This window comes from Enhydra lutris, unplaced genomic scaffold (assembly GCF_002288905.1).
Source record: "Enhydra lutris kenyoni isolate GAN:26980312 unplaced genomic scaffold, ASM228890v2 scaffoldscaffold4, whole genome shotgun sequence".
NCBI lineage: Eukaryota > Metazoa > Chordata > Mammalia > Carnivora > Mustelidae > Enhydra > Enhydra lutris.
The window spans coordinates 34,920,439-34,992,527 of NW_019154088.1; the positions used below are offsets into that span (position 1 = coordinate 34,920,439).

The 72,089-nt window shown below is 43.0% G+C and overlaps 1 protein-coding gene across 1 annotated transcript; it reads right to left on the reverse strand.

Moving 5' to 3' along the window:
* Positions 1–29,229: 29,229 nt before the first annotated feature.
* LOC111157985 (NK2 homeobox 8) lies at positions 29,230–30,623 on the reverse strand. The gene is made up of 2 exons (XM_022519763.1): positions 30,467–30,623; positions 29,230–29,789 (listed from the first exon to the last, which is right to left on the reverse strand). Exons 1-2 carry the CDS (start codon positions 30,621–30,623, stop codon positions 29,230–29,232), a joined length of 717 nt encoding a protein of 238 aa, XP_022375471.1.
* Between the last annotated feature and the right edge of the window lie 41,466 nt (positions 30,624–72,089).

Here is a 72,089-nt window from a genome sequence, read left to right on the forward strand (position 1 = left end):
ACACCAGCACACGACGTTCTACCACACAGGGAGGTAATTTCATGACATCGTCCATGCCTAATACCCAGGTTCTGGATGTTGAAGTTCTTTCTGTCATAACACTGGCAAAAATCCCCCTATCAACACTCCATCAGGTCCTACCTCCATCAGGTCCATGGAGCAAGTCTGGCTCTGGGGTACTCCACTCTCCCTGTCCCACTTTTTCTGTTTCCCCCAACTGACAGAGAGCACCTTAAAGTGATCATAAATCAAGTCTTTTTCTGGACTCTCTGGGGATATCTGTACCTATATCAAAGTGCTTTTTAACCAAAACATATTCAGCAAGCATGTAGTTTTGTTGTTATACACACTTATTTTGATTCATCCCAGTTCTTGCTACTGATTTGAATAAAACTCTTCTTTGTACCTCAGTCCTTCTAGAAGGACTGGGAAAATCCTACTAGATTTTAATAAATATTATATGTACTTCTTAAAGAACCTTAAATCAACTAGATAACAAAGTGAAACTGGGCTATGAACATTACTCATTTTGAACTTAAAGTTTTGAATTTCTTGTACCGAAGGGTTTATTGCAATTGTTTCCTGTATAATCCCATCCAATGGCCCAGATTCTAATGACGTCATCACATCCCAGATTCAGCAGAATTAAGTGTTACTGAGTTTATTTTTGCAGCTACAAACCCTGCTAGTTTGAGTGAATGAGTCTTTCCTCAAATCATATCCCTAAGTTCAGAAGCTCATCTCATTCACTGATCTTTTTATTTTTTGTAACATTATTTAAATTTAACAAATTGCCGCATGTGATTTATTTTGAATCTAATTACAGAGCCAAAATGCCACATATAATTATGGATGTAAGTAGCACTCAATTCTTTACCCTGATGGCTTGAGAAAGGCGATAAAGTGTAGCATAGTCTTTCTACATAATCTCCTATGAGCCTCCTCTCCCTGCCATTGAATCAGTGCTGACAAAGTATCAGAATAGCAACTAATAAGAGGTCATGCTTTTGTGCGGAGCCGCAATCCCCCTCCCCACACTCCTCATTCATGTGGATGCTAATGGGATGCCATTTAACACGGCTCAGAAAAATTCATAATATCAGCCTGCTTGGGAAGAACCTTTGATCAAAGATAGACGAATCACAGCTCTCCAGGGGTTGCTTTAAAATAAGTAGTAATATGATATATTTTCCTTTGTTGAGTTAAAGTTCTAAAGTACATTTTTATTCTCTGGGGGAAGAGACTCAGCAATCGGACCCAAAACAGGCCAGTGTGAAGAAAACAACGACTTCATTGAGTGATAACTCTAGCTTTAATTCTATGCCCTACAACTAGTGGGTTCTCAAATGGAATTTTGGGTCCCCCCTATTTTCTGGGATTTAGGCTGTACGAGTAATTTTCTGGGGTTTTCACTGAATGAGAGGTCTGATTACATATACAGAGATTAGCTGACCAGCTGTGAGGTCTCAGGTAGGTTATTTAACTTCTCTGAGTCTCCATTTTTCTATATGTATTTTAGAGATAATAATAGCCCATAGGAGCGATTGTTGCGTGGAGTAACTGAATGTCTGTGAGGCATTCAGCACAGCGTCTGTGCGTGGCAATGGCCGTTGTTGGTAGCTGGCAGTTGTGGGTATGAACTTACATTTAGCTCTCCTCTACTGCTCTTTCCCACTTTAGGTCCTGCGACCACACAAATAATACCTAGTTAGGGGCTATTTAAGCAGCCAAAGTTTTGATATTGGCAGCAACTTTACCTCAGTGCTGAGAACTCTGGGGGATTCAGGAGCTGTCTTCTTCAAGCTACTCTAACAAACAGACCATAGACGGAGTGGCTTAAACGACAAACATTTCTCACCGTTCTGGAAGCTGCGGAATCCAAGATCAAGGTGCCCGCAGATCCGGTGCCTAGTGAGACCTGCTTCCTGGGTCACAGATGGCCATTTTCTCTGTGTATCCTAACATGTCAGAGAACAGAGAGAGAGAGAGGAAGCAAACTCTTTGGGGACTCTTCTTATAGGGGCACAAATCCCACTCATGGGAACTCCACCCTCACGACCTAATTACCTCTCAAAGCCCCCCTGCCCCGCCCCCTTCCCCACCAAATACCATCTTGTTACGGATTAGGCTTCAACATATAAATCTGGGGGGTCACAAGCACTCACTCCATGGAAGCAGCCCTATTTGGGGCCAACTCCCTTCTCCACCCCTGCCTGGATGTTTTTCATAAAATGAGCAAATGTTCATAAAAGCCTAAATAAACGTTTCACACATACAGGTATATTTAATATGTATTTAGGCAAATTTGCCAACTTTTGGAAACTAGGGAAGATATCATAAAACAAATCATAATTTTATACTTTTGTAATTGTCTATATTCAGATTTTTCATGTATTTAATACACTTTTAAAAAGAAAACTTTGGATGTTCTTGGTTCAAAAGTGACAGGATGAGTTTTAGAAGGCTATTCTTGAAGGAATAAAAAGAGAAAGTGACAAAAAGGAAAACAAAAGGAGAGGCGAAGAAGAGAAGGATCTGGGATTAGATGTTTATGTCCAACAGAAGCTCATATCCATTGATTTTATATTTTTATTTATTTATCTTTAAATATTTTATTTATTTATTTGAGAGAGAGACTGAGTGAGAGAAAAAGAGCATGAGGGCACCTCGGTGGCTCAGTCAGTTAAGCATCTGCCTTCGTCTCAGGTCATGATCCCAGAGTACTAGGCTCAAGCCCTGCATCAGACTCCCTGCTCAGTGGGGAATCTATTTCTCCCTCTCCCTCTGACCCCCACTCGTGCTTTCTCTCTCAATTGCTCTCTTTCTCTCTCAATTAAATAAATTAAATCTTAAAAAAAAGAGAGAGAGAGAGAGAGCTTGAGTTGGGGGAAGGGGCAGAGGTAAAGGGAGGAGCAGGTTCCCCGCTGATCAGGGAACCCCATGCAGGGCTCAATCCCAGGACCCAGGAATCATGTCCTGAGCCGAAGGCAGACACTTAACCCACTGAGACACCCAGGCACCTCCCATTGATTTTATTTTGTAAACACTTTATTGAGATATAATTTCTACACCATAAAAATTTCCATTGTGAATGCACAATTCAATGGTTTTAGTATATTTGCAGAGTTGTGTAGATATTAATTGATTTTCTTTTTCTTTTTTTATTTATTTTTACTTTTTTATTATTATTTTTTTTATTTTAAAGATTTTATTTATTTGACAGACAGAGATCACAAATAGGTAGAGAGGCAGGCAGAGAGAGAAGGAGGGGAAGCAGGATCCCTGCTGAGCAGAGAGCCCAATGTGGGGCTCAATCCCAGGACCCCAGGATCATGACCTGAGCTGAAGGCAGAGGCTTTAACCCACTGAGCCACCCAGGCGCCCTTTTTTAAAAAAATTTTTTTAAAGATTTTATTTATCTATTTGACAGAGAGAGACATAGTGAGAGAGGGAACACAAGCAGGCGGAGTGGGAGAGGGAAAAGCAGGCTTCCCCCTGAGCAGGGATCCTGATGTGAGGCTCGATCCCAGGACCCTGGGATCATGACCTGAGCAGAAGGCAGACAGACGCTTAACCAACTGAGCCACCCCAGGCGCCCCAGTATTAAAAATTCTTTAAGCTGATAATGATTCTCCACATTCGAAGCCTCCTCAAAGGTATGGCTCAATAGTTTCACCCTTTTTTCCCCCCTGTTACTGTTATGGTTTGTCTTAAGTTGTAAAAGAGAAGATATTCTGAAGGAGGATCAACTGTTCAGTTGCCCAGGACTATGGGTTCCCTGGCGTGCAAGACTTAGGGTACTAAAACCAGAGCAGGAGGAAAATTTAAAACAGTATGGGGCTACACAATGGAGTACTGGAATTTTTAAAATCTGGGTCTCTAATGTCATTTTTTGTCTCTAATTATTTATGTTATTTAGAATAAGGCAATTTAATGTTTCCTCTAAAAAGTGAGACTATTAGCGTCTATCTCACATCTCTTTTTAAAATTTGGGTATAGCCAACACACAATGTTACATTAGTTTCAGGTACTTCTATCTTTTTTAAAAAGATAAGATATAAGACATATCTTATATTTTTTAAGGGAAATAGAAATTTCAACTAAAAATCTTATACAAAGGATTTCCCTAGCTCTGACCTCTCTTAATTGATACACATTTTATAGTAAAAAGTGAAACACTGAAATTGGGTATCCCTAGTGATTTATTGAGAATTAATAAAAATAACCCTAGGCAGATTTTAAAAATTTTTTGTGGGGTACATGATGGAGATCTAATTGCATTTTCTTCTCTATGAGAGATGACTTTTGCTAGGACCATTTATTAAACTACTCTTTTCTTAGTGAATTGAAATGACCCATTTATCACATGAACTTGGATCTAAGGCTGAACTTTCTAAAGGGTTCAACTACCCTAATTATGTGTCATTATCATAGTTTTGATCACAGTAGCTTTATAGAAGGTTTTATACCCACTACACATTTTACTTTCTTCAAAAATCTTCCATTTTAATTACGATGCATTATTATTCCACATGTATATGTTTGTATGTATATATATATATACATATATGTGTGTGTGTGTGTGTGTGTGTGTGTGTGTGTATATTTTTTAGCTCTAAGAAAATCCTACTGTTATCTTCCCATCCAGGGCACTGTGCTTTTACATTTATTCCCATCTTGTTCATGTCCTTTAATACAATGTTACAATTTTTCTCTATACATTCCTTCTATGTTTTAACTCACTGTTCAGTTCACTGACTTTATCTGAATGTAACTCTCCTGGGGCATATGCTAAATCTGTGCTGTCTAATATAACGGCCACCAGCCAGCCACATGTGGCTATCTAAATTTAAATTAATTAAGATTAAATAAAATTTAAAATTCAGTTCCAGTTTTAGTTAATATTATGTTTTCTTTTTCTTTTCTTTTTTTTTTTAGATTTATTTATTTGACAGACAGAGAGAGAGAGAGAGAGCACAAGCAGGGGGGGAGCAGCAGGGAGAGGGAGAAATAGGCTCCCCAGTGAGTGGTGAGCCTGCTATGGGGCTTCATCCCAGGACCCTGAGATCATGACCTGAGCTGAAGGCAGAGACTTAACTGACTGAGCCACCCAGGTGCCCCTATTACTATGTTTTTTTTTTAAATGTATATCTAGCCACTTTCCCAATTTAATTATTCTTATTAATTCTTATTATTTATGATAGAATATCATTGACTTTCTAGGTATATTATCAAATTATCTGCAGGTATTTAAGAAGGGATTTGGACAACTTTGGGGGAGAACTGCTTATATAAGTTAGAAAACATCAAAAGCCATAAGTGATGGGCCTGGATACATAGGATTTTAAAATTTCTACATATTAATAGCAGCTGGCATACACTGAGCACTGTTTGTAAGAAGTTTACACGGAGATGGGGGGCCTGGTTGGCTTAGTCGATTAAGCGTCCAACTCTTGGTTTCCGCTCAGCTCATGATCTCAGGGTGGTGAGATCGAGCCCTACGTTGCTTTCTACACTCACCGAGGAGTACTGCTTGAAGTTCTTTGCCTCTCCTCTATCTCTGCCCCTCCCCCCACTCTCTCTCAAATATATAAATAAAATCTTTACAAGAAGCTTATACACAGAAAATGCTCAGAATATGCTAGCTAAAACTTGGTCCTATTACTTTTAACAACTATTAGGGTCAGCTAGCAGTCTTTGTCATAGGTACTTGGCAGTTTTTAGTTAAGAAAGCAGGAGTCTTAGGCTGGAAGCCAAGCAAAGATGGAATGTGAGAAGAGCTAACACCGGCCAGGGGAAGGAAATGGAGCCCTCCATCCCTTGAATGGTGAACATATAAAGACCATGGTTTGGGTGATTATGCATTTTGGTGGCTAAAGAGAAAAACAAACAGTATAGAAAGCAGTGGGATCAGAAATTAACCAAACAAACAAAAAAATAAAAAATAAAAATAAAAGAAATTAACCAAACGTATCAGCTAATTCCATTTTAAGGAGCACAGTTTAAGAGAGATAAAAGGCCAAAATCTCCCCTTGTTAACCTGATACAAAGACACCAGGTTACTTTAACTTTATTGGGCAACTATGCGTAGCTGTGTGTCAGTGAGGAGGTAGAAAGAACATTGTCATTTCTTTTCCAGTCAAGTGATCAAACAGCCATTATCTTGAATTTAGTGCAGACTTTGGCAAAGCTGTATCATCTCTTAATTGATATAATACAACTTGAGACTACCATCCATCCTGACGAATGCTTCTTGGCCTTCCTGGGGACCTAGGACATTCCGTTACTCATGACAGATACCCAAATGCAGTGTTTTAAACCAGTTTTCAGAAGGCACCTGGATGGCTCTGCTGGTTAAACATCTACCTTCGGCTCAGGTCATGATCCCAGGGTCCTGGAATCGAGTTCCACATCAGGCTTCCTGGTCAGTAAGGAGTCTGCTTCTCCCTCTCCCTCTGCCCCTCCCCCTGCTCGTTCTCTCGCTCTCTCTCTCTCTCTCAAAAATTAATAAAAATAAAATCTTAAAAAAAAAAACAACCAAAAACAGTTTCCACTATCTGCCAAGTGTCCTGCTAAAGCTAGTAACAGGTACTCGATATAAGTACTTGAAAATCAACCTGTTTAATAATTGGCCTCTGAATTCCTCATTATTCCATCCTGTAATGCCTAGAGGATTTGGTACCTAGAATCAAAATATGTGAACAATCCCGAAATATCTGCATCTTAGGCAAAAATAAATAAATAAATTAATTAATTAATTAAAAAAATCTATAAAATCAACCACCTTCCTAGTAAGTTGTGTTGATGTCCTGCAGATAACAGTCCCCTCCACCAGGGGTCTCTAGCTCCCTGACATTATGTGAATTCAACTCTCCCAGGATAGACTAAATCAGTGCTAACACAATACAAAAGCCACCAACCACATGTGGCTACTTAATTTTAAATTAGTTCAGATTATATAAAATTTAAAATTCACTTCTTCAGTTGCACCAACCGAATTTTAAGTGCTCAATAGCCACGTGTGGCTAATGGTTCTCACAGCGGACAGTTCAAGTATCTAACATAGCAGAAAATTCTAGTGGACAGTGCTTGACTAAATCCTGTAAGTTTCAATCATCAAGGTAGAAATACTAGCTCAGATCACACTGTTAAAGGGCAAAGAGGCAGCACTTCTCTTGCTGGTCCCACCCAGGTCTTGAGTAGTGTGTTTGAGTCCTTTCTTTTGTCTAGGTGGTGTCCCTGATGGGTGATGAAAACATTCTTTGTGATCATATTCAATCAACTGTCCCCTCAAAGACAGCATGTTATATCATTTTAATAATTCATAGCTGTCATTTCACCTTTTCTATTATTGAGAAAATCAGGGCCAGAAAATTTTAAGAAAGAGATGTGGCTTAAAAAAAAAAATCAAAAGAGCTTAAATTTATCCCCAATTCTGCCCCTAACAAGTTGAGAGACCTAGACAGAATGGATGAACTTCTCTGGGCCTGCACTTGCTCCCAGATAAAATGAATGAGGCGACCAGATGGATGTTGCATAAGGCCCAAGTGCAACCGGCCTATAATGTGTACTCCTGATAGGTAAAATGAATCTCTGACCCAGACAAGAGATTCCATTATGCCTAGAATGTGTTCATTCTGCCTCATGTCACAGGTAAGCTCTCAAGTTGCAGAAGGGTGTGATTTCTGAACAGTTTTGGTAAATAGGACTAATAATCATTCAGACTATATTAGAACATAATTGCTATTTTTAGTATAAATATCATTTTCCCTTTAAAGATGAGATTATGGGGGCACCTAGGTGGCTCAGTGGGTTAAAGCCTCTGCCTTTGGCTCAGGTCATGATCTCAGGGTCCTGAGATCAAGCCCCACATCGGGCTCTCTGCTCTGCGGGGAGCCTGCTTCCTCCTCTCTCTCTGCCTGCCTCTCTGCCTACTTGTGATCTCTCTCTGTCAAATAAATAAATAAAATCTTAAAAAAAAAAAAGATGAGATTATGACTTTAAGAGATGAAACTAAGTCCATTCTTTATTGCTAATGTGTCACAACTAGTCTCATTTAAGAATATTCTCACTTGAGAATATTTCAAAGTAATACTGTGGCTGTATTCCAAGGATCTAGATGATAGGCTTAATCTTATTTTGTGATCATTAAAACAAAAGCAAACCTCCCGAGGAGGCTCCCAGAATCATTCCTCTCTGTAAGATACAATTCTTTGACATGGCGATCACTCTTCTAACAGAAACATAGACATGGGCTATATTCTCTGTTCCACACACTCACCTTCTGAATAAGTGGTTTTTAAAAAAAAAAAAATCTTTTTTTTTTTTTAATTTTAAAGAAAAAGGTGAGCTTTTTTTCAGGGTTAATGTTCCCTGTTCTCTCAAACTCTAAATGAAAATACTGTTTGTACCTGGGATTTCACCCACAGGTAGCAATTTGGGGGGCCAAATCCATGCCCATTGGCAAGTAGTTCATTGTTTATCATGTCTATAATCCCTAGTGGGCAGAATATGGGGAAAATAAACGAAATAAACGAAAAGAAAAGCCGGGTTTTAAGGAGAGAAAATTACAAGCAGGAGGAAGCAAATGATTAAAATGGAAATGGTGGTCAGGAGCCTCCGTTGTTTTCCCCAGGTGCTTTGTTGACAGGAAAAAAAAAAAAAAAAAACTTTTCTATCAAACTCCACCTGAATTCTTTCAACTACAATGATGCAAAGAAAATGCACGCTAATTATGAGCAGGAACATTATCTATTAATATGTTAATGAAGCAGGTTTGCTAATGGTGAAAGACTTGAATTTTAATAAAATTTTAAGAGCTTCTTGATTACGTGTTTGTTAGTCGATATGATCATTTAAAATTATCTCTAGGTGGCTTTACATGGAATAAAACCTACATTAGAACTGTATTCTAAACAGGCCTTAATGAAGCAGGTGAGGATACCATCTGTGACATAAACACTGTCAGCCAGAAATTCACTTCAAAAGAAATGTAAACTAGTTAACAGGAAACATGTTATCATATCTGCCAGTAACAGCTTTCAATGTAGGTAATTTATTTATGCATTTACTTGCTAATTTTTTCAAACATATTTGCTTATGAAAATAATGTTCGATTGAATTAATGGATACTGCCTTTCAATATTGGGGGATTTTTTTCATTTAAAGAAAATCAAAACCCCTCTGGTGTCCTGTTTTGACAACATCGCATGCATAGATGAAAACTGTTTTATCTGCCAAAGCCCACCCATTGTTTGACAAAAGATGGAAAGAGTCACCCAAAACCCCAAAGTCAAAGCAGAATGAGCAGAGATGCTTCACTGGGAAGTTCCCATGAATGGGAGAAATTGTGTTACCTGTTCTCCAAGATGATGTTGGCATCAAAGTAACTGGTAATCCTTATCTGCCTCTCTTGAAGGTGTGTGAAGGCGCTTGGCTTCATCCTTCATTTTGTGTATTAGAAGCACAAGGTCTTGATGAGTGTTTGAACCTGGATTACAAGCTAGGGCTTCTGAAGACAGGGCACCTGCCAAGGAGGCTGAGTGGAGCCCCAGGTGTAGAACAGGGTGGATTTGGCCTGGAGTCTCTGAGAGGTGTGTGCAGTGGGCTTTGTTGTATCACTGGGGGGTTGGGGTCCGGGTGCGGTGGGGCCTGTGTCTTCTCCACCACGAGTGAGGCAGTGACAAAAGGGAGAGCAAAAGTGAATCCTAGAAACCAAGGAAGGGCGACTAAGAACCCAGTGTCAACTGTATGAAGTGCCCATATGTTTAATGGGCTGAGGATGAAGGAAAGTGAAGGAGGCAGGTGGGTGGGATGAGGAAGAGCAGGGACGGCTAATCCTCTCCACGTCACTCTGAGCTTTGAAGAGAGGCTGTGGGAAGAGGCTATGACAGGAAATCACTTGAGAAGAAACAACGCCATCTGAGAAAACAGGGGTGCTTCTTTTGCGCCGAATTCCCTCAGTAAAGGTGAGGATGATTCACGAGGTCTCTTAATTTCCCAGGAACTGAAATACTATTTATGTGCCAGTGTCAATAAAACATACTTCTGTGGCAGTCATTAAAAATTGCTAATATTCTCTTTCATTCTTTAGTGCTTCTAATGAGATTTTTTAAGGTCTTTTTTTTTTTTTAAAGATTTTACTTATTTATTTGACAGACAGAAATCACAAGTAGGCAGAGAGGCAGGCAGAGAGAGAGAGGAGGAAGCAGGCTCCCTGCCGAGCAGAGAGCCCGATGCAGGGCTCGATCCCAGGACTCTGGGATCATGACCTGAGCCGAAGGCAGAGGCTTTAACCCACTGAGCCACCCAGGCGCCCCTAAAGTCTTTTTTTAAGGTTGTTAAGAAACAGTTCCAGAAGGTAATTGCCATGTAAATGGCTTCTAATTGGGCCCTGGGCGAGTTTCTTTGAGGGCATGCTGCCCTCTAGGGGTGGAAGCACATGCGGAGGGGAGGATTTCTGAGGGGCGAGGGCCCTGTGTGAGGGAAGGAAGAGCTTTCCTAGATGAGTTTGATTTTTCATAAAAATGATGCAGTGTTCTTGCATTTCAGTTGTAGAAAAAAATTTATTTCATAGAAAGCATCATCTATTCTAAAGGCCTTAAATAAAGCAGCATCAGATTCAATATATTCCTGGGGTTTTTCCTTTATATCTTTTTTTTTTTTTTAAGATTCAGTATGATATTTTTAAGATTTAGTATTTGGGAGGGTGTTGGTGGGGACAAAGAGAAAATGTGTAGGCATTTTTATTTATTTATTTTTAAAGATTTTATTTATTTATTTGACACAGAGAGAGAGAGATCACAAGTAGGCGGAGAGTCAGGCAGAGAGAGAGAGAGAGAAGGAAGCAGAGCAGAGAGCCCGATGCGGGGCTTGATCCCAGGACCCTGGGATCATGACCTGAGCCGAAGGCAGAGGCTTTAACCCACTGAGCCACCCAGGCGTCCCTGTGTAAGCATTTTTAAACCATAATCATCCCCCTACCCCTGATTATCCAGTGCAGAAGTCTTCTACCCTTTATTGGTGACGACTTCCTGTGGACCTTTCCACAGGTGGACACAGGTAACTCTCAATGTTACTGATCTGTTAGGACCCACAGTCAACAAACAGCAGAACCTTTCTTTGAACCCAACTTTTCTCATTCCAAGACCAGTGCGCTTTCCTTTTTGCCACCAGAAAAATACAACTGGCTATCACTTTGCATATATATATGATTTTATTTATTTATTTGAGAGAGAGAGAAAGATAGAAAGCACAAGCAGGGGGAGGGGAAGAGGAAGAAGCAGGCTCCTCACTGAGCAGGGAGCACAATGTGGGGCTCGATCCCAGGACACTGGGATCATGACCTGAGCCAAAGGCAGATGCTTAACCAACTGAACCAGCCTTGTGCTCCCGCATCACTTTGTTTTTAAACAACTCGTTAACTCTTTTCTTTTTACAAAAGGGTCATGGCTTTACTGTTGTTGTTGTTGTTGTTTAAATAAATGAAAGGACTGACATAAATATACCACAACCAAGCATTTTATCATTTGGTGATACATTTATCCCAAACCTCAATTTTGCCTAGAAAGAAAAACCTGTTATAAGAAATGAGTATCATAGTAGAGGCCAAGGGCCAGAGAGAGAAATTCAGGTCCTAAAGATTCAGGGAATGGCCAGAAAAACTTACAATAACAATAGAAAATAAAACTGCAGGGACCTGAGTGGCTCAGTGGGTTAAGCAATTAAGCGTCTACCTTTAGCTCAGGTTATGATCTCAGGATCCTGGATTGAGTCCCGCCTCAAGCTCCCTGCTCATCAGGGAGCCTGCTTCTCCTTCTCCCTCTGCCGCTTCCCCCTACTCGTGCTTTCTCGCTCTCTCTGTCAAATAAATGAATAACATCTTAAAAAAGAAAAGAAAACTGCAGGTACAGGTAGACTACACCAAAAAGGGCACAAAAGAGTTAAATGATAAAATTCTGGCATTCTGCAGCTGAAGTGCTTCCTACATCACAGAAGCACGAATCAGAGAACTGTGGCCCCTTCTATGTGGGATGAGTAAGAGCCCCCTCCATGGAAGGTGCCCCCAGCTGGGACACTTCTCTTCTTTCCCCCCTGCCGCCCTGCCGTCTTCCCACTCTAAACAACATCAGCAACAAAAAGGTCAGGGCAGGCTATGAAACCCTCCTCGAAGTGGCAGATGCTGTGTTGGCGGAGAGAGGAGCTTGTGGAGTGGAAAGCTGGGGCCCGGGGCAGGGGTATTCTCCCAGGAGGGAACAGCCACTGCCGCCAGCATTGTACACACAGTGTGCCCCACAGACACGCACAGAAATCATAGCATCACAGAATCTCAGGTTTGAAAAGGACATTTCCAATCGGTGTCCTAAACCAGCTGTCTAAAACGCGCAAGTCCTCGTCTGAGCTTCCCTGGTCGAAAGCTCTAAGTTTTAGCAATGCCTTGCCTAAATTGCATTCACTTAAATCTGCCTTTATCTTGAAATCCATTAGTCCTCGCTCTGGCTGGTGCTGGTAGATGGAATAGCAAACATTTACAGTAAAATACATCTTTCCTAAAGCCTGGATCCCAATACATAATAGCAAAGAGAAACCCTGGGTTCTCCCCGCCCCTCTTGTCCCCTTGTCCGCCCCTCTTGTCCCAGCATCTCTGATGGAACAGAGGACACAACATACCGGTCTGGTTGTTTTTCCAATGATGGTGATGATGTTATCAGTGATTGTCACCCTTTCTTCATAGTTTCTGAAAACATCTCTTAAAGTGCAAAACACACGGTCGACAAATCTCTAAACTAGAGCAATCCAGCTGTGTCTGGTCACTGTCTTTCTGCAAAAAGAACCACTAAAGGAAGAAGAAAAAGTCTCAGTTATTTAATGTTTGAAGTTGCCTTGGAAAGTGGTCTGACATACCTTCTTTTCTTTTAAATCCGAGCTGCTTTTAAACAAAGTAGGTACAAATCCATCTGCCTGTGTGTGTGTGCGTGTGTGTGTGTGTGTGTGTGTAAACAGAGAGTTGGGTCACTCACTTGTTCACTTTCCCTTCTGCTTAACCTAATACATCCTGGTGCAATTTCAGGCCAGTTCCAGTCCAGACCACAGTCAAAATGGAAGACAGACACTCAACACCTTCACACCCAGACACCACCTTCACACCCTCCTCCCCATCTCTTGTTCCTTTGTAGGTGTTTGAGGAACTTTCTTTTCCTATGGGAAGTTTCCCTTAGCCTTTGGAGATTTCATTCTCAAATCTTTTATAAACTGAACTATCTTTTTTTGGGAAATACGGTTTCAGGAAAATGGAGATTTAGTATTCATCACCTTTATCTAATGATGAAATTAAAGAGGGAGATCCTGAAGTTTACATAGTGTTTGAATTTTTATTGTTTCTTTTTTTTTTTGAGGATTTTATTTATTTGAGAGAGAGAGAGAATGAGAGCGAGAGAGAGCACGAGAAGGGGGAGGGTCAGAGGGAGAAGCGGACCCCTCTGCTGAGCAGAGAGCTTGATAGGGGACTTGATGTGGGGTCTCCAGGATCATGACCTGAGCTGAAAGCAGACACTTAACCAACTGAGCCACCCAGGCATCCTAGAATTGTTATTGTTTCTTAACACTGGATTTCTTATGGCTCATCGTCTTCCATCAGGTGTAGTCATCCCTGTCCTGATCTGAAACCAGTATAAGATCAGAGCACTCACTGTTACTGATGAACACATTAACCTGTCTGGGCATAAAGAACTAAATGGCTCAGAGTAAACGTACTAAGAAGAAATTTCCCAAGAATGTGCCAAATTTCCTCTTGCCTCTTCCCCGAAGGTGGGTTTGGTTCTAATTCAGGGCCAGGAACGAAGGTCTATGAACTCCCCAAACCCAGGCCCAACCCCAGTCATCCCTGTGGAAAGAATGTTAGAAGTCTGACGCTCTTCTCAAACCCATGTCTCTGCTCAGGCCCCGCTGGGAATGTTCAAACCCAGGGCACCCAGGCCTTGTCTTAGAGCACTGTTGCTTCACGCGTGCATACACGTTTCGCATAAATCTCCTGAGAAACTCATGTGTCGACTGCTGTACTAGGTGCTGACAAGACAGAGGTGACCAATTTATATAGTCCCAGTCCTCACGACAGGTGAGAGAAGTAAATAGGCCACTGTGGAAATGCAGTTAGGCTACGTTGCGGTAGGGAAGCAGGGTGTGCTATGCAAACGTTGAGCTGATCCCCTGAAGCTGAGTTAGGCTGGGGGGACAGTCAGGAAAAATGTCTCTGAGGAGGGCATGTCTGAATCAAGGTCTGAAAGATCCTTGGAAGAGGGGAAAAGTGGGAAGAACTAGAAAGAGTTCGATGTCTTTAAAGAACTGGGGGAGGCTCAGTGTCTCTGACTACCCACGTGTGGAGGGGAGGGGCTCTGTGCTGAGCACAGGGCATTGAGAGGAGAGGGTGGTTTCAATCAAGAAATGAGTCACAATAGTTTTATCCCACGTAAGGATAAGGGCACGGCTCCGTGAGCAGTGGGTAGCCACTGCTGGGTATTAAGCAGATGAGCCATGTGATCAGACATGTATCATATAAACAGCACCGTGAGCGCTGCCTGGAGAAGAAAAGTAAACAGAGAAGCAAGGAGGAGACTGCAGTGACCCAGCCGTGAGAAGACAGTGGCCTATGACTGGACCAGAATCTCTGGGAATTATGTCTTCCCTCTTTAATTCCCTGATGAAGATAAATCTCTGGGAGGCGGGTCAATTTGTTATCGGTGTATATTAATGTTTGCTATTCTATGTATTTTATGATGCTTTGACATCTGGGGGCCTTGTGGACAGGGGAGGGGCTGCCCTTCCCAGGTTTTGCTAATTCTTAGTAATAGCAACTTGCCTCCATGCATACCTTTCGGAGGCAAGCTAACCAATCCAGCACCTGTTGTCCAAAACCACCTCCTTTATCTCACTTTGGACCCTTGGAGGCAATATTCCTTTGCCCTCATCACCCTAGGGCCAAGTACTGGACAACTAGGGACCACTCCTACTGCCCAGAGCCTACTGAAATTGGTCACACTATCCAACCCCAGGCCCCATCGGTTGATTTTCCTGCCTTTCTCATTCGTGGTTTTTGCCCACATTTTTCCTTGCTACTCTTGCTCCTGCCTAACCCTGGCACTTCCCCCCATGGCCCTCTCCTCTTCAGACCAGGAAGTAACGAGCCACCTTTTTTCAATGGCAATTGCCTCCTGGTTTTGTTGTCTTCACTGTTCCTGTATAAAAACAGGGCACGTTTTAAAACAAGTTGTATCTCACCTAGGTGAGCCTTGCGGTAAGAAAGTCTTGAGAATCCATGACTACTTTTCTTTGGACCTAAAGAAGGTCTTCGTTTACTGCTCTTATATGCTGTCCTACTGTGTTATCGACCACAGTTTTATCAGTTCTGAAAGAGAGTTCACAGTCTTCTGTGAATCTTAAATATACGTAGTATTAGATTTAACAATTTGGAGGTCACTGACGGCCTTGATGCAAAGAGTTTCAGTAGAATGCTGGAACAAATGATGATTAGAGTAAATTTAAAGGAGATGGGGGTGCGGGGCAGGTTGCTCAGTTGGTGAAGCATTTGCCTTTGTCTCAGGTCATGATCCCAGGGTCCTGGGATGGAGACCTGCATTGGGATCCCTGCTCAGTGGGGAGTCTGCTTCTCCCTCTGCCCCTCCCCCTCCTTGTGCACTCTTTCTCTCTCTCAAATAAATAAATCTTGGGGTGGCTGGGTGGCTCAGATGATTGAGTGTCTGCCTTCAGTTCAGGTCATTGTCTCTAATTCCTGGGATCAAGCTCCATGGCCGGCTCCCAGCTCAGCAGGGAGCCTGCTTCTCCCTCTCTCTCTGCTTCTCTCCCTCTCCTGCTCCTTCTGTCTCTCTCTCAAATGAATAAATAAAATATTTAAAAATAAATAAATAAATCTTTAAAAAAGAAAAAGGAGACTGGGAGAAGGGTATCTCCTTTTGACCATGAAAGAATTAGCAGCTACAAGAATTACCCTTCAACTACAAACAAACAACTATGTGCTTGATAAAATAGATGAAACAATGATTTTCAGACATCGGCCAAAAGGCAGCATGCGACTGTGATCGCTGAGAGAAGGGAGACAAATGGGATGAGCTTTATGATCCCCCAGCTTACTGTTTAAAGCCAGTTTTCAGACCATACTGTCAGGAAGAGGAACCCAAAGTAACGAACACTCTTACTGAATTAAAGAGATTAAGAGCAAAGTTTGAGGACACCAGGATAGCTAGAATTTATATGGCAACACACTGAAAAGCAGGTGCTTCACAGAGAAAAGTTCTGAAGCTATCCAGAGGAGTCTTCTTGAGTCTTTGGCTAAGTACTGATCTGCACATCAATGTGAGAAACTCCCCAAGGCTGGGAACGGAGTAGTCACAACAATTGCTGGAGATGGCGCAGTGCTGGAGGGTACGCAGGTTTCCACCAACCAAAATGAAGAGATCCCACGATACGCTGGTTGAAGTCCTCAGAAGGGTCATGCCTTCCTGATGGAACTAAACTAGTTCAAAGTAAAGCCTGTTCTGGACCCACTCTAAGAAAGCTTAAAATCAGGCCTAAAAGGGATTAAAATTATCCGCAAGGACCTTAATTGGATGCCAGAAACACAATCTTTAATGTAATACAACACAACACAGTAACAAGTAAATCAAAATTCGCAATTCTTTATCCAATTAAAAATTACCAGGCCTTTAAAGAATCCGTGAAATAAGATGTACAATCAGATTAAAAGGCAATCCATAGAAATAGAACTAGAGATGACAGGAAATCATGGAATTCATAAATAAGGGTTATAAATCTTATAAACAGAATCAAAGGTGTCAAATGAAATAAACTTGATGAGAAGAGAAATGGAAGATATGTATTTTTAAAAGACCCAGATAAAATTTCTAGAAATAAAAAATACAATATTGAAAAGGTAAGTGAACCTTAAGACACCGCAGAAGACACTAAACAACACAGCATAATCAAATTGTTAAAATCCAGTGATAATGGGAAAAATCTTTAAGGCAGCCCAGGGAAAAATGACACATGACAAAAAGAGAAATAAAGATAAAGAATGATAGCAGACTTAACACCAGAAGCCACACAGGCCAGAAGACAAACAGCACATCTTTAAAGTGCTGAAAGAAACAAAAACACGTCATCCAGAATCCAATGCTGAGTGAAAACATTTTTCAAATAAGCAAAATAAAAAAATTTTAAGACTGGGGCACCTGGGTGGCTCAGTGGGTTAAGCATCCAACTCTTGATTTCAGCTCAGGTTATGGTCTCGAGGTCGTGAGATCGAGCCCAGTGTCAGGTTCTGGGCTCATCAGGGAGATTGCTTGAGACTCTCTCTCCCTCTCCCACTGCCCCTCTCTCGCCAAGTGCACGTGCACGTGTTCATGTGGGCTCTCTCTCTCTAATAAATTAATTTTAAAAATTTAAGACAACTTTTAAATGGTGCTCACCACAATGACCCCACCATTGTTGTGAGTCCAGCTGACTGCCCTTCAGCAGAGTTTTCTCAAAAGTCTTCTAGGATCAAGCAATTCCTGGTCAAAAAACAAAAGGAGAATCATCCCAGTCCCTAATGGATATGGATGAAAACTGGTAATAAAATCAGGTACAACTTCAAGAGGAAACACTGGAGAAGAACCAGCCTGGGTCTCTGAGGAACAGCGCATGAGATGGCACACATATTTATGCTGTATTAAGGTCACTGATATCTTACCCTAGAAGCTAAAAACATTACCGCTATCTGAACAGCTGGACATGTTTTATTTGGAAAATAATTTTTCTATTTGTTCCTATGCTTCCCTACTAGTAGACTGGTTCAGTAATAATGATGTGAGACATTCTGTTTGAAAAAAAAATTTTTTAAAGATTTATTTATTTATTTATTTGACAGAGAGAGAGAGAGAGCGTGCATAAGCAGGGGAGCAGCAGAGGGGGAGGGAGAAGCAGGCTCACCGAGTAGGGAGCCCAGTGCAGGATCCTGGGATCATGACCTGAGCTGAAGACAGCCGCTTGACTGACTGAGCCACCCAGGCGCCCCTGAAAAAAAATTTTAAGACCAACAAAAGCTGAGAAAGTTTATGGCAGGAGCCCTATGCAAAAAGAAATAATAAAGGATTCTTGGATCTACACAATGAAGAATGCCAGAAATGGTAAATATGTGCACAAATATAAAAGTTTTTCTTATTTAGAAAAATCTTTTTTTTAAAGATTTCTTTATTTATTTTGAGAGAGAGAGAGAGGGAGAGAGCGAGCATGGATGGGGGAGCAGCAGAGGGAAAGGGAGAAGCAGACTCCCTGATGAGCAGGGAGCCCCGTGCTGGGCTCGATCCCAGGACTAGAGCTGAAGGCAGTTGCTTAACTGACTGAGCCACCCAGGTGCCCCTAAAGAACTCTTTAAAACATAGTTCATCACTTAGAGCAAAACTAACAACAATGCATTACAGGATTTATGGCATACATAGAAGCAAAACATGAAAACAACAGCACCAAAGAAGAAAAGTTTGGAAATATACCATTGTAAGGTTCTTAAATTATATGTGATATGGTATCATATTTTTCAGAAGTAAATTGTGATAAATTAAAGATGTAGACTGCAATCCCTAGAACAGCAATTAATTTAAAAAACTCACAAACCAATAATGGAGATTAAATGGAATCATTTAAAAAAAAAAAAAAAAAAACCCAGGGCGCCTGGGTGGCTCAGTGGGTTAAAGCCTCTGCCTTTGGCTCAGGTCATGATCCCAGGGTCCTGGGATCAAGCCCCGAATCGGGCTCTCTGCTCAGCGGGGAACCTGCTTCCCGCTCTCTCTGCCTACCTCTCTGTCTACTTGTGATCTCTGTCTGTCAAATAAATAAATAAAATCTTTGAAAAAAAAAACAAAAACCTTCATTTAACCCAAAGACAGCAGGATAAAAGGTATACGTGAAATGTTCTATATTATAATTGTGATGGTTGTTATATGACTATTTACATTTTTCAAAACTCAACAAATTGATTAATTTAATTGTAGATAAATTCTACCTCAATGAAGATGATAACAAGAGAGAATGGGAGGAGGGAAATTGAAAACCGTGAGTATGGGCAAGTATTTAAAGAGTTTTGCCGAAAGGGGATGATTGTTGGCAAGGGAAGAGGATCAAGAGAAAATATTTTTTTTTTTTTTATTATGTTCAGTTAGCCACTGTATAGTACATAATTAGTTTTTGATGTAGTGTTCAATGATTCATTAGTTGTACATAACACCCAGAGCTTATCACAGCACATGCCCTCCTCAATACCCATCACCCTATTACCCCCTCCCCCCACGCTCCTCCCCTCTGAAACCCCCCCCCCCCCATTTTATCTCAGCAACCACAGTCTCTCACGGTTCATCTCCTTCTCTGATTTCTCCCCCTTTGGATTTCCCTCCCTTTCCCTGTGGTGCTCCGAGCTATTCCTTATGCTCCACATATGAGTGAAACCATATGATAATTGTCTTTCTCTGCTTGACTTACTTCACTTAACATAATCCCCTCCAGTTCCATCCATGTGGATGCAAATGGTGGGTATTCATCGTTTCTGATGGCCGAGTAATATTGTATCGTGTATTCTATTTTTAAAATGGGGAGGCAGCAGCATGTTTATGTGCTGGTGGGAACGATGCAGTTGAGAGAAAAAAATTGATAATGAGAAGCAAAAGAACAAAGTTGCTGGAGTGATGGTGTCCTTGAAGTAGATTGGAGCAGAGACCATTCATCTATGGTAACAGTTGGGAAGACAGAATGTAAGAAAACACCTGCTGTTAAGGCAGTGTTGTAGAAATCTACGGGTTCTCTCTCTTCTGGTTATTTCAGTTTTCACAGTGAAATAGGAACCTGAGTGTAAGAATGGGGGTTGACGGAGAGATGGGAAGTTGGCGAGAAACAACATGGTATGAAACAGTCAAGGAGGATAATGGGAGACTGAATGGTCTAGAGTTATCTAGCATGATGGCCTAGAAACATCAAGGACTCATTTCAAGTTAGTGGCCATAAAGTGAGGTCAGTCAATGTGGTTCTGTGTTTTTCTCCAGCCATATTTTGATGACTGCAGGTGCCAAGTAGATGGAGAGTTGGGTTCAACAGGTGGTACAGTTTCTCCTTGAGTATAATGACATGAAAGGGGCCAAAGGGCTGAGGATATGTTCATATGAGTGATGATAATGCTTGTTGAGGAATTTAAGCTGGGTAAGAAAGAAAGTGAGGGCATCAAAGGACTGGAGGATAAAGAAGGATGGAAGGACCAATGGATTAGAATCAGAAGCCATAAAGATGCACATACCACTTCAGTCAACAATCTATATTTAGGAATTTATCCTTAAGAAATGTTGATGCATTGGGCACCTGGGTGGCTCAGTGGGTTAAGCCCCTACCTTCAGCTCAGGTCATGATCTCGGGGTCCGGGGATCCAGCCCTGCATTGGGTCCTCTGCTTGGCAGGAAGCCTGTTTCCCCCTCTCTCTCTGCCCACCTCTCTGCCTACTTGTGATCTTCATCTGTCAAATAAATAAATTAAATCTTAAAAAAAAAGAAATGTTGATGCAGATGTACAACAGCTGTTAAGAATGTTCATTTCAGTATTTTATCTAACAGTAAAATTTATATTACATAGTACAATCATATAAATATCTATCAATTGAGAGTTGGTTAAATAAATCATGGGGCTAAATTAAAGACAGTTTTGGTGGTTGTGTGATTATCTGTCAGGTAATATACAAGGCTGTGCTGTGGCTTTAGCTGGAAGCTGGATTGATGAATTTATTCTCTGGCATTCCAAATTACTGGTTTTTGTCCTTCCATTGCTCTAACACCCCTATGATTATATAACTAGACTCCCTAGAATAATAAATAATAAAGTAAGTGAGAATTCAATTAGTCCTTGAGGTGGTTTTTAATCACCTATCCATCAGCCATGGAAGAGAAGTCTCCACATAAATTGCCCTCAAATTCAGCAGGTAAACACAGTGCCCTTTCTCATTCCCGATGATCACTGCTCATTGGAGTGTTCTGGTGCCTTCCTACCTGCCTGTGAAGGTGGGTGTTGACCACTCTCCCAAATTACATTCTAGAAATGTAAAGGAATAATATCTATAAGCATGCATAATAGTTGGTCATAAATTAGACATTTAAGAACACAAATGTGATAGATTGTATCACTATTCAAAATATCTGCTGCCTTGGGGGTATAGCTCAGGGGTAGAGCATTTGACTGCAAAATATCTGCTGCCTCTCCCTCCCTGTTGATATGAAGCTTGAACGGGAGACTGCTTTAGAGACTTAAATGTGAGAAGTGATATATGCCCATTGCAGTCGGAAGCTTTAACAGCCATTGTATGATTCTGCCATGTTCTCTTTCTCCTCTAAAAGGTATCATAGGAGGGAGTGTTCTTCTGCCCAGGTCTCAGAAGGAAAAGCCTTAATTGCGTTCCGTGGAATGGAACAAGGACTGCATTTATTCAGTGCTAACTATCTCACGCTACTCATGCATTTAATACTCATATTAACCATATGTGATACATGGTATTACCTGTAGATGAAGGTCGAAGGAACCAGGGCTAACAGTAATATCCACAATTAGCGTGACAGCCAACATTCCCTTGATTCTTCCCAAATCAAAGACCAATCAATTTCCCAAGTCCACATTTGTTCCACTCTCTCACAGTGCCTTCCGAGTGAAGGAATCCTGAGTTTAGTTGCAGCTTTGGATAGGATAGTCCTGGGTGAATTCTTTATTTGTATCCCAACCAGTAAGGGAAAACTTTGTAGACAAGGTAAGAGTTCTACAGCTGGAACCATCTGCAGAAAGAGAAAGAACTAACGACTTGTAGAGAAGGGCATTTCCTAGCAAAACATAATCTAAAACCAAGTTCCAAGGCAGAAATGTGATGGGTGGATGTGAAGCCCAACAGATCGCTCTGAGGGGCTCTGAGGAGTCCAAGTTAGGGGTCATGGGGAGGGAGGCAGTCTTGCTGAAGACCCTCTAGAAACAGATGAAGGAAAGTCCTGAACAAGAGTCATGAGGTTACGGGAAAGTAGGACCTTGCTAAAGCGACCATAGATAGCTATGTTCACAGGATTAAGGCTCAATTTAAAGAGAATTAATATGGATTTTTTTTGGTAAATATTTTGGCCTTTGTCTTTCTTACATGCAATGATGACCTATTATCTTGTCAGTGCAGAACTATGGAGTCATCAGTTGCGAAGAAGTTAAAGTTCTCACCTTATTTGGAGCCCGAATCCCCATACTTAAGTTCCTCAGCCTCCCTCTCTTGTCTACAAATTAGCTGGCTGAGGCTTCACATAGTGACAACGACGGGAGAAAGTTCATGTTAAACGGTCTGCAGAGGTGCCTTTCCAGAGGGACTGAAAGCAATGAAACATTCTAAAATCAGTTTAGAATAAATCATTCCTCTGCCTTCTCAGGCTTCCCAAACATGGGTTTTAGTGGGTGAGATTTCTCGAATCCATGATTTACAGCAAGCTGGTGAATGACAGCTTCCCTGGAAACATCATTGCCCTGTTTGAACTCATGCCAACTTTGAAACAAACAGTCAGCTTCTTCTATGTCCTTTTGTCCTGCTTCATAGTCTGGTCTTTACCTTGCTAACAGCAGAAGTGGTTGTGGGTCCCAATGCATGACCCTCCTGACAAAAATTGAGGCTGCAAGGAGGAAGCCGAAGGATAAAGGGGACTTGTTCTTTCCAAATATAGATGATCTCTGTCATTTCTCTTTGTGGTTATAATTTGCAGTGGTACAAATGCGATTTACCCCCTGCACTTTTAATCATTTACTTGAGTCTCCTGCTCATTATACCACTGTATTAACAAGAGGTCAAGTGTCATATGAAAATAACTATATTTAAAAGCACAGCTTGTTTATATATTTCTGCATTTTCCCTATTATCTTATAAAGACAATACGTTGATTTTAGAGTGAGAAAGCCAATATCCTTTCTACATGGGTCTGGCAAGAGAGATTATAAATTAGGTGTTTTTCTTTCTCATAAAGAGAAAAGAACCAAACATTCCCCAAAGGGGCTTCAAGCCCACTTATATATGCATCACATGCATGTATAGAATATCTACCTATTTAAAATTTAAAGGTTAATAGGACAGTTGTGGAGTCAGGTTGATCAGTTGTTGGGCATACCTAAAGTGTTAGAGTACACATTCGTGTTCCTCTTGATCAGTGACAAGTTAGGTGAAGAAAAGAGAACATTCTTATAATATTTCCAGGATGACAAAATTCTGGGAGCTCTACTTTATTCATTTAGTCCCCTCTGGTGCCCTCCACACCCAAACTGATAAAATGATTACCTTAAGGTAAAGTTTCATCTACAAATATAGAAAATAAGGAAATCCTACGTTATCTCTATATCTTGACTTTATATGTAACATTCCCTGCTGTGAATTAGGAGCACTGCTGGACAGTTGGTCAGACAAATGACTGAATCTGTCAGTGTGATGAGGGAGTAAAAACAGCTTCCCAGGAAAAGCAGTTACTTCTTTACTAATCATACCAGGTTTCTTTTGTCTTTTCCTAGCGTGTTGTGTTTCTTGCTCTGTATTTCAATTTTATTGTAAAAACAAAACAGACAAAAAACAAAACAAAACAAAACACAACACCTTTCTTGTCATTATACTAAGGCTTCTCTGACAATTTCAGACCCTGACATAGGATGATTCAGGTTGCCTCTAGTTTAAGAATTTACCTCCCCAGTTTAATGCCATTGTAAGCTGATAACTTCTCTAACAGGAAGAGTTGCCTGCGCAACACATTATACTTCAATAAAGCTGGAGGAGGAAGGTGTAACAGACATTTCAGGTGAGAGAGTCAAGGGCCATTTTAATGGACTGGCACTTTTTTCTCTAGTTTAATTTGCAAAAAGCCTCCATTCCCCTCTGAGTGAATTCTGCCAAGTATGCTATCCAGCCCCTAGGAAAGAAGGGGAGGGAGCAGTTGGTATTGGAAGGAGAGAAAAGAGACAGTCCAATTCAGAGCTCTTAGCTAGGAAATCCATTTGGAAACCCGTTGACTCATAAAGGACCACCCAGTCAGAATGCAGAAGGAAATTAAGCATGACCAAGGTCCCCTCAAATGGTCTTCCCATAACATTCAACTCACAGAAGCTAGAGTGAAGCTATAGCAGCTTCTGAAATCACATGATCTCAATAAGACCTCAAGACTTTTATTGGCTCATAGGGCAGGGTATTGAAGAGAAAATGTTCTTTTACCTGTATATGATGATATTACTTTTCTGGATAAAGAGTAAAAATTTTCTGTTGAACATGGCTGGAAAAAATTAAAAACCCCGTGTTTTTAAAATTTGTATGTGACTGTTTTAATAGTCTCCTCAATTCTTCCTGGTTAAATCACCACTCTGTGGGTCAGCATTGAAGGGAATACTGTTTTTTTCTTTGGTGAGAACTGAGTAGCACAAACACTGGGTAAAAAGGAGAAAGAGGAATGTCATATACCTTCAGTCGTTAGTCTGGAGTTGGGGGTTGGAGATGAGTTATAAGATACAAATTGGAATTCTAAAAGTAATTAAGAAACCATTTAGTAGGTCTCCTCCCACATATGGCTGGGAAAAATGACGAGTGACCTGGAGCAATAAAATTTCTCCTGCAGGTCTTGAAGAGTAAATGATGCAATCCCTTCCATAGAAATGGTCATGCCCTGGGGGCGGAAGACTACTTTCTGAGCATTCCAAAAGCTCCTCTGACTTTATTGTTCATGTCTACATATTACCTGCACAAAACAGATAAACTTGGTTAACAAACTATTTAACTATGCTAAGCCCCAAAGTATCCTGCCTGAACATTTTATTCCTAAGTCTAAAATGGTTTAAAGTTGTAAAGCGCGTATGTGTGTGTGTGTGTGTATGTGTAAGAGGCAAGTTAATTGTGTGTGTAAGAAGCAAGGGAACAAGAAACACCTAAACACCATTGTTAGAAGGGAAGGTATAGGTTAACCTGGGCTCAAATAACTTCCCTCTAACCCATCAGTAACACATTATCTAAGATTCTAAAGTGCTAAATTGGTCAGATAAGAGACTTGCTAAGATGTAAGATCCTCTGAACAATGAGGAAAGAAAATTGAAGTGAAAATTGCAATCTCCACCCACAAGAGAGTTAAGTGAGATGAAGTGAAAAGTGTTTACAATGGAAGGAAAGAGGGAAAATGTGAAGAGGATGATATTTAATAATAAAGATAACACTGGAGACCCAGGAAGGAGAAAGATGACCGGGGAAAGGGCCAGCAAAGCCAAAGTCATAAAGCTCCACAGGGGTCTGGGCCTGGGGGTTGGGAAAGCTTAGAGGAGCTTATCGGAGTCAGCCTGGACTCTGCCAAAAGCCCAGTGGACAATTGGTGTCAAGGCAGCCGCAGCAGATGTTTTTCTGGAAGAAGAATGGTAGAATGATAGTCACGGGAAAATATTGTGGCCTGCAACAAGAGCTGTGTTTCACTGACAGCTGGACAAGAAGGCACACAGAGGGGCAACACAGAGGCTGTGTGAGCGAGCTAGAAGTTCGGCAGATGAGGGGAGAAGGGAAAGGGAAGGAAAGAGAGGAGGGAAGAAGGGGAAAATGGAGAACATATCTCTCAGACAAGCATTTGTAAGGTAACCAGGACTACCAACTGGGAGAAATAAAACATAAAGAATGGGAAATCGTTCCCACCATGTGGTGAAACATGTGGGATGGAGCTGTAATGCCTGTGTTCATTGTCGGCTCTGTCAGCTCCTAGCTGTGTGACCCTGGACAGGTTACTCATAACTCCTTGGCCTTTAGTTTCCTCATCCGTAAAGTGGGACTAGCAGTACCATCTCATGGGGTCGTTGTGAAAACTGAACAAGTTTAATGAGTAAAAGAACTTAGAATATTGCCTGGTATCCAGGAAACATAAGTAAGTTTTAGAAACTGCTGTGATATCATGTGATCAGTTTCTGAGAGTGGCCCTGAAGTATCTGTAAGGCTAGTTTATGGGGGCACCTGGGTGGATCAGTTGGTTAAGTGTCTGCCTTCAGCTCAGGTCATGATCTCAGGTGGGGGGGGTGTGCATTGCTGGGATGGAGTCCCACATGGGCTCTCTGCTCAGTGGGGAGTCTGCTTCTCCCTTTCCCTCTCTCTTTGGGCTCTCTCTCCCTCTCTTGCTCTCTCTCAAATAAATAAAATCTTTAAATAAAAAAAGGACTATTTTATTATGGTTGCGTAGTATATACATTGTCACATCAAAATGACAATTGTCCTCCTTAAGGGCAGTTTGCAGGATGCCTAAATGTGGGTTAAACAAAGGATGATGATGACATTTTATGAGGTTTACAACTGCTATCGACAAGTCACTTACTCCCACTCATTGAGCCTCTGCTTCTATCTGTAAAATGGGCATATTACATATACAATATGTATATGTTTACATATACAAATACAATATGTTTCTGTGAGATGAACTGTGAAAGTGTCTAGAACAATACCTGGAACACAGTAAGTTTCAAAACTGAGTGTGAATCCCCTTTGTGATATGGGTGATGGGCAGCAGGTTTAAAATACTCTCATCTAGGGAGCGAGATCCTAACTGTTCTCCCAGCTGCCTGTAGAGAAGCCTTGGGTTTAACTTCTCTTGTCAGCACCTAGAAGAACTGCTCTTTTAGGTCACACAGAAAACTGACATTTATCTTTCACAGCTTATCTCAGGTAAGAACAGAAGAAAAATGACAGCCTGAGTCTCTAAAATGGGTCAGTGGTGATGGGAATATATTTTTAACTCTTCCCTGCGGTTTTTCCTCTCTAAAAGGCCAGGCCTAAAGAAAAGGAGCAAGAGGAAGCAAGTAACAGTTTCTATATGATGGCTCCTAATGCTAATGTCATAGGAGAGCTCTGCCCCCCTCCTGCCCGGGACACCAGCTGGCTTGCTGGTGGGCGGTCCTGCTATGGCTTTGACCACCTCACCGGGAAGCAGGACTTTCTGATCAGAGTTGGACCTCTAGATGAATTTAGCTGAGAACATGATTTCCCAAAGAACCTCCTGGGAAAAGGGTCTCTTCATGATTCAGACCCCTCAGTATGGACCTACCTCATATTCAATAGGCTCTCTCCACTTTGCACACCCCAAGACCTACTTCCTCTGTAAGTCCAGGAAAAGAAGAGACAAGAAACAGCAGCTGATGAGTTTGCACTTTCTCCCAAATGTGCGGGTCTTTGCCACCACTAATAGCAGAAAGCAAAGTTACAGATCTTTACCTCCAATCTTGGAGAAAACACTCCTTCTGGAGGAAGAGCACGGAAGAGCCAAGCACCCAGCCAGCTAACCACAGGGGCAAGTCCCAACCAGGGCCTTCTTCAGAAATCTTTTCCCCCTTCTCTTTCTCATCTGCTCTGCCAGGGCTAACTGGGAAGCCCCCATAGTGGTTTTCAATATATGTCTTAAAATGTCCAGGCTCCCTCCCCAGCAATCATTTATTAGAAAGAGGTTTTATGATACAAATTTGATAATCTCCCATGCACACTGGCACTGTTCTAATTGAAGTTGTAAGCCCATAAAATTCAAGCCCTTTGTCTTCCTGAAGGCCACAAGGTTTAAAAAGATTTAAAAAGATACTATTGTCCTCTCTAACACCCACGACATTGTCACCAGGGACTGATTAAACAGAGTCCTGAATTGAAACAGTGAGGATTTTGTCTAGGTCCTTTTCAGGCCTGACAATGCCCTTTTCAGTTTCCAAGACAAAAGGAGGTTTAAGGATCGAGATTCTTCGGAGATAACCGCATCCATATGGAAGGCAAGGTGGCCAGCAGCTGAGACCAAAACACCCCACTCCCTTCCCCCTCTGTCTTCTATCTCCCCACCCCACAAAATTTCAGGTGATAACCCTGCCTCAGCTACCCTGCCTCCTGGGGGGGAGGGGAGAAAAAGGGGGTCTGGAACTGGCCCAGCGTCTCTGCCTCACAGACCTCACTGAGCCCTTGCTCCCTTCTCTGGATCGGATGCCTGAACCTACTCTCCTCAAGCACACCTCCTGGCAGTGGGCACCAGGGAGGCAGGCCCTAACTTCTCCGAGGGGTAAACACTTGCATAGGGACCTCTGTGGCTCCGCATACGGAGCCCAAGGCAAGTTCCAAATTCCAAGGGTGGAACCCTAGATTCCAGAGCTTAGAGTGCATTGGGACCTCGGGTGAAATGAGACCCACCAGCAGATCCCACACAGATGTCGTCCCATTCGGGGTCTCCAAAGCCATCTTCCCTCATCTGGCAGCCCTGAGGAGGGTCATTTCCCCACCACTCTTTGATTTCTTCATCAAGCTACCCGCCTCCCCATCCCACTTCAGCCAGGTGTAGAGCTAAGAGGGGGGAAATCACAGATGCCAAGCTAGGCATTCGCAGGCTTAATTGGGATTTACGAATTCTCTGGGTGCTCGGGTGGCTGCTCCTTGGGTCCAGAAAAGGATAGCTTGCCACCAGGCCTGAGCTGTTCCAAAGCAGTAAGCTCTACCCCCAGCTCACCTGGCACGTCTCCAGAGAGTCCTTGTGGGGAAGCTTATTATGTCCTACCCTGGCCAACTGGGTTGACTTTTGGTGTCTGAAACACCAGCAGATTCGGGAGTCCAGAGGGGCCTCCAACTCATCTCCCCGCCACCTTCCCGCTGTCGGGGATCTCAGGGTTCCCTTGGCTTCTTCCCTGCACATGCCTCCTTCCACCCCTTCCCCCAATATCTTCCTAAAGCTGCATCGGGCCTGGGACCTGCCCTTCCACCCAACCCGGGATGGGGAGAGTGGACTAGAGCCCTGGACTTGGGTCCGGAAAGCACAGCGCCGGCAGGCGCTCAGGGGACCCAACCCTCCACATTTTATTCTCTCACCACAAAGAGGAAAAATATTCTATTTCTTTAAAAATACGTTGCTTCCCATACAAATAGCTATTTTAAAATATACAAATAAGGTTTAAGCAATAAAATCTAGCTCTGGGGCTGGCGGTCGAGGGAAAAGGAAAGGAGGGAATGCTGGCTGAAATTCCCTGCTCAGCGGCTGGGAAGGGCGGGGCAGGGACCCCTGCGCGGAAGGAGGTGGGGCCAGCAGAGAGGTGGGGCCGGGGAAACTGTCCGGGTCTCAGCTTCCAGCTGTGCTTCGGCCACAGAGCCACTCCAAAGTCCGTGGTAGCCCCAGGTGCCCGCGCCCCGCAATGGCCTCACCAGTTCCAGGAGACCAGGGCTGGGGGCACTAAGTGCTGATAGGCCGGGAAGAGGCCGAGAGCCGAGCAAGGCCCGAAGGCGGCGTAGCCTGGCAAAGGGCAGGCGGCTGGGGACGCGCCGCTCTTGTCCTGGGCGGAGGCCGTGCTCAGATCGCCGGTGCCGCAAGGCTGCCCGTCGCGCACCAGCACAGGGACCACCACGCGGCGCAGCAGGCCCGGTGCGGCGCGCAGCTCGGTGGCGGCTGCCAGGTCCGGCGACTCCGTCGCCCCCGGCGCTCCAGGGGCGCGCGCGCGCTTCAGCTTGTAGCGATGGTTCTGGAACCAGATTTTGACCTGTGTGGGCGTGAGGCGAAGCAGGCGCGCCAGCTGCTCGCGCTCGGGCGCGGACAGGTAGCGCTGCTGCCGAAAGCGTCGCTCCAACTCCAGCGTTTGCGCCTTGGAGAACAGCACCCGACGCTTCTTCCTCTTTTCAGCGTCTGAGCCGGGAGACACCGGCCCAGTAGACGGCCGCTGCGACGAGTCGGGCGGGCTGGTCTCTGGGCTGCTCTCGTCCGAGACTGGGGGCGGCAAGGGAGACACGGCCTGATGAGACGCCGGCCCCTCCGCGCGCCGGCTGCTTCTCTCTCGCGCGCGCGCGCGTGGAGCCACCGGCCGGAGGGCGCCGCCACTCGCCCGCGGCTTTAGGGCTGCGACCATTTCCTTCCCTGGGCCCACATCCGGACACCCACCTCTCCAAATTCAGGGACCTCATTTATACCATAACCGGAGACCGCGCCTCCTAAGAAACTCACCAGGACCCTCTTAAAACAAGTCCACACTGGTCGCTTGCTAGCAGACGAATTTACCGCAAACTGGGTCACCAACGCAGGCCACCTCCAGGTCTATTGCAATAGTTTGCCGAGGTTTGCAAAGGCTTGGAGAGCTAGGTTCGCCACTGCTGCCCATCCCTGACCGAGGCCTGGGAACGTAGCCGTGTTTTCAGACATTTAAAGGCCATTTCTTTAATATTTAAGTATTGTGACCTCTAGAAACAGAAACCCAGATCCCGGGCGTCAGTGCCAGGTGCAAGGATCTGCTCTCAGGATGTGCTGAGTAGGTCACGAATGGCACAGGGGTTTTTGGAAGTCAGAGCCTCTGGGGCAAAGACTGTTTTCGACTTCCCAGTCCCGCATCGGTCGGGCGCGTGGTTCTGCTCCCCTCTCCCCGCTCCCGCAGTGGTCCTCGCCTTACTCACAGGGGTAGTGTCTGCGCTCGGATTCCAACCAGGTGGCGCAGGGGCCGAGCCCGGGAGCTCGTAGCTCCGGCTCCCGCCTCCTCAGGTGCTGTGCGTCCTGCTCGGGTAAATCCAGGAGGCTGCGCACGGTGAAGCTGAGGCGTCCAGAGGTGGCCATGGCCAAGGAGGGGATGGAGGCGGGGGCGGGGCAGGCTGGGAAATGAGGGGCGGCCGGGGACGCCGCTGCTACGGGTGGGAGCCAGAGGCGCACGCCATGCGCTGGCTGCCGGGATATTAGCGCGCTTACAGCGGAATCTCTGTTTATATAAACAGCTCTTCCCACCCGGGATGCTTTGAAAGCCGAGGTCCGGGTATGCAGGGTGTTAAGTACCTGAATGAGTGCTGGACCAAAGACGGAGCGAGCCCGGAAGGTGCAACCTCCGCCCCCGCCCCCGCCCCGTCCAGTCCCCCGCCCCTCGGTGCCCTGTTACCTCCCAGAGGCGGCAGGAAGCAGCTCTACGGCATTAGCGATTCTGTCTGATTAGCCCAAAGTGGGGACAGATAATGGGGATTGTTACCAATGAATAACATCTTGGGTGGCGAGCGGTGGTCACCACCCGCCTGCCTCAGCCCCAGCTTCCTCCTCCTCCTGGGCTGACACGGGGCCTGGCCCTGCAGGAGCGCCGGCTAGGGTGGGGGCGGCATGGGTGGGTTTATGAGCACCCAGGAATTTATTCCCTGTTTGCTTTATTTCTCGAGCTTGTTTGCTAGAGTGTTCGTTTCCCGCAATTATCCGTAAAGTGATTTACAAGGCGGCGTTAAACTCTGGCGCGCTCTTTCTCTTTTTGGTTTGGGCCCCTCTAAGGATTCAGAGGCGAGAAATTGCAGGCGGGCACAGAGGAGTGGCCTGGTCCCGCCGGCATCTGGGCCGAGGGTTATTGAAAGCCTCTAGGAACCACATCCCAAACGCCCCCCTCCCCCCACTTCAAGGGGTGCTGGGGAAGGGCTGGCAGTAATACAGGAGCCCCAGCTCTGCGCCCCTTTCCCCAGACTGGCAAAACGGAGGCAGAATCGGGCCAAGCTGTTCACGTCCTTCGTTCCACCCTCCTTAGCCAAGCCCCGCCCGGCTGCTGCGGGTCGTGGGCTCAGCCCCAGAGGCGGCGCTCCTCAGACCCCAGCCCAGGCCGGTTCTAGGGCCCACGGGCGGCGGCGTCTCACCCGGAGCCCGTGAAGGCCTTGCGGCCTCCTTGGCGTCGCCAGACCCTCTGGCGCCACTTGTGAGCTTCAGCTATGTGGCCTCAACGTCAGGCCCAGTACCCGGGGATACGGCCTCTGCCCCAGGGCAGGCCTCTGGCCTGGGCTTCCCGCTCCAGGCAGCCGCTGGGACTGGTCCGGTACCTGACCGATTTGGAGAATTAGGACTGGGCCCGCCGGGCAGAAAAGACAGCGTGCCCGGGGTTTCTTTGCGATCTCGGATCCGGTTCCCACAGCCCCAGCCGGAGAGAATGATCAAGGTAGAAGGCGCAGGGAGCCAGCCGGCGCGGATACATTTTGTTGGCCCATGGCTCCCCTCGTGGTCCCGCTTCGGTCTAGGACTCACTGGGGGCAGTTTCAGAGGCCTCTCCTCTGACGCCGTGGTTTGGATATTTGCTTGCTAAATTCTAGTGAGGGACGCGGCTCTTGGGTGGCCCAACCCGAAATCCTAGCTCCACCTGAGCTTAATTGGGACCTGGCTCCTGTGCAGGGGCTCGGGCTCGCTGGCCCGGTGCACCCTCCCCATCAGCCTCCCTGTCAAGCGTGCCCAAGGCGCCCCGGGCTGCGCAGCGCGCTGGGTGGTCGGGCGGAGGCAACCCCAATACAGGCCAACTGCTAGGCCGCGGACAAAGGGGAAATGGAGCTCGACGCCCCGGACCTGTTGGAAGCATTTGTTCCAGTCAAGATTTTGCATTTGTTCAGTCCGAAATAATGCGTGATTGACGCCTGCTCACAAAGCTCTTTAGCACGCCGGGATAAATCCGAGCTTGTCCCGTGTTGTCATGGTTTTCAATGGGGTTCAATGGGATTGGGAGCACGATCGACTCTGCTGGCCGTCTCTCTGCCGCCCCGGCAATAGATTTATTAGTTATGTCTTTTTAAATAAGATTAAATTGAAATGACCTGGCTGTCCTCTCTGAGATGGGCGACAGAGGTAGCCAGGAGTAGACAGGGTGCAGCAGGAACCCAGACTCGGTGCCCACTGCGCCCCAGCACCTAAACTCCAGAGTCCCAGAGATGGGGCAGGTCATGGACTAGCCCAGGGCTTCTTGGACTTCTCTCCAGATAGAGCCAGATGCCTGGCAACCTCTTGCTAGCCCATTTTCTCAGACAGGTGGAAGGAGGGCATGGCAAAGACCATCCTAGGGAAGCATTAGGATAGACTCTCACTCAGGGTCTGAGCTTCATGGCTGTGTCAGGGAGAAGGAGCACTGACCTGGGAGTCAGTTGGTATCCCAGCCCAGCTCTTAACTAGCTCTAATGGCCTCATCACTCTGAACATCCCCCCCCCCCCCCCCACTATATGAAACAGAAGACAATAGATATAGTAACTTCTAAGGACCCTGACAGTTTTATGATTGCATACCCCTGGAATTTTTCTAAAACTATCTTTGTTGAATTAACCAGCAACTTTGGTCCCCATCCACCCACACAAGTCCCCCTCCCCCCACCTTTCTGGTACTCATCCCCAGGACTCTTGACTCCACGTTCTCCAGAATGTTCTAGGAGAGGACATGCCATCTTCTGAGTTTCCAAAGGACCCGCCTTTGGAGTGAGGTTGATAACAGTTTTGGAAAGAGAACCAGAGAACCAAGTCAGGAGATGTAGAAGAAGAGTCTTTCCTGGAGTGACTGACCTCTCTTAGCCTTTTAATCTATTTAACATCCTAAGCCCACACTGACATGTAGATATAAGTAAATGGCACTCTTCAATTCTTAAGAGCTCTTCAGCATCAAATATTTGCTTTTACTCTTAGTATTTGGCTCCCAAAGAAGAGATATCCACCCCCCCCCCCACACACACATCTAGCAGTGGTGCTCTGAGAAGGAGCTAGCTCTGGGATTAGCTCCAAATATTACTTCTAGCCTTACATTTCTTGGCCTGGCAACAGCGTTCCTGGGTCCCAGTCTGTGTTTTAAATATCCCAGGAAAACTCTGTACCTCCTGGTTCTAGAAAGCATTGCAACTTCCCTGTGTCATTGTTTCCTCAATGCCTCTGCAGGCTAGTCCAATCTTCCTCTCAACTGGGCTCTGGGACTTTATCTAAATTACCTCTAAGAGCCAGAGCCTGGGGACTCCAGGAGTTTGTTCCATGCAAACTGTGCCTTCTGAAGTAATGGAGGAAAGGAGGTAAACAGCCAGAATTATTAGTGAAAGGTGCTTTCTTTATCGCCTCATCATATCAGATAGACTCAAAGACGTGGAAGGAGAAAATTATTTTGAAATGGGGTCAATTGGAAAAACTAGGCAAAATAAGTTTTACACATATTGGAAATCTTTATATAAATTGCCTCCAATTCATAAGTGATTCTTAGTATCACAAGTAAACCATCTAACTGAATATCCTTTCTAGATTTTAAAATATTGTTTGGTGTTCTGGACATTTGAACTAATTTTGCAACTCAACATGGCTTAGGAATAGTATTATTTAATTAGGTAAGTATTTGTTTCCCTGTAATTAGATGTAGTGCATCTCAATCCTAATAAGAGTGTTTAATCGTTAGACATCTGCGCTATAGTGAATGTATTTAAGCAGTGTGCATTAATCGCCTTTTCAAAAGTATTATCCAAGATGATCACCACTGCTGCGTGCTTAAGAATTTAAGACTAGAAAATTCTGAAATAAAACTAAAGTATCTTGATTTTTAAAAGAAATGATTGCATCTATATCTTGCATTCCGTTTTTAAATCCTTCCATTTTGGTTAAGTGTTTCACAAAATCCTGCAAATCTATACAGTATTGAAGAGAGGCAACATTGCAAATTCCCCTTGATAGATGGAGGGCCCTCAACTGCCAGGACATTTTTCTTTGCCTCATAGCAACTGCTCTCCCCTTTTTATCAGTATTCTGGTTAAAATAGCAAAAGGAAAAATAAAAATGGGCTTTTGATACCTCCAAGAAGTGAATGATCTTGATCAGACTTAGGATAGAAAGAAAAAGCAGCATTTAAAATCAGACCTCTTTGCCTTTCCTTCTGCAACCAAGTTGCCATGAATAAGTAAACATTTCCTTTTTAATGGCTAATAATCAATTGCTTGGCGGTGGTCCAGGCCTCGCTGCAACTCATTCTTGGCTGTACTGATGATATATACATACAGGACAAGGAAGGGCAATTACTTTTAGACTGAGGACTTAGGGCATCTTTGGAATGGGCTTCAGATTTTATTGCCCAATGTCAAACGACAAGATTTGAAAGATGCCATCTTAAGTTCCTTGAAATACTGACTTTCCAGGGACTTTTTGTTGTCATTGTTGATCTCCAGGAGAAAAGTTTTTCCCTCCGACTATGCTTATCTAGTTGTTTAGATATATAATGAAAAAATATATATAGGGAGTAATAGAGTTCAATGAATTGTAAAGTAAAGGGATTTAAAGAAATATCTATAGTCTCCATTTCCTAAAGAGCCAACAAATAACTTAATAAAATTTTAAACTAGTTTGTTAAGTATTTCTGGTCTTTCCCATACTTTACGATGCTTTCATATAATGCTAGCATGGAATGTAAGCTGTCAGAATGGAAATAATAACACACACACCTTGGAGAGGGTGACGAATCTTAATTTGTTCAGAGCTGAACTTCTTCATTTTTGTCTAATCCTTTTTGAAAGATGATACTTTATACTCCTGTGCTTGACTGATACAGATATAGTTTATATAAGACAGTATCCTAGTTGATGTTTACACAATAAAGGTCCAGGCCCTACATCACATGTAATGTCACATACAGACACTGGCAGAGTAGACTGACCCCAGGAACACTTTTTGTGATTTTGCCCTAGTACCTCCCACAGGCCTGCCTTCAATGCATGCTCTTACCACCACCACTTCATTTCAAATTAGGTACTTTTTCTTACTCAAGCATTATAACAAGGTCTCTTTTTTATATACCTTTACTTTGAGGTAACTTTGGGATTTTAAAAGGGTTGCATTATTAAAATGAGATATTATTTCTGCCTTATTTGGTAGCAGTTTCAGCACTAAACCAACCATTAGGCTAGAGGAGTATTTGTTCATCTCTGTTGAAGACAGGGACCATCGTCTGTCAGAGGTCTAAAGAATCAGATATTCCATTTTCTTACAGTGATGATGACAGCAGTAGTAATAAAATATCACTTTACATTTTATACATTTGAGAATGTTACAATGTACACTCGCATTTGTTGCTGCATCCTGAGTCAGGATGGATGACCCAGGAGAAGCAAAGCTTAAGGAGAGGCTTGAGGCATATAGACTGTGAGAGCCCTAGAATTGAAGAAATTGTGTGGAGGGGAGGGGGATGAAGAGGATGTAAAGAGGAGAAAGAAAGTCCATTGTAATAGAAGGTATTAGAAAAGAATGATTAAGAGGTGAAAGAAAAAGTGAGTGTGGGCTGGCTTAGAGCAATGGGTTCAATTTGATCTCATCGACTCAGATGAAAAAAAAAATGCACAAACAAGAAATTTCCAGTCGACACTGGCTTCTATGTGCTTTCCTCAAGTATTTATATTTCTAAAAATTAATTACAATAGCTTCCAGTTATGAGATAAGAAAGTCCTGGGGATGTAATGCACAGCGTGGTGACTATTATTAACAACCCTGTATGATGTACTTAACAGTTGCTAAGAGGGAAGACCTTAAAAGTTCTCATCACAAGAAAATAAAAATCTGTACCTAAGTGTGGTGATGGATAATTACTAAACTTAAGCTGTAATCATTTTGCAGCATATATAATTATCTAATCATTATGTTGTACCCCTTAAACTAATACAATGTTATATGTCAATCATATCTCAATAAGAAAATTTTAAAAATACATAAACTTCACCCTCTAAAGCATTCAAGTTTTTCTAGATTCTATTGAGTTTACTTTTAAAGATGTCTTTGGGAAAAAATCTTTTTGCCAAGAGAAGGCAAAAATGTATAACAAGAGCATGAAATGACAAGCTACGGGAATTTCCTCACAGACACACACACAAAAGTAAAAGAGCTCTATGTTTACTGCAGTCTCTGGAAATCCCTTGCCAGCAAAGGTGGCTGTCTTTGTGTTCTTGATTAAATGGGTATTTGCACTGAAGTCACATACCACACAAAGGAAACAAAACAAAATAAAAATGTCCTTCGTGTTCTGTTTTTCAATCATTTGTGTGAAGGAGGTTCTTGGCCTTTATCACTGTCAGTGAAAAGTTCTTCATTGGAAGGAGACATTCCACTCACCCTGTTTCTTGTGCACAGGGAACTTACCATGGAAACTAGCTCTGGAGCCATCAGACAAATGTATAAATGACAAAGCTCAACACTGGGCATTTTGGGTTTAACTTTAACTCAATAACAGGGTATGAAGAAGGGTGTTTAGGATTTCTTGAGAAATTTATTGTTGTAATTGCCTTGCTCTGAATCCTAAAACCCCCAAATAGGACTTATTCAAGTTGGGAAACAACTAAGAAATGACTTTAAATAAATTCTGATGCTAGCAAATATATGCTATGTATTTAACACCACGATGTACGATGAAGCTGTACTTTTTTAGATGGCTTTTTAAATAATAGCTTGAGTATCTTCAAGATGAGAGGTTCATCTTTAATACATGTGTGTATTTTTTAACTGGTTAGGAACTTCAATTAAGTGACAGAAAAAAAAAAAAACCTCTCCTACTGAATGTTTCTTTTTTTAACAAGATCTATCCTGAACTTTTTTTTTTTCTTAGCCTTAAAATAGTTTGCTTTGTAATATGAGCCTGAAGAAATTTAAGACAGTGCTTCACAAAACCTGTATTGTCTTTTTCTTTATTTCACCTGCTTGTCAAGTTCTCATTTTATTTACAAACAGCCCCAGGTAATTCCCCTCCATTTCCACCAACTCTGTTCGCAGCCTTCTTCTGTCCACGGTCCACGTGAACTAACTGTAAAGACCGCATCTGACACAGCTTATGTCTGTTGCTCATTTTCATTACCAGCTCCTCAAATCAAGACAATTTATAAACAATTAGATTGATATATTTCTGGATGGTTATGGCCTCAGGATACATAGTTGAAACTTAGTTCTTAGGCACTGGAGGTCTGTGTATATTTGGATGGTGGGCAGCATGAAAAAAGAAATGGATGGCTACACATAGGATTTTAGTTGCTTCTTTGTTTTTGACTACTAACCAAGAAAAAGAAAAAAAAAAAAAAAAACCCAACAACAATCCTTTCTCCTTAAGCAAAAGGATTGGGCTGTAAAACAAATTTCGAAGGGGGAGATCTGAGAAATAATATGTGTGCCTAAAGTTAGACATTTTATTTCTTACATATTATTGAAATGATTATCAAAGGATGAACTTTGTGTAAGCTCAAGATGTCAGAATGCCAGGGGTTAGACCATATAATTAGCAGGTCATCTGTAGTAAATTTAACCTTCTGGTTTCTTCTATGCTAAAAATAAAAACCACCCAGTTTTCATGAATTATCACCTTAATGATTTCTTTTATGGAACAATTAGGAAAAGTATATGAGTATCTCCCTCCATGATGCACACTTGTTTATCCATTGTTGAGATTTTCTATTATTCAAATCCTGGTGGGATACTGATTCTCCATAGCTGATAGGTCAGAGGAGCTTCCCAAGGGGTAGGCAGAATAGGGGAGAAAACCTGTTAATGCCTCTAAGTGAATCCAAGGTGTCCACACTGCATGGAGGTGAAATGGTCTGGGTGAAGGGTGGGAGGAAGGTAAGAGAAAGTGGGAGAGTGAGTGCCCATTTTGCCTTGGTGATCACCCATCTCCATCCAGCTATGGCTTACCAGCTGGAAGTTGATAAAAGGAAGGCAGGGAGTTGATTTGATCAGCCCTGGAGCAACACACGGAGAAGTATAGAGGAGAACGGGTGGTTTTGTTGGGATACCAATTAAGACCTGAAGGCCTACAGCATTTTAAAAGTCCTTGTTGGGAACTAAGGCTAATTTCTAGGAATCCTGTTGTGATTTGCTTTTTAGCAGCATCTCAGTGACTAGCAGAGTGTGATTTCATCTGCTCTAAGTTGTATTTGTTTCCAAACAGCTTAACAATACTAATTGGACAGCATAGAAACCCATTGCAAGTTGTGTTTTTTAAAAAAGATAACTCACCCTAGCAATGAACATAGATTGAAAACCAGTTAAAAGCCAGCGAGAACAAATGTGTCTTAAATGGAGGATGAAACAAAGGGAAGGTGGGGGCACATCCCCTAATGTCAATAGGCAGAAAGCTGCACGTGCATAATGGCCATGGGAGCGACCACCCAAGGTGATCTGAGTCAATTCTGGAGACAGACAGAGACCTGGAGCCAGAGAAGGGGCGGGGACAGGCCAGCCACCCAGGGTCTTGCTCAGGAGGGATCCAAGGTGGTGAGGAATTGTCATATTGCTGTTCCACGCCACACTTTTATCAGCTGCCAATTTTCTGCCTCCGAACGTACCCCAGAAGGCAGGAGGTCTGCGCTCTGGCTTCTGTGGCCAGTAGTCACACTCCTGGTAGATTTAGAAGGCTGTCAAAGATAATGACCTAATACTAACTAGTGTCAACTGAATTACACAAATATAACCCTCCCTCCACCCTCTACCACAAGGCTGCCCACCCACCCAGCCTTATAATCAGTAGCATGCAAGTCCCTCTGGAGGCACCATTTTTGAGAAAATTGCAATCCACAAATATATGAGTAACTCGTGAATGCCAAGCGCTCTGCAGGCACAGAGGCTGATTGACTCAAGCATAAGGCAGAATCCGGAAGGAACACCTGGTTTTTCTTTCCAACATGCACCACATTTGGGGATCAGACCGACAGCAACAGATCCGGATTCGAAGTCTGACTCTCTGAATAACCTAGGTAACCTGGATCCACTTTTGTCATTTCTTGGAGTCACAGTTTCCTCACCTATAAGACAGAAATAGTCATTCTTATAGAAATCGTCATTCATACCTGAGGATTCCTGAGATACGTCATGTAAAGTGCTTGGCACGGTACTTGCCTACGGTTAGTAGGCGTCCATCACGGCAATTGTTGCTATGCTAATAAGGTAGGATGGGGCTAGAGAGTTTTATATTCACACAGCAGCTGGAAGCTGTGCTATCTTAAGTTTCGGATTGGCAGTCACAGAGCGGAGTTGAATTTCATCCAATTCACAGAAGAAGAAACTGAGGCACAGAGAGTTTGGGTGACCTACCTAGCATCTCCCAGTTTGGCTTCAAGACCCGATTTTCCTGATCTAGGCATCTTTCTACTTCACTGTGCTCTGTGCTACTAGTCCCTGTAGTAGATTTTCTTCTGACAGAGTTAGGAAAAAGTTGCCTGTAGAAGAGATTTCCTTAAACGCAGCAGCATTACCCAGACCCTCCTGCTTCAGAGCTCTGGCCTCAGCCCACTTGCTGCTATGGCTAAATCTCTGCTCACAAGGCAAAGGCTCTCACTGCACTTAACGGAAGGATAGAGGCTCAGCCTCCCAAGCCCTAATGTTTTCATTTCTTGGTGCCTCTACAGCTGTCTCAAGGTGCTCTCCCTGCTAGTGTCTGAGCTTCAGGATTCATTCTTCCCCGTGTGTGAATCCCTGAAGTAGCATTTGAATCCTCTCAATTCAGCCAGAGCATCTTGTAAAACTTCTCTCTCTCTAGCACATATAAGACACCAGGTAAGAACAGAGTCAGATGAATTAGAAACAAATGCATTTGCCTAGAGGGAAGCAGAACAAGGCAAATATTGACTGCTTTAAGAAAGCAAAGGGAAATGCATTAAGATTTTTTTTTTTTAAAGGCCAGGGTCAGGGGGAGGATTCTTTGCCTACTGGGAAAAATGGAGAACAGGGAATGGTCAGGGAATGGCAAATCTGTGTTACTCAACACCCAGCTCTTGGATTTCCAGGGGAAGGCGTGGGGGGGCACGTGTGTGGGGAAGAGGGTTGTGTGTTCGATTCCACAGGCCCTGGGGTCCTCATCCAGGCTGCCTTACGGCAGCCCCCCGGTCCTTACTCTATAGGGAGAAGTGAGCTAGCTCCCAGAGTCCTCGAAACTCAGGCCGCTTTGTCCGAGATCGTGCATCCTACCCCTTCTTTTGTTTTCTAAGTTCCCTTAGCTCTGGGAGACTGGACCATCTGCTTTTCCTTTTAATTGCTTTCTGAACATTTCAGACGTGCTCATGACATGTGCCTTTCCAGGACAGGCGCTGGTGCTCTATATTTCCTTCTGTGTTTTCAAAAGAAATACTTGTTGATATTTTTTGATTGATACAAGAGTACATTGTTAATTATAAGACGATTGGACTTTTAAGATATAAAAACATTCCATTAGAAGGAACCTGTTTCCTTCATCACCTGTGTACCTAATCAGATAAGAATATGAATTAGAGTTAATTCCCCACCCAGCTAAAGTGATATAAAATCATTTCCTGCTTGAAGCAGTGTGCAATGACACAGGCAAGGGGTACGCTGAGTGAGGTCACCCCTTAATTGACAAGATGAGAAGGACTCAGCCATCTTACCAAATCCTTCCATCTTGGAGCAAGTAAAAAGGGATTTTGCTGTTTTTTGTGAAAAGTTCTCTTCCCTTGGTCTGCATAAGGCACAATAGATGCTAACAGCTGATTCAGAACAGTTACAGTCTAGTGTATAAATATGTAAACATGGGTAAGTATGTATTTAGACAATTTAAAAGTGTGTCTCATTTACCCAATTATAAACAGCTGTCTGAGAGCAATTACGATTTATCATGTAAATGCTTATTTGCATAATTCAAAATATGAATATTATTTGCTTGATAAAGACTGTAAATAAAAGGCAACCTGAACTTTCCTAGGCTGAGAGTTTTATGCTAAGTTTTTAATCTAACAGGGAAAAACAGCATTTTGTTCAAAATCGTACTTAATTTTGTTAATTTTAGCAGGTCCAGGTAATTGCTAATTTAATAAGAGAAGAGGAAAAGTTTTAAAGTAAACAGGGCTGGCTTAGAGGTAATGAAAGAAGTCACATTACTCTGCTACTATTACTCCTGAAAATTTGCTCTGTAGGGATGGTGAATTGCCTCACCAGTGTTTTCCCTGCACATGAATGTTTAATGGTGAAAGCTTTCAGGGTACTTAGCATATTATTTCCGGTGCTACAATTTGATATACACATAATTTTTCAGTAATATATCATTATTTTTAAAAGTATAGGATTATTAAATGAATATGCTTCCAAATGTACTAAGGAATATTTCTCATATTAAAATCTAACTTCTGCTTCTATGAGGACTACTAATAAAATGTAGGCATCGAAATGTCCAGTCAGGTATATCCTGGTGTGTTTGTTTTCCAGGGCTGCCACGGACAATCACCATAGCCTCAGTGGCTTCCGACAACAGAGACGGATTCTCTCAAAGACCTTGAGGTGAAATCTAGACATGAAATCAACATTCGGCAGGGCCACACTGCCTCTGAGGGCCCTGAGAAAGGGTCCTTCCCCGTCTCTTCCCAGCATCTGGTGGTGTTCCCTGGCTTGCAGTGTAACACTCCAGTCTCTGCCTCTGTAGTCTTCTTCCCTGTGTGTCTGTGCGCCTTCTTTCCTTCTTAGAAGGACACCAGTCATTGGATTTAGGCCCCATCCTACTTCCATATGACTTCCTCTTAAGGAAGTTTGCAAAGACTCTATTTCCAAACAGTGTCACATTCACAGGTACCCAAGGTTGAAACCTATCTTTCAGGAGGACACAATTCAGCCTACTACACTCAGTGAGAGCCACTATGCAAAGTAATGTGTCTGAGCACTAAAACAGCCTGGAATATCTGAATTATGTGTCTCCCTAGAGTAACCTGTATTTTACATGGTTTTGACATTATCAGCAGTGTATGATGTTATTTGAAAAATTGAGAATTCACATCTGATATAGAATATATCATATTATTACATAGTATATTCAAGAAACATTTATTCAGTTCTCTTTGTGTGAAAAACGATGTGATGGGAACTCTCTCTTAACCAAACTAGCCAGTTAATGGTGCATCCACTATTTTTGACAAGCAGGAGTTCATGACCTTTCCTGGGTATTAATAATTAATACTTTGGATTCCTTGGTTTTAATTAATTAATTAATTGGCATTAATGAATTACTATGCTACTAAGTACAGTAAATCTCTCTCAGCAGCTCTCCACTGGGTTGAGGGGCCAGTACATCCTTTATGCGATTCTTTTCTGGAAGAAGCTTCCAGAAAAGAAGCTGCACATGCCAAGCACAGTGCTCAACACTTTATAAAAGGTAGCTCCATCAGACCTCATCAAGCTGGGAGTTGTGTTTTATGACACTCCCCTTTTACTACATGGCAGAACCAGGATATGGATCCAAATCTTCCTGCCTCTGAACCTTGCATCATTGGCACGTATCTTCGGAGGGTACCCCAGTGTGGTTGGCCACATGCTGTCGCTTGCTCAGCTGTGTCTCCTCATCAACGCTGCTGGTTTTGCCTTGTTGCTACTCTTCTCCTGAGTGGCTTCTGGTTCCTAGGAAGATGCCCTCACTGTCCACGCAACTGGGGAAGGAACCTGGAAACCTGAATTGATCAGGAGGGGGAAGTAGAGATCATCTCTTAAAAGACCCGATCTATGGACCCCCTGAGGAAATCAAAGCAGGATAAATCAGTGATTCGCCACTGCAGTGATTTGGAGATGAGAAAACCGGCCCTAGGTTCCTAGCACAGGCACAGGAGTTGGTCATAAACTTCCGTGAGCAGGGCGAAAAATATGAATGAGATCACCGGAACTGAGATGAAGTGGCAGGTAAGGAGTCTGTCCCACAACAGGGGGTGTCTAATGGTATTGACCAAGCAGGAAAGAACTACGGAAAACTCATCCCTAAATTTGCGACTGTCATGGTCCCAAAGTACCATGGGTAGTTTGGGTAGGGCTTCACTCCTCTATCTTCTAGCTTGTCATTTCTCTGCTTCTCACTAGGGTTTCCAGAGCAGTGGAATGGTTGTCGTTTCTGCCTCATGTCACTACTTATTTCTCATGTACCTGTCCTGTCAGCCTAATTAGACAGCAAGCTTGTTGAGGAAAGGGTCTTCCTCTCTTGCTATCCTTGTGGGACCAATGGTGCCCATGGTGCTCTAAGTCCTCATCCAATCTCCAGTCATTGACATTCAGAGAGGATCACAAATGATAAGCATAAAGAAATGGGAAATGCACTCATTGATGAGTTGAGTTTTAATTTTTCCAAGTTAAACATTTTGCTTCTAAAGGAAAAGTCAGAGTGTCTATGTGGCTCAGTAGTTAAGCATCTGCCTTTGGCTCAGGTCATGTTCCCAAGGTCCTGGGATTGAGCCCCATATCGGGCTCCTTGCTCCGGGAACCTCTCCCACTCCCCCTGCTTGTGTTCCCTCTCTGGATGTGTCTCTCTCTGTCAAATCAATAAATAAAATCTTTAAAAAAATAAAAGAAAAGGCATGTTTTGCACACATCCACATCCTATCACTCCATACAAGATTCCATAGCCTTTATAATTTATGTGGGGCCCAAATGCCACAAAATGCCAAATGGCGGGGTCAGGGCCAGTTCCAGGGTTAAGAGAAATATGCAGAATCAGTAGGGAGTGCTATGTGGTTGAGCTTCCTGCCTTTGTCAGGATCTCTTTTTTGTCAGTGCTATCAAAAAGCCAATCTGACGTGAAAGTCAGACTTCTATGATTCCAGAATCATATATTCTAACCCCCAGGCCGAAAACAAATTCACATCAGTGCTTTGTTTTCTAATTGAACTTTCCCTTTCCAATCAGAAAAGAAGATGAATTAGCATTTTATGGTGCTTTTTAGTGAGGGACCCGTCAGGTCATAAAAGTGCAACGGGGAGTGGAATTTCCACCCTGGTATAAGCAAGGCACTTCCCTTATTATGCTCCCAAGTTAAACAAGAATCAAGAGATTCTGCTCGGATCACCATCCTGGCTCCGCACAGTCTAGGGGTGACGAGCTTTACCAGAGTATCAGGTAGGGTAGGTCTTGCACCTGCCAGTCCCGAGGTACAGTAAGAGCCAGCTTGTAGGGACCCGCCTCCTGTGTCGTCGTTAGCTGTGCTGTGGCTTCATCTGCCCCTTGCCCTAGTATTTCTCGATTACTTATTTCCTCTCTTATATCCTCTCGTGCTCATGGCAAGCCGGTGGGAGAGGTTCGTTTTGCTCTCTTATCTATAAATTAGCTTTAGGGTAAGATTCTAAATCAGTTTTTATTGCTAAGTATAGCATTCCAGTTTTAGGAGAATCAATCATTTCCCCATTGAAGGTTGTTAATTCACCATTACTAGTGTACTCATCTAGTCATTGAACCGACAAGCAATTATGGAATGCTTAGCGTGGGACAGTTGTTGGGTTAAGTTCGGGAACAGGACATTTCCATAGTGCCTTACAATTTCCAGACGGTCAGGTCAGTAGTCACTTTGCTTTGTTTATTGTTACAGAAGGTGAGTGCTACCAGCTCCTTTACGGGTGTGAAAACTGATCCTTGGACCCCAGAGACTTTATGGGGGCGGGACTATTAGCCCTGGTTAAACTACGGAGTCCAGGAGACTACCAGATGGCTTTTTGTGGCTCCGTGCTGGTGGTTTGATAATAAGAGATGACCCAGTCCCTGGCCTTGATAGCATAAACGTTTAATATAGGTGTGACCATAGAGTTTGCACATGTCTTATCCAAACAGGACACTTTAGAGAGGGAAAAGAGGCACTAGGATGTTTATGCCATGACAATGTGCAAACTAAGGGGGGATAGTTACTCCCTTTCTCCCAGCCTGTCTGTCCCAGGAGAAAACAAAGCATCTCTAGAGACATATTTGCTTTCCTAGAAGCTAGGAGTAGCTGAGGAGTATGAAGCTGGGGATGGGCAGAGTAAGGCAGAGAGGCAGGAAGGAGGGGGTAGGGAGCAGCACGGGGTGGGGGGAACTTCATGTACCAATCAGGTAGGCAGAAATGAAGCCAGGGGCACCTGGGTGGCTCAGTGGGTTAAGCCTCTGCCTTCAGCTCAGGTCATGATCTCAGGGTCCTGGGATCAAGCCCCACATCGGGCTCTCTGCTCAGCTGGGAGCCTGCTTCCCCCTCTATCTCTGCCTGCTGCTCTGTCTACTTGTGGTCTCTCTCTCTCTGTCAAATAAATAAATAAATCTTTAAAAAAAAAAAAGAAAGAAAGAAAGAAAAGAAATGAAGCCAGCCTGGGGGGTGGGCAGGGGCTACAGTGGTCCAGCCGCCCTCCTGCGGCAGTGTTTTAAGCTACAAGAGAAAAGAAGGAAAGGGAACAGAGAGTCTATTCATTGGACAAAATCAGTCCATCTTCTTTCACATTCCCATCTAGGAAAATCAAGCCCCACAGGAGGTGAAAATTCCCAAGATCTTTTTCTTTTGTCTGGGAGCCCTTTTATAGACTCCCTCCCCGCCTCGCCCGGCCCCCCCCGCCCCGGAATTTATTCTCTAACTAAATGGTTTGATATTAATAAAAGAATCACTTGAACTGGGTAGGTATTAGCTATTACAAACCCCAGAGTGTGGGGATGATCCCTTCCTTTGGTTACTGGCGCAAAGCTAAATGGAAGGAGCTGTGTTCTGTAAGACTGTGTTCTTGAGATCGAAACTGAGTTTGTTTGCTCGCAGGTGGGAATCACGTCTCAGGGCTGGAAGGAATCTGAGGAGATTATCGGTTCAGCCTCTTCCCTCTGGACAATTAACTCCAAAACTGCAAACACCCCAAAGGGAATGATGGCTATCAGGGCAAAGCATATCACTCTCACGATGTGGCAGAGGGCCTCCGTACACTGACTCTTCCCCTGCCGAGCCCATGTCTCCCGCCACTTCCTTCGAGGAATTCAGTGCTTCAGCAGTGATGGTGACGACGACCACAACGATGATGACAACTTTGGTATCTGACATCTTTGGAGCTCCCGTGAGGTACCAAGCTGTTTTCTAAGTATTTTGCCTGAGTTGTCTCCGTTATTCCTCACAGCCCTCTGAAGTGGTTTATTTTAGTAGTATTTCTATAGATGAGGAATAGAAACTAGAGAAGTTAAGCAACTGTCCCAAGACCACAAGTCTCCAAAGGGGCTAGAACCCGAGGCTGCCGTCTACAGCGTGCAAGTACGTCCCCACTGTGTAGACGGTTGTCATCTCAGGTCTTCTATCTGGCACACTCTTCACCCTTGAAGATGCAGCTTGAGTGCTGTTTCTCCTTAAAAGCTGCCAGCGTCTCCAGGGGCTGAGCTCTGAGGGCCTGGTCCGGGCACCCTCACACTCTGTGCAGACATCTGTTACAGCCGCCGCAATCCGGTATTCCTGCTGGCTTTTGTGACTATCTCCCAGTCGATACCAAGGACAACTTGAGGCTAGAAAGTCTTGTGCCTCTGGTTTCTAGCACAGGATCCACAGTCTGTGGCTTTCAAATACATTTAACACAGTAAAATACTCATAGTCACAAAGCAGATGAAAAAGAGCGGCCACCTTCCTGTCACAGTGTCCCCGTGGGGACAGGGCTACCTCACATGCAGCACTAACAAGCAAAAGACACAATTTCACAGAGGGGCCTGTGTTAGGCGAGCGTAATAACCACTACACTACGGAAACCGCTTACAGAGGGGCCTGTGAATCTGGTTTGGAACTGGCGTTTGGAAGCACCCATTTTAAACCATGAGCCAGTCAAACCTGAATCAATGACAAAAATGAGATACTATTTTTGAAAAACTACTTGCAAGGTTACTATGAAGCCTATTGGTAGGTGTGTCAGTTGGCATTGCCTACCCAGCAGTTTTTACTAGTAAAATGTATCAAAACTTTAAAAAGATGAACAGCTTTTGCCTCATTTACTCCCAGGACTTTTTTCCAAGAAAAGATCAGAAATATATAGAAATATGTATGCATAAGTATTATTGCAGCATTGCCTTAAGAAATGGAAAGTTGTAAGTGACCTAAGTGCCCAGAGTTAGGGGTGGGTTATAATCCATCAGATGATGGATTATAATATACAGCTATTTATATCATGTGTACCAAGAATTTGTCATGACACAGTAAAGGCTCATGATATGTTAAGTAACCATACAAATGCTCTAGAATATAAAACTCTATAAATAGCATGATTTCAACAGCATAAAAAGTATATGAAAACTAGAGGGAATTATACTAAAACATTAAAAATGATTATGTCTGACTGGTGAATTGGGTCATCATTATTTTTTTCTTTATAGATTCCATTACTTCCCAAGTTTTATACCTTAAGCATGTATGACTTTAATTTTTAGGAAAAAATTTTGAGTTTTTAAAATACTACGTGGAATGTGACACATTATTATCAACAATGAATAAAGTTGAATTAATATGCAAATTCTTAATTAAATGAAAAATATAGCATTATCTCTGAAATAACAAAAATGAATGGAATCAGACAAACAAAGAATAAGAATTATAATAAGTAGAAGCTGGATGGTTTCACAGGGGGAAAAAAGCAGTTTGGGGGTCAGAAGTTCTGGTTAATAGTATTCGTGTCAGTAACAGTATAACCCAAGAGAGTCACTTAACCTCTTTTTAAGTTTCTTCATTTATAAAAATTAATTGGTTGAAACGATGAGCTTCACCTTTTCTCTAAGGAAGCCTCTGGTCTTTAGCTATTGATTCATCCACTATTTCTCTCCTATGCACAAACCCCTGCATTTATGGGTGATTTGATCGTTCTAATGAGGTGCTGAGTGCAGATTCACAGAAACCTCTCCCAGTCAGCAGAGTGTGGTGACTAATTCCTGAGGTTAGAGTCAATACAGCTGTGAGGACCAAGATGTTGAAAGGGGACAGATAAGATAGGCAGAGAATGGTGGAGAAGACGAGGAGGTGATGGGAGAGGCCGGCTGGGCTAGGAAGGAAGATGCTTGTGTGACAGAATCCGTGATAGCTGCATGGAAGGCTGTGGTCAGGGTTGATTGATCAATGGTTGAGAGGCTGCTTGACAACTCGCCAAAGGAAGAACAGGGGTGGTGAGGGGGATGACCTTTCACCCTTGGGCTCCCGGCGCAAATTCCCTGAAGATCCAGTGTCTTACTGTCCCGCGGAGTTAGAACTGAATGCCTGAAAACAAAGTTCCACCCAGGAGATGGCCAAAGGGCCAAGTGAAAGAAGTGACTTTAACCAGAGATCAAGCATGCAAACATTTGGTCCAAAATGTAAAGGAGTGGTAAAGAGGAAGGAGGAATACTCTGGAGTTCAAAAGTCCTGTGTCTTAACCCTGTGCTGCAGTCTTGCTGCGTGGCCAATAGGCCACTCGCCTTTTCCTGCCTCACTTTCTCTCAGTAAGATGGAGACAACAATTCCTGTTCCCAGCATCATGGAAGGTGTTAAGAAATCACAGATGCCACAAATGACGGACGGTGCTGTGTAAGTCCAGAGTCCTAATTTTCTCACTACTTGGACAGGATGAGTCTGGCAAGGGCTACCCCTTCCCCAAGGGGAAGGGAGAGAGAGAGAGAGAGAGATACAAAGGAGGAGAGAGAGATGAGCTTCCTCTCAGGTATGGAACCATCTTTTTAATCACACTCCCAAAGATAGCAGATGTTAAATAATGAAAACTGTAGTGCCTAAATAGAACCCCAAATTACCTAAGTTTTTCTGAGTCAAAGGGCATTGTCATTCTAGGAGAAACACTGAAGCCTTGGAATATCCATGTTACTTTTGTGGAGTGATGCTATTCATTTCCTTCTCAATGATGTTTTAAATCTGCAACTGCCATGAGTCACAGTTGCGTTTTATTTTGCCTGTAAAGCCTTCAAGTTTAGTGCTTTCGATGTTGCTGGTAGTATAGTAGTATTTGATTAACATGTCCTCAAGGATAGAGGCTATCCTCAAGGATAGATGTCTTCTGCTCCTCTTGTATTCTTAGAGGGGCAAGAGAGATAGTTAAATTCATGTGTCACTTAAAACCCATCCTTCCCATGGTGGTCTCCTGGCATCTGCATTTAGCTGTGCCCCGTCAGGTGCAGCGAGTCTGTTTGTAGCTCCTGCATGACGCAGGCGTGGGCCAGGTGAACATGTTGGGGATCAATTTTAGGGATAATAATGGCAGCTCATTTCTATTTATGGGTTTAATTGATCCTAACCCAGCAGCAGGCTCGGAAATCACGATTCTACACCAAGTACCTCCCATGAAGGATGATGGCTTGAAGACCTCTGTCAATCACCTAGCAGAGCAGATGAGTGCCCAAGTATTTCTGATTTTAAGGAGCGCTTTAATCCAATCAATTTCAGAGAGTCTAACTTCCTCTGAGCCATGCATGGATTAATTCTATAAGAGTGCCTTTTCCATTAAAGAAACTGATTGCAAACTTCCCTTCTAATTGTGAAAATGCTCACCTGCTCAAAGTAAACAGTTCTGGAAAGATACCTTCGTTTTGCTTCAGTTATTTGGCTGAGAGGAGTGGAGTTTCAATGGAAGTTTAAGAAGTAAGAATGCAACACCCATTCTTGCTCATAGAGCAATTTGTGCTTAAGGTAAATGCAGAAACTACAAATCGACCTCGACCCCATCACCCACTTTTCAAGGACCTTAATTACTTGGTTATAATATATATATATACATATATTCTCTAAGTAAGAGAGCCATGGGAATGGGGAATGGGGAGTTTAAGGAGGTGTTAATTATTTAATAGGAACAATAATCAAAAATTGAAAGCAACCTAAATATCCAGCAGTCAGAGAATTACTAAATAAATTACTAAACTGATTTTAGTATATTTATATGCTGGAAAATGATGAAATAATTAAATCACATTTTCTGAAGAATATATAATGAGACAGGAAAATATTCACACATGTGAAATGAAAAAACAGGGTGTAAAACTGTATGTACAATTTGTTGAGAATCTGTAGTCTTGCAGAAAAGACTGTGTTCTACAGCAGTTCAAAAGAATGAAATGGATTTAAATGCACTAATATGGAAAGATTCCTAAAATGTGACATCACATCATCAAAGCCTGTTTCATCTGTATCATTTGAGTTTCTGTAATAAGAACATATTTGTAGGGGTGCCTGGGTGGCTCAGTTAGTTAAACATCTTTCTTGATCTCAGATCAGGTCTTGATCTTGGAGTCATGAGTTCAAGTTCCAGGTTGAAGAGAATATACTCATATGTCATATAATTTAAAATCATGTTTTAAAATTTTTAAGTAGGGGAAGAAGAGATATAATAATAATAATTAATAATAATAGACTATCTTTTAATAGTGTGATTGTAGTTATTTGATGAAACTGAAGCCCTTGTGGGCTAAATCATTTGACAAGATTTGATTGTGGTTTTTCTGTGACTCCAAAGTCTTTCCATTCCATATCACCTTTCCAGTCATGTGTCCTTAGGGGTTCTGGGGACAGGTCAGAGTTAGAGGAAAAAGAGGAACAAGCAGGCACTGGGAAATGGGTGGTTGTCTTTCTTCATGAGGGAAATGGGTGGTTGTCCTTCTTCATGAGCTTTAAGGCTCTGAGTTCAGCGATGGAAATCAGACACTGGGCCAGTAAACCAGACTCTGGGAGGGAGATGGAAATGGCACCAGCAGCTGATTAAAAAAAAAAAAAAAAAAAAATGCAGCTTCTTTCCAGCTGTGGTTGGAAAGAAGTCTTTTTAGGAGCTTAACAGAGAGATTCTGGGACCCAACCCCAGGGACTGTGCCCCCGTAGGTCTCAAGTGTGGCTCAGGAATCCTGCATTTTCACAAATATGCCACATAGTTTTTAGACCATTTCTTGAGAAACCCTGCCCTAGAGATACTATGGCAGAGAGATACAGAAAACAAAAGCATGAAGTGTCATCCTTTCCCTTCCCAACTTACCAGAGCATCCTCTGAATCCTTTTTTTTCTTTCAGGTGGTCCTTTATCCCCATTTAAAGCTGATTCCACTAAATTAGAATATTGGTGGGGTGGGGGTGGCACAAGGGTAAAGTTAGGGGTAGGGAGAATTGTACACCGTGATGGGCTGGGGAGAGTTGGGGGAGGCAGGGGTGGCTCACTGAAGAAGAGAGGCAGCAGCTGCATAAATGCTATGAAGTTCAAAAATCAATAAAAATGCTCTTCTCTCTAGACATGACCCTGCCAAACATATGACATAAAAGTGTATGACCTGTCAAATAACAGTTGTTGTCAGAGGATTATTGTAAAAATAATTATAGCGTCTAAGAAGTGAGCACCCAGGTTCTAAACATTAGCTTAGCTAAGAGAAAGGACTATTCGTCCACTGGGGTCAAGAAGAACCACAATAAACTGGTTTCCTCCTGAAAGATTTGTCCAGATTGCAGCCGCTCCCAGAAAGCAAACCAAAGGTCCTATGTTGCCACCTAGAGTCCAAAGCCTGGAAGTACTGGCTGAGGAAATTTAAATCGATCTGACTCTGGAAAATTCTCTCTGTCCCAGTTTAATTACAGCACTTAAAAACCACCAGCTTCGGCCTTAAGAATGTCAATCATTCCTCCCCCCCCCCCATAGGACATGAGTTAAGTGTGTGAACTCAATCCTTTGTAATGCCCAAATAATTTCAGGATAGAAAGAATTTCTAGAACCTCGATTAAATGTGAGAGAGAGTCTGTCTGTGTGTGAGTGTAAGGGAGTTAGGTGAGGTTTTAATGTCACTATCTAACCAGATGGTCTTAGTAAGATCACTAATCCCTTCGGGCCATTCCTTTTACTTAAATGAGAGGACTGAACTGACTTGACAACACTACAAGACTTCTAAGCCCTGAAACTCTGCATTTCTTAATCACTAGATTCTATTTTAACCCAGACCTCAGTAAAAAAAAAAAAAAAATTGGCACCATTATATAAAAAAGTTGGTACCCTGCATTCCTTAAAAGAACCTCCTTCAACAAGGAAACCATGTCTTTGCTGCCCTCTAGAGCTCTGCCTGAAATCTGCATGAATTTAATATAAAGATCTTCCAACTGAGAAATTGGCTTACTTGATTTTTTTTTTTAATTTATTCATGAGAGACGGGGAGAGAGAGAAAGGCAGAGGGAGAAGCAGGCTCCTCACTGAGCCGGGAGTCCAATGTGGGACTCCATCTCAGGACCCCGGGATCATATCCCCGCCCCCGAAGGCAGAGGCTTAACCATCTGAGGAACCCAGGTGCCCTCCTTGATTGAGTCTCAGGCACATTTTTTCTGCAATATATTACTACTTCTTTCCATTCTTGCTCATACACATCTTCTGATACAATTCAGTGCAATTCAACCATTTATTCTAGAATTCTCTCCCAACTCTTCCTGTTTATGGCTTTTGGCTGTTGGACATTAAGCCTACATCATTTACTTGGAAGAAGGGGCCAATTTTTCCAAAGGATTTTGTGCTCTATAAATACGTCTCCTCTGAGTAAGTTGTACAGTGGCACCAGGGAGGATTATCTGCTCTAATTTTGGAACCAATGATTATAAAAATAATCCCAGGCTCTTTTCTTGTATCATGTCCAAAAGGTGCACCAAAACCTCCACGGCACTGACAATGTAAGAACTGCTCTGAAACCACCAAAGAAACATGGGACCACTGGGTGGACGTTCATTGGCTGAGTCAGCACAGGAGGCTTACTTTCCACCTTGATCTGAAATTATAATTCAGTTCTGAATTTTCTCAGCACTATAGCCAGTCTTGGATCCATCCAGTCTGCTAATTGATGGGGTGTGCATGAAGGACAGCGTAGAGAACAGTGGAAACAAGGCTTCTGGCTAATTGCATCTTTCTTAACATCGGGAACATCTCCATGTAAGGCAAGAGCATTCCAGTTCAGTTGGGATTTTTTACTTGGAGCAGGACTGCTGCTGTTGCTAGAACAGTAATGATATAGATCAAAATTTATGCCAGAAATTAAAGTGTTGATAGTGACCTATTATGAACTCAAATGCTTCCCAAGACCCGTTCTAGAATACCTAGAGGATATGCAATGGCCTTCAGGGTTACTGCTAAAGGGACACCCAAGACCCCTCCTCACTTGATCTATAGCCCATTCAAAGTCTAGTGCACTCCCGGGTCCAATCTCCTGCAGGGTGTGAAGTCAGACGCAGTGGGGACTATGCAAAGCTTTTGAGACACTAGTTTATCAGGGAGTGGATGAAGCATCAGAGAGAGATTTGCAGAGTTTCAAATATTCTTCACTGTTCCTAGTTATGAAAGGATCTTCCAGTAGTTAAGGGGTCATTAGAGCTTATGATAAATCTAAAGGGTCTGCCCAGAGATTCGGCTTTTCTGCTTCTCCAACAAGTGGCTACTGGGAAACCCAGCAACATAGCAGTTTCCATTGCTTAGCCCCAGGTGTGACACCCTTAAACCCCCAGGGAGCAGGCAACAGTAAATAATCTCCTCTGTTTGCAGGAAGCTGCTGTCTGTTGCTGGCCATGTGTTCTGCTTTTTAAGCTTCCAGAATCTATTTCCTGGCCGGGAGTCCTTCCGCCTTCACCCTGGCGTGCTCTAGGGGGCGTCCTTTTTTCTACCCACCTCGGCCAGATGACTAGGGAGGACTGAGTGGAGGAGTCATCAAACCACAGAGGCTCCAGAATAGTTTCTGGCACTCAAAATGAAGGGGTGAATTAGAGCCCTTTGTTTCCTGTACCTCTTTCTGTATATGACCTGAGAAAGTATTCCAAGCGCTGGTAAATGCAGCTGTGTAGCAAAATGGAGAAAGGAGGCAGGGCTAGCTTATGCTGGGTGTGACTGCTGCTCACAGCTGTTTCCAAGCCCTCTCCTTCAGTGGGCTCAGGAAGGCTGCCCCTTCCACTCCCTACAAGCAAGTGACTCTGTAACTTCCTTTGCCCAGTGAAATGTGAAAGGAAGTGAAGTTTATCACTTCTGTAGGGAAACATTTAAGAGTGTATGAAATTCTCCATGGCCTTCATCCCTTGCATGGAAATAGGTGTCAATGTTACAGTGCCACCAGACCAAAGTAACCTGGAATGTTGAGCCAGTATATGAAGGACAGCTGCCTGGAAATTGATTGAACCTGTAAAGAACTTTACATGAGTGAGAACCAAACCTTTGTCATTTAAGCCACTGTTTTTTTGTTTGTTTGTTTTTGTTTTGTTTTGTTTTAGAATTGTTTGTTACTGCATCATATATAGGCTCTTCTGACTGGCACATGCTTACCTACTACTGTAAGTTGAATCTTTTCAGTCTGAATGTTTTTTACCTTGCTGAGAGAGAAGAATCAGAAGCTCATATTTCTCTCTGATCTATTAAATCCTCAGAACGACATTGCATTATGACAACAGCCAAAATATTTGGTCTGCTCCTGCTTTGATCTTTCTTACTCTAAAAGCAATTTTCTTATTTTAAAATTTAAATTACCTTTTAGCTCTCTTTAGTGCTTTTTGCCAGATTTGCCTCGCTTGGGTCATCAGCTTTTCCAGCCCTGCCATTACATATCTGTCCTACCCTCCTATGTTTATATTTAACATTATGTCTCCTTCCCTGCACCATGCCACCCCCTCACCCTGACATTTCCATCATCTATACATACTATTTTTAAGTCTGGGCTTATTAGCATTTTGCAGAGTTCTCAACATTCTTTTTTTTTTAGGTTACTTATGTTTTTAGTAATCTCTACACCTAATGTTGGGTTCGAACTCATGACCCCAAGATCAAGAGTCACACGTTCCTCCAACTGAGCCTGTCAGATGCTTCCTCGGCATTCTTAAGTGGCCTTCCCTTCTGGAGTTTCCTGTAGTGGTACTATGTCTCTTTTGCTTTGTGCTTTAAAATTAATTTTCCACAACTCTAGGTTCCCAAACTGTGTCCTGGGATTCCCTGAACGCTACAGCAAACTCACAGGCTCATTGCAGAGTATTTTAAACTCCTGAGGAAAATACAAGAATATCCAACCTCTACCAGCTACTAGCTCAAGACAGTTTATAATTTCAGTGTTAGAATGTATTACATTCTTCCTGTTGCCATCATATCACTTGTTATTAGGAAAATTCACATCAAAACCCAAGGAAACACTATCTCATACCCACAAGTTTTGGCTACAATAAAAATAGAAAATAACAAGAATTGGTGGAGACATGGAGAAACTGGAAAACATCTTCATTGCTGGTAGGATGTAAAATGGTGCAGCAACTGTGGAAAAAACAATTTAGTGATTCCTCAGAAAGGTAAGCATAGAATTAGTAAACAATCTAGCAATTCCACTCCTAGATAGATAACCCAAAGGAATTAAAACAGGTATTCAAACAAATCCTGGACATAAATGTTTAGCCAAAAGGTGGAAACCCAAACGTCCACCAACTGACAAATGGATAAACAAATGTGGTATATCCATACAATGGAATATTATTCAGACAAAAAAAGGAATAAAATACTGATACATGATACAGCATAGATGAACCTCAAAAACATTATGCTATGTGAAAAAAGCTAGACACATAAGGTCACATGTTGTATGATTCCCCTTATGGGAAATATCCAGAATAGGTGTATCTATAAAGACAGAGAGCAGACTAGTGGTTGCCAAGGGCTGAGAAAGAAGGAATAGGGAATGACTGCTTAATGGATACAGAATTTATTTTTGGCATAATGAAAATTTTTTGTACCTAGATAGAGGTGATGCTTGCACAATATCATGACCACCTGTCACTGAATCGCACATACTTTAAAATGGCTTATGGTTAATTTTATGTTATATAATTTATGTTATGTTATTTTATCTCAATTAGTTATACATATATATGATATGTATGATATATAACATATCATTGAAATAAAATTCATATATACACATATGAATTTAATTAGCCTTTCAAAATATTCATCTTCTCTGAATGTTTCCATAACTTCTACTCTGCCAGTAATTCCCACTTGCTGGTAGAACTAGTAAGGGCCATTGTATCAGGGGACTTAGTCATCCTTCCACTCCGTGGGACAGAAGTTCCGAACCTTTAATCCACTTTGAGGGGGTCAAGAGATCCTTCATGATTCTATGTCACATTTTGGGCCCATGTGCAGAAGGAGCGGGTAAACTGCACTGTGGTGGCCGCAGAGGTCTCAGCAATGCCACAGGGAGTTCTGAAGCTGGGATGGTCTTCAGGTATGCCACAGGGTCCAGGCACTGCTTGTAAAGGAAGTTGGCTTCAGGCTGCCTCCAGGGAGAGGACATCATCTTCTTCCAAGAGCAATTCCTGGGAGAGGACTTGACTGTGAGCTGGGGAATGACTGTCTTGGTCCTAAAAGGAGGATCAGAGCAGCGTTCAACAGCATCATTCAATTGGTACACTTGTGATGCAGCACTAGTACCTTCTGGGTGTGGTAGGTTCCAAATGCTAATTGTTTCTCTCACACAGAGCCTCTTGACTCATTGGAGACCAATCAACACCGGACATGTTGACTTGGGTGCTGTCTCCTCTGGCTGAAGTTGCCTGACAACTTTCCTTTCAGCTCCCAGTTTCCCAGTCTGCGTCTTTGTTGGGGTCTTCTCACCCTTCTAGGCAGCCCTCTGAGACTGAGCTGCTTTCAAGATGACTCAGACCAGCTCCTTCCAGGATTTTTCTAGCCTATATTAGAAGCGGTCTCAAAAAAATTCTGTGGACCCTGTTATCTAAATGTTACCAGAAAGAAAGATCAGCTTCTCTGAACCAAATTCATGATCCTTGGCAGATGTGCTCTGTGTTTCGTGTGGCTTATATCCAACAATTCTGTACCACTGGTCAAATCATTTCACTATCTGAGAATATGATTTGCAACTAATTCATCTTGAAGTGTTTGACCAGAACCTACAGTGCTTAAAATTAGAAATGCTATGTGTATTTTATTGAGATTTTTTTCAGTGCCCATGGTCGGTGATTGCTAACATCTGCTTTGAAAAATTTCCAGGCTAAAATCATTATGGCCTTATGCTATAGCTTAGAACTTTGGATCTCAATTGCCTGTTCCTCAGTGTGTCAGAGCAGGCCCCAGGACTGTTTCTTAGGAGTATTTCCGACCCTGCTCATAGTTTGTTTCTATTCCCACTGCCATGCAGAGGTGGGTTTTGGTTAGACTCCTTAATTTTCAAAGGATCTTAAATCTACTCTTAGCCAGTGACTGTCTTTTCCTTTAATTAGCCATTCAAAATATTCACCCTTCAGATTCTTGCCAGACATTACAATTTTGAACTCCCTGCTCTGCAACTGTTATCAAAAGTTTCAAGATGTATTTATAGGAGCTGGCTAAAAAGACAGGCAGACAATCCTCTAAATATTTTTAAAATTTACCTTAGCATTATCCTAGACCATATGATCTCATGCTTTTTGTAGAAATGTGGATGCGTACTTTGGCCTACACTGAAGGATTTTATAAAAGACTCACTTTTGAATTTATTGGGAGAAGGGCCTGTGGTTGAGAAACCCTCCCGTCCATGACTATGCTTTCTCTCGTGACATCTGTTGGGTGTAAGGAAAATAGGTACTTCTGCTCATGACCTAGCTTATTGGTAGCTGGTGGGAAGTGTGAATCTTGAAACTCAGTGTTATCTTTCTCTTTACACTGAATTATGAAAACAGGTCAATGACAAATTTGTGACTCATCCATAGCAACTATTAAGATCTTCAGCCATCCATTTCTTGGTATTACTATTACTATTTTTTTGCTCATTTCTTTGTCATAGTCCCCTTAAATTATACATTTGTGTGTGTGTGTACATATATATATATTTAAAGATTTTATTTATTTGACAGAGAGAGACACAGTAAGAGAGGGAGGGAACACAAGCAGGGGGACTAGGAGAGGGAAAGCAGGCTTCCTGCTGAGCAGGGAGCCCTATGCAGGGCTCGATCCCAGGACACTGGGATCATGACCTGAGCCAAAGGCAGACGCTTAATGACTGAGCCACCCAGGTGCCCTAAATTATATATTTCTAATGTTTTTATTTGTACGTGTTTTATAATTTACCTTAAATTTTTCATAGAACAGGGCTTGGTTGTAAATAAAACGAAAGAGCCATCTCAACTCCAGTTCCACCCCTTCCTTGCCTGACCATATGTTTCATTTGAATTCTTAAAACATTCTTTTTCAAGGCTGATTAAATCATTAATCATGATGATGACAATAACAACAACAAAATAACTGTTGGTTGAGAGATTCTATGTATGAGATTCTTGACATATTAACATGGGTCTCATTTAATCTTTAAGCCTCCTCTCAAGGCAAGTATTAGTTCCCTGTTTTATAGAAAAGAAAAACAAGGCTCAGGATGTTTAAAGTATTGCTCAAAGGTAACATCAGTTAAGTGACAGACCCAAAATTGGAATTCTCCAAAGCTTCTTTTCTTTTCTCTATGCCAGTTTGCCCACTCTGTGAAATTATGCTCTTTCACTATTTTATTTTATTTTATTTTACCTTATTTTATTTTATTATTTTATTTTATTTTATTTTATCTTCTCTTTCACTCTTTAAAAGAGTCATCATTCTATGGCTTTGAACTGATACAATGACATGGACCAGTAAAACCCCAAGCCATCGTTTCTCTAATAGAGATGGGACAGGGGGGTGGGTGGGATCTCTTAGCCATTTAATAGGACATTGTCCTGCTTTGCTAAATGAATGAGCAGAATTCCACCATCATTCCTTCTCTTTTTTGAAAGAGGCATAAGCTACAGTTTAGACCAGAAGTGGAGAGGGAAGTAGAAGAAGAAAGCAGACAAGATCTAAAAAGAAGTATTTCACTGGATTCCCAACCCAGGGCTGAAGTAAGTGAAAGGAGCTGGGGGTTGTGTTTTCATTAACTTGTAAAACAAGCCAGTTTGATTAGATTTTAGGTGAGTAACAACCAGAAATCTGTACTTTACTATTTTTTTAAAAGTTAGGTTTATTGAGGAGTAATTTATATGTAATAAAATTTACCCCTTTAAAATATGGAGTTGGATGAGTTTTGATCAATGTGTACATTTCCGTAGCCACCATCACGCAAGATGCAGAATATTACGATTACCCCAGAAAGTTGTTCTCCTGTTCTTTTGCAGTGAATCTCTTCCTCTTGACCCACTAATCCCTGGCAAATACACAGTATTGCCTTTTCTAGACTATCATATGAATGGACTCATACAGTATGTAATCTTTTGTGTCTGTCTTGTTTGACTTAGCACAATGCTTTTAGAATTCCTCTATGGTGTTGCAAATATCAAGAGTTCATTCCTTTTTATTGCTGAGTAGAATACCATTGTGGATGGAATTCACATTTGTAGATATACCAAAGCTTGTTTACCTACTCACCAACTGATGAACATTTGATTTGTGGTTTTATGAATAAAGCTGTTATGAATGTGTGCCTGCAGGTATTTATAGGAAAATACCCAGGAAGGGTTTTGCTGGGTTGTATGGTAAGTGGATGTTAACTGTACAAAAAGCTACTGAACTGTTTTTTAAGTGGTTAAACCCTTCTGTGTTCACACCAGCAAGGGACAAGATTTCTAATTGTACCACATTCTTGTATACGCTTGCTATTGTCAGTCTTATTGTAATTTTAATTTGCACGTCCCTAAACACTAATGATGTTGAGTACTTTTTCATAGACTTATTTGCATTCATATTTTCTTTTGGTGAAATGTATTTTAAAATCTTTACCATTTTTTTGGACGGTTTGCCTTTTTATTATTGACTTACGAGTGCTCTTATATTTAGGATACAAGTCCTTCATCAGACTTATGTTTTGAAAACATTTTCTCCTAGTTTGTGGTTTTCCTTTTCTTTTCCTTGATAGTGTCTTTTTTTTTTTTAAGATTTTATTTATATATTTGACAGAGATCACAAGTAGGCAGAGGCAGGCAGAGAGAGAGAGGGAAGCAGGCTCCCTGCTGAGCAGAGAGACTGATGTGAGACTTGATCCCAGGAACCTGAGATCATGACCTGAGCCGAAGGCAGAGGCCCCAACCCACTGAGCCACCCAGGCACCCCATGGGAATTGTTAGTTTTGATGAAGTCGTTTAGAGTTTTCGCTCTTAAGTTCGGGGTTATGATCCACTTCAAATTAGTTTTTGTGTATAAGGCAAGGTAAGGATTGAGGTTCTTTTTTTTTTTCCTGCACATGGATATCAAATTATTCCAACTGTTCTTTTAAGAAGCACCACTTTTTACAATATCGATACTTTCTTTCCTTCAATTACCTTAGCACCTTTTCAAAAATCAGTTGACGGCATATATGTGGATCTATTTTGGAGCTCTCTATTGATGTGTATGTCTATTCTTACACGAATAGCATACTGTCTTTATTACTGTAATTTTCCATTAAATGTTGAAATCAGGTATTAATGGATCCCACGTCTTTGTACTCCTTTTCAAAACTGTTTTGGAGACCTAGATGCTTTGCATTCCATATAAATTTTAGGATCTGCTTTTCAATTCCTAAAAAAGAACAGCCTCTGGGATTTTTATTGGGATTTGTTGAAACTATTGATCAATCTGGGGAAGAACTGATATCTTAACAATATTGAGGCTTCCAATTCATAAACACAGTGTATAACTCTATTTAGGTCTTCTCTGTTTTTTTTTTTTTTCCCAGAAATATATAGCTTGCAGGTTATGCATGTAGTTTATTAAATTAATCTTTGAGAACTTCATTTTGATACTATTATAAATGATATTTTTACATCAAATGCCAGTTGTTCACTGATAGTACATAGAAATATAATCCATTTTTTATTTTGACTTTGTATCCTTTGACTTTGCTAAACTCACATAGCAGTTCAGTAATTGCTATAGTTGCTTGGGATTTTCCATGTAAATGATCATGTCTTCTACTAAACAAGACAGTTTGACTTCTTCCCTTCCAAAATATATGACTCTAAGGGGTGCCTGGCTGGCTCAATTAGTAGGACATGTGCCTCCTGATCTAGGAGTCATGAGTTCAAGCCCCATGCTGGGTATAGAGATTACTTAAAAAAAGGGAAAAAAGAAAAAAATGGGGCACATGGTTGGCTCAGTCTGTAGAGTAGGTGACTTGATCTTGGGATCATGAGTTTAAGCCCCATGTTGAGTGTACAGATTACTTAAAGAAAAAAAATATATATGACTCTTCTTTAATTTTATTGCCTTACTGCAGTGGCTAAGATGGCCAGTATAACTTTAGCTAGAAGTGGCAAGTGTAGACAACCCTACCCTATTCCCAACTATAGTGATAAGGCATTCATTATTTCACTATTAAGTATGATTTTAAATTTTTTAAAGATTTTATTTATTTATTTAAGAGAGAGAGTCAGAGAGCGAGAGAGATTGAGAGAATGGGGGTGGGGAGTCAGAGCAGAGGGAGAAGCAGATTCTCTGTGGAAGGGAGCCTGATGTGGGACTTGATCCCAGGACCCTGAGATCATGACCTGAGCTGAAGGCAGATACCTAACCAAGTGAGCCACCCAGGCACCCAAGTATGATGTTAATGGTACACTTCTGTGGATGGCCTTTTTCAGGTTTGGCTATGTCCTTCTATTGCTAGTTTATCTAAAGTTTCTATTATGAATGAATTTTGGACTTTATAAAAAAAATTTTTTTCCTGCATCTTTTCAGATGATGATATGATTTTTCTTTTTCTTTTTTTAATTAGAGAGGGAGGCAGGCAGGTCAGAGAGAGAGGGAGAGAGAGAATCACATGTCAGTGTGAAGCCTGATGTGAGGCTTTATCTCACAGCCCTGAGATCACGACCTGAGGTGAAATCAAGAGTCAGATGTTTAATTGACTGAGCCACCCAGGGGCCCCATGATTTTTCTTTTTGATGTTGTTGATGTGGTAAATGTGGTGATTGGTTTTCAAATGTGAAACCAATTTTGCATACCTGTGATGAATCTTTTTTTTTTTTTTTAAGATTTTATTTGTCAGAGAGGGAAAGAGCGCACAAGCAGGGGGAGCAGCAGGCAGAGGGAGAAGCAGACTCCCCGCTAAGCAGGGAGCCCTATCTAGGGCTCCATCCCAGGACCCTGGGATCATGACCTGAGCTGAAGGCAGACACTTAACTGACTGAGCCACCCAGGTGTCCCACCTGTAACGAAACTTATTTTATTGATGGCCCTGATATATTATCACTTTTATGTATTACTGGATTCCATTTAATAATATTTTTTGAGGATTTGACATATATATTTATGAGGATTTTGTTCAGTAGTGTTCTTACAATATCCATGTTTAGTTTGGGTATCAGGGTAATACTGGCCTCACAAAATTAGTTGGGGAGTATTTCTTTCCTCTCCTATTTTCTGGAAGAGTTTGCAAAACCTGCATTTTTAAACTCATCTATTTCTACTCATTTTGCCCTTGAACTTCCAACCTCACCTCAGGACCTCTGTACATGATTCTTTGAAATACCTTAAAGTTCTCTATTTTGAACCAAGAAGACAAGGATTTCCTATACAGATGAGAAATACAAATACCTTGGAAAGGCTGTGTAGTCTGTGTCCCTGCATGTGTCTGTGTGTCCGTGTGTGTTCCTGTGCTTCTCTCTAAGAATTATTGTATAACAGGAGAGAAAAAGGGAAGAGCGGTTTAAACCTTGGAGGAAACTAACGTAAGTCACCATGTGTCACAGCCTCACAAGGACAGTGCCTACTAATTATCAGAGGAGAAGGACATTATATCAAAATCTGCTCCTTTAAGCAAGATGAGGGCATGTAATGCTGAAGCAAATCCTTTCTCTCTGCTTTCTAAGTGTGGTTTTGTCAACTCATATTACCCTCCAGAGCCTGCCCCCTTGAAATCAAAAACTCTTCAGTGAGCCCAAATCCTTCAGGCCTGAAACAAACCTACATTTGAACATGGGTTAAACACACGGGTGAGTTCTTAGAGAATCCATACATTTTGCTATTGCCTCATAACCTGCTAGAGACTAACAAGTGACAGGCAGCCGTTTAAGAGGATGGAGGATGAAAGGGCTTTGTGTAAGTCTGGGACTTTACCCTCTTTCACCTTCCAACTTTTCTCTCCATTGCAGAGAGGAAAGTTCTGGAGGAAGGCTACATACAGTGACATTTGCTTTTTGGAGATTTACTGGGGAGCACATGGGAGCCCAGCTGAGATTCCTGTAGGAAGAAAATTACTACATAAATGTACATATTCACCCCTGCTTAATGAAGACAGAAGAGCAGGGAGAAGACTCAGTAAGGACATGTGACTTTGGCTCCTGGCTGGGGTATGTCTAAACCTTCTTCACCCACAGGGACCAGCACCAGCCTTAGGGCTCAGACCATGGAAAGAGCATTTGCATGCAAGTCAGAGGATTTGGTGTCCAGTGCCAGAATGGCTCTCATTTGAGCTTGAGGAAGATGTGTCCTGCCAGACTAAAGAAATCCGGGTCTACTCAATTTTACTAATGAAAAGTGGGGTCCATCCCTTGCCTCTGGCATGTCTCTACACACTGCAAGCTGGATCTTGATCCTGGCTAATTTCCTCCCTGCTCCTGAGGAAAGGCGACTTTGTTCTTGAAGATATGGTCAAGGTTCTTGCAGAAAAACAGATGGCGCACTCAAATTAGGACCACCCTCTAGGCTAATCTATAATGGGGCTCCATTATTGTCCCAAGTCTGAAGGGAAGAGAGGGGGACATGACTTCCAGAATCTCAATGGAGCAAACTGTACGAAGAGGGCCTCCTGAAAAGAGCTGTTACCCTACAGGATGGTGGCCAGGGAATGACAGCCCCCACATGCCTTGGTCTCCTTCTGATGTTCCACACTGGTGGAACCAAAGGGGAAACCAGAGGGCCAGGAAGCAGGAGATGTGGTCCACACAGGTGAGCCTCCTGGGGTCCAAAGCAGGGTGGAAGAGGGCAGAAGGGGCTAGGGAATGAATCTGGAGGAACAAAGGGAAGACCTCCAGTGAGTGGGTGTGTACATCAGAGCCTTTCCCACACACCCAGGCCCTGCTGACAGAGCAACTGTATCTTTCCACGCCCTTCCTGACATCTGTTCCCTAGGAGGAAAAGCTCCAAGGTTCACCAGCTCTGGAGTAGAACCCAGGGGCCCATCACTGGGATCTGGCTCTTGGCACGGCAGCTAGGCCACCAGGGAGGACGGACTGGAAGAGCTTGTGAAACCTGCTAAAACGTTGGTGGCCAGGAGCCATGCTTTTTCCCCCAAAGAGAAGAAACAGGTCCCTGAAAGGGCCTGTTTGGCCATGAGTAAAGTTCAACCCTGTTTGTTCCTGTTAACATCCTCTCATGGCCAGGGCCTCTGAAGGAAGTCAGTAGTCAAGAAAATTCCAAGATGCTTTTACTAAAAATAAAGTAAATAGCCATTTCTTACAAGATGCCCAGCCACTAATTAGCTGCAGTCTTTCTGTGTGAGGAGAGGCCCTTTGGCTACAGAATATGAATTTTAAAATGAAGCTCCCTCCGAAGTGGCAATTAAGGGCTTTACCCAATCATAATAAACCTAAGTCTTCCTTTCCTAAGCAAGCTCCGCATCTCGCTGCCAGAGCAAACCTGTCAGCTCATTCCTGGTTTCCTTCTTAAAACAGAGCAGGGCCATGACACTCCACAGAGCAAATACTCTCGGATGGCTCTTTCCAGCCTCCTGGAACAGCTCTCAGGGCCCGTGACAGTGTTGGCGAGGGCACAGCAGACCCTAAGAGTCCTTCGGTCTCTGGCTGCGGCCCAGGCCACCAGGCCGCTGCCCACTAAGGCTGGGCCGCCTGCTGCTTACCAACGAGGGCTTTGCTACCACAGTCACAGTGTTTGCAGAAACAGAGCAAGAATCTATATTTTTCTTTCACAACACTTCATGGAAGTTTGCAAGTGGTCGTGTAACAGTGACAGACATTGTTATCCTGTGTGTGCTCTCCGCCTCCTCTCTGCCCCCTAAAGACCATCCTGGTGCTGTGCGCTTGGTCCTCTTGGCCCACTCCTTTCCCTTCCCTCTTGGGACCAGTGTAGGGAGCTTGACCTGACATCAGGACAGGAGTCATAAGATGGCACGCTTGTAGGGGACAGCGGTGCAGGGAGAGTGCACAAGCAGCAGAGAGCTGGAGCCTGTAAGACCAAAGGGGGTGAAGCCCTGAACTCGGCAGCTCAGCCAACTGTTGCTGGAATACCATTCTTCAAGGCAAGCCCCAGATTTGGATTTCTGAGCAAAATGTCTTGACCATTGTGGGACCAAGAAACAATCGAGGCTGGTGTGACCCGTGCCTGTCGGTGTGTGACACCTGAGTGAGATGAGGTGCACTGAAAAGGAACAGGAAGGAGGTGGGGAGGGACAGCAGAGTATAAAGTTAGGTTTAAAAGTATCCTCAATAGGGGGGTGCTTGGGGGCTCAGTGGGTTAAGCCTCTGCCTTCAGCTCAGGTCATGATCTCAGGGTCCTGGGATTGAGCCCCGCATCAGTCTCTCTGCTCAGCAGGGAGCCTGCTTCCCTCTTCTCTCTCTGCCTGCTGCTCTGCCTACATGTGATCTCTCTCTTTCTCTGTCAAATAAATAGATAAAATCTTTAAAAAAAAAAAAAGTATCCTCAGTGGGGAGTTGAGAGCTGCTAATAGTGAGGAGGGTTTGGAGAGCAGCTGAAACTGAGAAAGGTGATTTTAAAGATGTCCCACTAGGCATTGATGGGCTGCCCACTTGGATATTACCTTGAGAAACTGAATAAAGATTTTAATTCCTTCATGACATTTCCGCAGAGAAGACATCCAGATGGCCCACAGACACCTGAGAAGACGCTCAGCATCACTCATCCTCAGGGAAATCCAAATCAAAACTACAAGGAGATCTCAGCTCCCACTGGTTAGAAGGGCTAAACTCAAAAGCACAAGAAACAAGTGTGGGCGAGGATGTGGAGTAAAAGGAGCCCTCGCGCACCGTTGGTGGGAATGCAAACTGCAGCAGCTGCTGTGGAAAACAGGAGGTTCCTCAAGAAGTTAAAAATGGAATTACCACAGGATCCAGTAATTCCACTACGGATTTTTACCAAAAGAATGCAAAAACATGAATTCAAAAGGATACAGGCACCCCTATGTTTATTGCAGCATTATTTACAATGGCCAAACTACAGACACAGCCCAAGTGTCCACTGACGGATGAACGGATGAAGAAGAAGCAGTAGATATGCACAGTGGGTCTGGGCTATGGCCACCACCACACCGTGAGCCCCCTGAGGGCGGGACGATGGCCTCTTTTGCTTCTGTTTGCTAAATGAATGCCTCTGTTGTAGTCTTGGTTCTTTTATCAAGAGGTAAAAACTGAATTTAAATTCGCTTTCACTTTCCTCTGGGCCAATCAACATAATCAATCACAATATAATAAGCGGAGTGGGAGGAAGCAGAGACATCCACTGATGACGAAAGGGAGAGCGGACTGCTCCTGGTGCTACAAGCTGGCTCCCGCTAGGCCGGTGTTCTAGGGACGGGAAGCAGCCGGAAAAAAACATACTTTGCCCCACTCCCACTCTCAGTCATCTCTCCTGGCAATTATTCATAGAGGACATGTTATACTCTCTTCCCTTCATCCTTAGGAAGCATATTACTTATTGATGCTGTGGAAAAAAAAAAACACCCTGCCAAAATGTAGTGATCTGAACCAACGAAGTGTTTGTCTTTATTTCTGATTGTCAGGAATCTGGGCACAGCTTAGCTGGGCGCCCCCAACATCAGGTCTCTCATGAGGCAGCAGTCATCTCAGGGCTCAACTGGGGGAGGGTCCACTTCCAAGCTGATTTTCTTAGCTGTTGGCAAACCTAGGTCCTTGCTGGCTGTTGGCCAGAAACATCACTTCCTTGCCAACTGTGTCTCTCCACAGGGCAGCTCACGAAATGGCAGCGGGCTTCTTCAAAGCAAACTGGTGAGAGAGCGAGTCTTTTTTAATCTAATCTCAGCAAGGACATCCCATCATTTCCGCCCTACTTTGTTTATGAGAAGTAAGTCACTGGGTCCATCCCATGCTCAAGGAGAAGGCAATCCATAGGGCTTGAATGCCAGGAGGTGGGAATCCTTAGAAGTTTTAATCCAGCCTTGAAACTCAGGGCAGTGATGCAATGGTCATGTTCTTCTGGACATAACTCGGGCTCATCTCTCTGGATAAGCTGAGGCATACACATAACTGTCCCCCTTCAACCATCTCCCTACAAAAGTTGAACACTGATATAAGGCATGCATGCACCATGGGCAAACATCCTATACTGAGCCTGGGGAAAGTTGGCTTATATTGTAGTTTGTTGAAGACAGTGAGTCTAAAACATAACTCCGGCATATTTTCTCAACATTTTCCTGTGATCTTTGGGTTCAAATTCTGGTTCTGCCTTTTACTAGCTGTGTGACTTTGGGCAAGAAACTTCCCTAAAGTTCTAGTTCCTCATCCATAAACTGGGGGGTAATAACAGAATTCATGCCACTGGGTTTTGGGTGGGATTAAATTAAAAAATTACATATATAAAGACCTAGCATCGTGCCTGGCACATTACAAGTACTGAAGAAAATTTGGTGCCTATCATTATCGTTATCATTATTGTTCCATGACTTTTCTTTTATGTATTTTCTTTCAAACCTTCTGCTCCTAAAGCCTGGTGTGCTTCCCCTTAGGATCCATAAAAATGGGTCAGTGCTAAAAACTCATGGACAGTGGGTTTGTTTGTTTGTTTGTTTGTTTATAATGTTTGGAAATTATAATCATAGTCTTTGGAGATCTTATGTTGGTAGCTGGCTTCCATCAAAATGAGGCATCTCAGAATTAGAACAGGTTATCGCAGAAGTTGGCAGGGAACAAAATGTTATAGGCTGGGAGAAGGGAAGTGGATCTTTCTTCACATTCCACCTCTTTGATCTTTGCCCACGTTTTGAATGGGTGAGTTCTCAGGGAATCTGTGTAGGGAAGGAGAAGGTGGTCTCAGATCCTCTCTCGGGGATTAGAGGCCCCAAGCGCTTCAGAGGAGAGATGGCCCTCAGACACATTGCTCACCACTATTACATCCTGGAGGGAAGCAGAGTTGAATGTCTTTTACTGCTTGCCTCAGGCAATATTAGTTGAATTCCAAAAGTTTAGAAATATATGAGTGGACATATGATCTAGGACATAATTGTTGACTTTTCCATGTGTTTTGAGAAGGAGCTAAGGAGGACAAAGGCACTTCCCCCCCCCTTTCTCTCTCAATTTTTTTTTTCCCCGAGAAGCCACAGAATTTTGACCTACTTCATATCCGCCTCCTGCCTCTGGTTTTGAAATCTGCAGGCTGATGGCTTGTTTGCTTGTTAGCATGAAAGGCTTGCTCTGGGTCTGTGCTTGCTTGTTAGTAAAGAACCAACAAGCATTGCAGCCCAAAGGTAATCACAGAACGAAATCACTTCCAGATGCCAAACCCCACTCCTGATGGTGAAAGCAGACTTTACAATTACAGCGGACCAGGTATTTGATGGCTCGCACCCAATCCTATTAGGGTTTGAACATGTACATGGTTCTCAACCTCCTTTTCTTTCTCTCCCTTTTCTCCTGTTTTTCTTTTTTTTTTTTCCCCTTTTCCATCATCCCTTGCATTGCTCAACTTGGATCAATTTTAATGTAAAGAGCAAAATCAAAGTTGGATATAACCCAGTCTCACTTCTCCCCTAAGCATCTGAGCTGCTGTTATCCTGGGAACTATTAGATGATGATAGCTCCCTGTTAGAGCTGCAGCCACTAGAAGGGGGATGCCTTCTTCCAGCTCCATCCTCACGAGCTCCTAGAAAGCCTGTCCCAGGCAAAGTGCACACACAAAAGTCACTGGTCCTCGAGAAGTTGGTAACGTTGTGACCAGAGGGATTGTCCCACCTGCAGAGAAAGGATCACTGCCCACACTCAACTCAGAATTGGCACAGAAGGGGCACCTGGGTGGCTCCGTGGGTTAAAGCCTCTGCCTTTGGCTTGGGTCATGATCCCAGGATCCTGGGATTGAGCCCCATATCGGGCTCTCTGCTCAGCGGGGAGCCTGCCTCCCCCCCCCCCGCCCGCTGCTCTGCCTACTTGTGATCTCTGTCAAATAAATAAATAAAATATTAAAAAAAAAAGAATTGGCACAGAAATGAGACAGGCTGGTGTAGCTGGGACTCACACTGATGGGATATGTGGGGCTCAGAGATGACAGGTGACACCTGTCCTTTGGATCCCTACATGCTGAGATGTGTCAGCTCCTCACAGAGAATGTGGGAAAAGGAGGAAAGAAGATAGCAAGGGAGAGATGAAGAACATACAGTACCACTAGAGGAAGAAAAGGACTTAATACTAAAAGGACATTTTTAAAGGTCTTTGATTATAGTATGGGAGTCTGAGGAAAAATAGGATCAAAAGGACTTTCAAAAGAGGAATGCATCATTGACCTACTGATTCTCTGCCCTCACAAAGTGAGTACTGTGAAATCCAGTTTCAGGTTCCCTTTCTCAGCCCAGTCCCTGGAAGGACTTAGTGTCAGAATCTTTCCTTCATTTGCTTCTTAGTCTCCTTCACCAATGCTCCTGTGGTAGATAGAGATGGCCATTTGTGAAGACAAGAGTCAGTACGATTTGATCATGTACATGAAGATAAAATGCAAATAAAACATTTGCATACAGCGAGTAGGAAAACTTTTCAAAGAAAGTCTCTCTTAATTCGCTTATGTATAGTTAGTATACTTATTAAGTTATTACTTCCCTTGTGAATAATTCATTAAATTTTAAATGCAACACAAATGTATTTCTTCCCAGGCAGAATAGCATATAGCTCTCACTCAACCGTTTATTCCCAGATGTTTATATCCACAGGGTCCAAGAACTCCATAAAACTAGAATAATAGCACATTGAAAATATCTGGCCACAACCCATAAACGAACGTGCATAATAAAACTGCTCCCACCCCTCAAACCTCCTTCCCATGCAAACCTTCCAAATGTTTCAAAGTAATTTTCCAAAGGTGTAGTGGGGGTAGGTACCCCAAATCTTATATTCTTATATCACTGAGACCTGGGTTCAAGATCAGATGGAAGAAGTACAAGTATCCAGCACCTTTAAAAATAATCTCTTAAAAGGGATCCCAGGGGGGAAAAAACAAATTTTAAACGGCTGGTGAACAGTTTGTTTTACTTTAAGGAAAAATAAAAGCGTTGGGTATGTAAGTATGGGATCATATGCCCCAAGTGATGAACGTATTCTTCAAATGGCCAGATTTTCACCATCCAGTTAACATCTAAGCAACTCCTCCTTCTTCAACCATTTGCTAAGGCTGAGGGGTTTTTATTCCCTATTTGGTTTTGGAAACATAAATTATTTTATATCAGCCTTTCAAATAGTCTCTCATCTTAGATACAGAATTCTTTATGCCGGCTGATAGCAAAATTCCCTAGTTCACTTTTCCAGATTCCCATTAGAAATATGAGGCATCCAAAATATTGACCAGTTAGATGTCTTGTCAGTCAGTATCATCTACTAAAAGGAGAGAAATAGGGATGTGAAGGAGAAAACACTGCTTCTGTGTCAAGTGAAGGAATGGGGCAATGATAGCAAATTGGTCGGTGTGATGTAAACAGGAGGAAGATATAACATATCCCATGTTATACCCCATGTCCATAACACGCCATGGCTATTCAGAGAAGAATGAATAGAAATGCATTCAAGGACCTGGGAAAAGTCCATGAAGGATTTGTGTCTGGCAGTGGAATAAGGCAGGGGACAGCCAGGGAAGGAGTATAACTGGTTGAATTGAAGAAACAAAACTGTATTCAAAGTCAGAAAGTTTAAGGTCAAGTTAGGCTTTTTCTCTTGGTAATCATGCGGCTCGGGCGTAGTCTCCTCAGCCATAAAGCTGAGAAATCACTTGTACCCTTCATGGTTGCTGAAGAGACCAAGGGAGCTAAGAGGCTTTGCAGGTCATATAAAGTATTAACACTTGTCTCCCTTATCAGAGAGGGTGAAGTTGCATAAGAAGGGCACATGGCTGGCTGGCTCAGTTAGAAGAGCATGTGACTCTTGATCTTGGAGTCATGAGGTCGAGCCCTACACTGGGTGCAGAGATTACTAAAAATAAATAAACTTAAAAAACAGTTGCCTGAAGAGTTAGCTGATGAAATGGAAAGACCCTGGAACCTGGCTTTCCTTTTATTTACGCCTAACTCGTGCTTGAGGGATGCTTTCCATCTCATTCCTTTACCTGGTAAATGGGGATTACAGTATTTGTCTTATGTGGTTGTTTCACGATCAGATGAGAGTCTAAAAACAGGAGATGTGTAAAGGGTGAGGCACTATTCAAACTTAAAGCATTGTCACACTTTGGTAAAACACAACCCGGGGCACCTGGGTGGCTCCGTGGGTTAAAGCCTCTGCCTTCCGCTCAGGTCATGATTCCAGGGTCCTGGGATCCAGCCCCAGGATCCCTGCTGAGCAGGGAGCCTGCTTCCTCCTCTCTCTGCCTGCCTCTCTGCCTACTTGTGATCTCTATCTGTCAAATCAATCAATCAATCAATCAATCTTAAAAAAAAAAACCCACAACCCATGCTCATTCATCCATTCATTGGTTCTACCATCTCTGAGCATTAAACTATG

Bases quoted from the DNA above. Each gene is read 5' to 3' on its own strand.
- LOC111157985 (XM_022519763.1), bottom strand. From the start codon at position 30,623: ATGGCCACCTCTGGACGCCTCAGCTTCACCGTGCGCAGCCTCCTGGAT. The intron at 29,790-30,466 runs GTGAGTAAGGCG...TGCCGCCCCCAG, and splicing joins CGAGCGCAGACACTACCCCT to TCTCGGACGAGAGCAGCCCA.